This window comes from Pleurodeles waltl, chromosome 7 (assembly GCF_031143425.1).
Source record: "Pleurodeles waltl isolate 20211129_DDA chromosome 7, aPleWal1.hap1.20221129, whole genome shotgun sequence".
Classification (NCBI taxonomy): domain Eukaryota; kingdom Metazoa; phylum Chordata; class Amphibia; order Caudata; family Salamandridae; genus Pleurodeles; species Pleurodeles waltl.
The window spans coordinates 820951734-821023822 of record NC_090446.1 but is presented as its reverse complement, the minus strand read 5'-3'; positions in this window follow the sequence as shown (position 1 = coordinate 821023822).

Sequence of the window (72089 nt, the reverse complement as noted above, 5' to 3'; positions counted from 1 at the left end):
CTTGAGCGCAGATATTTAGGTTTAATGGGTAATTGTTTTCTAATATCACCACCATGAATCTATTTTTAACCATGCCCGGGGGGTCCCTGAAGAAAGATTAGGAGATGACTACCATGAGTCAGTTTTAGTGACATTCTGCACAGTAGATCCCCGTTTGTTTTGTGTTGTTTGTTTTGTGTTCCCTGTCCCTATTGCTCCATCCCTACGTTGGTCTGTGTGGATGTGTTAGCAGAAGCCCAATGATGAAGCATTCCAGAATTGTGGGTGAGGGCAAGTTTGTAACAGTTGAGCTGTCACTTATGTGTGGTAGTAGTCTACTCTGCTTGGGTAGAGTGTTTCTACCGTTATTTCTTGTACACCTTCTCTATGGGTCCAGATTTATGGGTGTGCCACTTTAGTAGGGTTTATCTCTCCAAAGACTCTATACAAGAAAGTGGCCCGATAGATCACATGCTTCCCCTGATGATTCAATTCACCCATGAGGAGGTTCGTGCTACCAGAAATAATAGTTCACCTAAAAAAGGCCCTAGTCCTGATAGTATACCTATGGGCATATTTAAGGCAAACCCTGAGTTATGGGCCCCTTGGCTTGCAAATTTCATTAATTTGGCATTTAAAGCAGGGATCCCATCCTCCTGGCATTCCTCTATTGTTGTGCCAGTTTTCAGTAAGGGTAATGCACAGGATCCAAAGTTTTAACGTCCAATCTTTTTCCTGGATTCTATTGTAGAAATCACTGGTAGAGTAGTAATAGATAGGTTGCTTCTATGGGCCTCAGAAAATAATATCCTCTATCAGGTGCAATATGGTTTTAAAAAAAGCTTATAGAACAAGGTTTACAAGTATATTTCCTGGTTATCAAGTACAGATTTTCAAAATCTAATCCAATTTTTTAGCATTTTTCGGCCTCTCATCCACATCCGACTGTGTGAATAGATCTGCATTTTCAGGTATTCTAGAACTCTGGGCTTGGAGGTGGACTTGGTAACTTTCCTGGAGTGCCTACATATGGACCTCACTGCTTCTCTGAGGTATGGGAATGGTGGGGAATGTTCTGCCGCTTTTCCAGTTAAACACAGGTTATGGCAGGGCTGCATTTTGGCTCCCATTCTGTTTTTACTTTATATAAATAGCATGGAAGCAGTTTTAACTTAATCAGGGACTGATGTCCCGATGGTTAGTAATAAACCTGTGCCAGAGCTTCTGTATGCAGACAACGTAGTGCTGCTGGCCAGGACTGCTAACAGTTTAAAGATCTTTCTTTTCTCCTTTGTTCTTTTAATGAAGGACTTGAGGATGGAAACCAACCTAACTAAAACCTTCACCATGGTTAGTGTACCAAAAATTTTTAAAACATGCTGCACCAGCATAGGGGAGAAGATTATTGAAAGGGTTACCCACTTCTCATATCTTGGTATAACTTTCAATAACACTTGCACATGAACTCTGAGTGTCAACAACAGAAACAATCACTTTCTCTGTGTGACTGGCTATCAGCGATTCCTGTGCTGTTCCCTGCATTAGTTGTCAATTTGCCCTAGGATCCTTAGTCAACAATGTTTTGATTTGGCCCGCTCACTAACTATGCCTTTGTAGATTCTTGTATAGACCAATGCTTGTTTGGTCTGGCCAGTACTTGTATGGACCAATGCTTGTTGTCACATCACCATGTAATAGTTACTGTTTGTAATGCTGGTGTGGAAATTATTTTGCACTGAACAATGCTTGTTGTGTTTGGGGGGCTTACATCTTTCGATGCTTGTTGAATCCCTGGCACCTTGGCTTCCCTCGTGCCACCACCAGTTGCCTGCCTCAGCTGTCTACATGCTGCTAGATAACTCCCCATGTTGCTTCCTATCAGCTGCACTGGAGGCCATATGTTTGCAAACCTCTCCTGTCAAGGCTCTGCTTGGCTTCCCATTGCCAACAGCAGAACTGGGTGAACGGCTGAATCAGGAAGCAAAGCGAGCAGTGTTTCTCTTTTCATTCTCTCCTCCAAACCCCCTTCCCTTTTGGGACACCTGACGGGACTTCTGAGAGAAGAAAGGAAGTGTTAAGAGGTGTTTGTGAGGTCAGGGGGCCATTCGCTAGCTCTGCAGATTTCCTGCTTTTCAGGTGAGTGGTTCCAACATGGCACACATTTTTCACTGGCCTCTTACCCTTGCTCGAAATATATATGAAGAAATGTTTGCCATACTTACTTGTGTTGCAGGGGTTTGGGCGTATCAAGATGTTAGTGAAGTCTAATTTTAGGAAAATAGGGTGGGTTGCCGCCTACTGGCACATTTTTCCACCCACCAGGAATTGGGCCTGGAGTACTTTGAGAACCAGATAAACCTCTCAGCTCTGCTGTGGTGGTGCTTTATGTGGTATAAGGAGGAAGTTACTCTGAATAGGAAAATTGTGTTGGACTGTCATCATGTGACCATGGGAACAGGATCCCCTGGCTAAAATTTCCCCTGGAGATCTGTAAAAAGGACACAGGGTGGATGAGGGATTGTTTTCTTGTCACTAGAAGGGCTCAGAGAGAGGGCAGAGAACTGCTGAAGCTCCCAGGTAGGGATTATTGTCTCATTCAAACTACACTACACTGGGAGTGTTGACTTATTTGAGTCTAGTGTCTTGTAATTGGGAACACACATTGTTGTCCTAATTTAGGCTTGGCTCAATTGGATGGTTATTGTGCTTCCATCAAGGCCAATTTCTTGTGACGAGATGTCATGACAGATTCTGCTACATTTTGGCCCTCATTACGACTTTGGCAGTGTTGTAAAAAGCCAAGGGCGCCACAATACCGCCAGTGCTGGCAGTATTGGTTGTACCCTATTTTGACATTTCTGCTGGGCCAGCGGACGGAAACAGTGTTTCTGTCTGCTGGCCCAACAGAAAAGTCGCATCAACATTGCAGCTGGCTCATAATAGAGACAGCGGAAATGTTGATGTGCAGCGGGTGCAACATCACCTGTCGCGCTTTTTACTGCCCAAAATTCGGGCAGTGAAATGCGCAATGGGTCTGTGCCTGGGCGCCCCTGCACTGCCCATGCCAAGTGCATGGGCAGTGTAGCGGCCCCCAGGGGCACCCCGAGTCCCCCTTACCATCAGCCTTTCCATGGCAGTGTTTACCGCCATGGACAGGCTGGCAGTTAGGGATTATGACCGCTTGGAGGAAGCCTGGTGGTATTGTGGAGGGGCCGGCGGTATGGCCTTGGCTAACGCGGCACGGTCATAATACACTGGTGGAACACCACCAGCCTGTTGGCGGTGTTACTGCCAGTGTTCCGCCGGCCGCCAGGGTCATAATGACCCCCTGAATCTTTTTTGGGTGATTTTAACCTTACTTTGACTAAATATTATCTGTTGCCAGTTTTAAGATACAGAACTTTAATATGTGTAGAGTGGCATTGCTATATTTGATGCAACTAGGCTTCCTTAATGTTGTCTGTCAGCTCTTTTCTGAAAATTGCACTTTCTCTGCAAAACTCAATGATGTTTTAATGAATACTTCTTGTTCTTACAGTAATTTTTTACTGATTGATTTCAATTACTTTTAATTGCTTTGATAGTTTTTTTAAAACAATGACAGGATAAAGATGTAGCCCTGATTAGATTGTTTTTTTTTTTATTGTATATACCCTAGGGGGGGGAAAGGGTCCTGTTTTCTAGCAACAATTAATGTTATGATTATACAGATGACCTGAATTCCCATGGGAACAAAGCAGATTCTATAAGAGGATCCCATGGACCAGAATAAGGTGTGTGGCTTTTTCCTCTATGCCCCTGTGTCAGCTGTGCTGCTTATGCCTGTATTGTGTAGGTTTGTTCTGCACAGTGCACTTTGTCTTGTTTCTGTGTATTATAATGAATTTTATCAATGCTTACATGTGCTTTTATGGCCATGACTGGCCAAATACCAGCATCCTGAAATTTATGTATCAATATTTTCAGCTGTCTTGATCTTGTAGTTCTTTTGATCTGTTGGTGGTACAAAATGTCATGTAATGGATAGTTAGAGGTGTGTTTATTTCAACTGCAGGCCGAAGGTCTTAGGATCCATGATTTCTGATTTTCATCCATGGCTTTTTAAACTTTCATGCAAAGTGTGAATGCAACAAATTACCTTGTTTGGGTAGTGCTGAACGGAAGGGCCTCTTCTAATTTCTGAGACAAGGCAGCTCAACCTTTGTTCCATCAGCTGGATGAACAGATAATGGCTGCTTATATCATGAAAAACTGCAGTACACAGTCCTCTATTATGGGGCATGAGGATAACCACATGGCCTATATAGAGTTCATAATTGCACATTGTTGGTGAAAGTTATTTTGCCTTTCCCCAGAGGTGAAATGTTTCTGCCAAAGTGGTCACTGTAGGTGTCTCTTGCCAGTACTTAAAAATGCTAACAAAACAAATGGAAGATGAAACAAACATGTTTGTGGGCACCACACTTTAGCATTATTCTTTAGTTACTGGCTAAGTAGATTGTAGTATTTCAGTTTAAGCAAAAATTAGTGTGATAATGGGTTGAGAATAACCTCAATAAAAAATGTAGGGCCTGATTCAGAGTTTTGTGGAGAGGTTACTCCATTAAAACAATGATGGATATCATGTCCGCCGAAACCTAAACCCCATAGGATATAATGAAATTTAGATTTTGGCAGATAACCCAGAAGATATATTGGGATTTAGATTTCGGCAGATGGGATAGCCCTCACTCCTGTGATGGAGTAATCCCTCAGCCAAACATTAAATCAGGCCCTTAGTTTGAACACTAAGGTGGTCATTCCAACCTCGGCGGTAAAAGGCGCTTACCGCCAGACAGAAGACCGCCAAAACACTGCCGCGGTCGCGGTAAACCGCCCCGGTCATTCTGACCCACACTAGGCAAACTGCTAAAATACCGCCATCCACAAAAGTCCCCCACACCAAAGGTCAGCGATAAACTGGCGATGACCAAACCTCCACCGTCACGCCAACAGAAATACGCCCATGCCATTACGACCCACGAATCCACACGGTGGTCTTTCAACCGCGGTATTCTATTGGCGGTACACACCGCTGCGGTCGAAATACACATACACCTACAAAACACTACCACATTGGACAATTCGAAATACACACACCTGATACACATACACACACCACTCCCACACACCCAATACATTATAAAACACACACCCACATCACCCACAAACCCTTACGACCAGAAATATCGAACGAAGACCAGAGAGAGACACCACAATCTACAAACAAGCATCCACAGGCACACAATACCAATACCCACATAACTTCCACGCACCTCACACAACACACCACTAAATAGCACCCCACCTATCACTACACACTCCACCCCACACATCATCCACACCACCCCATGGCACCTCAAAGACACCCCAGGTTCTCAGATGCTGAACTCAGGGTCATGGTGGAGGAAATCCTACGAGTAGAGCCCCAGCTGTTCGGGACACAGGTGCAGCACACCTCCATTGCCAGGAAGATGGAGCTATGGAGCAGAATAGTGGACAGGGTCAACGCTGTGGGACAGCACCCAAGAAATCGGGATGACATCAGGAAGAGGTGGAACGACCTACGGGGGAAGGTGCGTTCCATGGTATCAAGGCACAACATCGCGGTACAGCAAACTGGCAGCGGACCCCCACCTCCTCCCCCCGAATTTACAACATGGGAGGAGCAAGTCCTCGCTGGAGTAGGCGGAGGAATGGACTCTGGTAAGTCTCATCTTCACTACTTCATCCCCCCCACCCCACCTGCATGCCAACCCATACCCCCACCCTCACCCCCTTCACAACTACCCCTTGCAAATGTCTCACCATCACAACCCACACATCCCAAAACTAAGCCCTGCATGCGGCCCCAAAGCATTGACACCCATCACCAAAGCATGCTAAATGCACGTACCCATCACCCCCCCCCCAAAACACCGTCACAACAGCCGTCACAAAGGAATGCCAGCACTGGGGTACATGGGCACCCACCCATTGCACACCATTGGCACACACAGAAGCAATAACCATACTTTTATACTCCTGCAGGACCCGAACGCCAGGTCACCGCGCAGAAGGGTCCACAAATGTCCCCTCCACCCCCAGAAGAGGCCCACAGTGATGACAGCAGCTCTGTCTCCCTGGATCTAGATGACCAGCCCGGTCCATCGGGGACCTCTGGACAGTTGGTTCCCCTCAGACAGGCACAGGCCACAGCAGACCTTCCCCCCTCTGGGAACACCAGCACAGCACCCACCCAGCGGGCCCATACCTCTGTCCCCAGGACACGTCAATCAGCGGTGTGTCCACCACTACAGGGAACCCAGGCTAACCCACCACCCCAACAACAACAGGGACCTGGGGGCAGTGGTAGTGGGCACACGGTCCAAGGGACGGAGGCCCAAGGAAACAGGGGAACTGGGAGGGCAGCTGTGCGACAGGGGGGGGACAGGCCTAGGGAACCCACTCTCCACGAGGCCCTCTCCTCCATCATGGGAGCATACCACCACTCCCAGGAGACGATGGCGACGGTCCTGGCCAGGTTTCAGGGAATCCAGCTTCTGCAGGAACAACAGTATATGGGGTTCAGGGAGGAACTGAGAAACATCAGTACCGCCATGGGAACCATCGTAGTGGCCCTGAATGAGTTAATCTCCATATTGCGGACCACTCTGGCACCTCAAAGGGCCCCTGACAACTAGCATGGACCAAGAACTGATAACCACCTCCGCCGGAGCTAGTGGACAGGAGGCCCCGACAGAAGACCAACAGGCCACCAGAACCCCACCCCCTGCAGAAGGAGAACCACCCCGCAAGCGGGCCCTGAGATCCAGGAAGAAGACAGAGTAACATATCAAGACCCCCGCCAGCAAAGGATACCGCCCTGATTGTCATCCCACTGTCCCACATTGTCACCCTGTCCAACCTTAAATTGCCCCTGCTCCACTTCCCACAGGCATTTGGACAATGCACCTGTGAACCTGATAGTCTGGACTCTGCCATGGACAATCGTCCACCATCACCCCTCACCGATTTCCAACCACCCATCCAAATTAGAGCACATGAATAAACACGCTTATTGCACATAAACAATCTGGAGTCTGTCTGTGATTTTAACAAATGTATTAGACATGACAGTGCCACAATTGTTATTCACATAGTGATGCCAAAAAAACGCTGTCACACAGCTGTAGTCCATGGGGAAACTAAGCAGATGTCACGCAGTGGGATCCACAGCTCTGAAAACGGAAGGGAAAGTCACAACACAGTTACCATACACTGGGGGAAAAGTCAGACAGTAGAGAGGTAGGAGTCTTTAAGTAAATGTAATATGCCGGTGTGTACTCTTACCTGTGTGTCACTGAAAGTATTGCTCTATTACTGTGTTCCTGTTGTCTATGTCGTCCTCTTCGGCTTCCTCTTCTTCACTCTCCACAGGCTCCAGAGCTGCTACAACACCACCATCTGGACCATCCTCCGGCAGAAAAGGCACCTGGCGGCGCAAAGCCAGGTTGTGAAGCATACAGCAGGCCACGATGATCTGGCACACCTTCTTTGGTGAGTACGTTAGAGATCCACCTGTCATATGGAGGCACCTGAACCTGGCCTTCAGGAGGCCGAAGGTGAGTTCTATCACCCTCCTAGTCCGCCCATGGGCCTCATTGTAGCGTTCCTCTGCCCTGGTACTGGGATTCCTCACTGGGGTCAATAGCCAGGAAAGGTTGGGGTAACCAGAGTCACCTAATAGCCACACACGGTGCCTCTGGAGTTGCCCCATCACATACGGGATGCTGCTATTGCGCAGGATGTAGGCGTCATGCACAGAGCCAGGGAACTTGGCATTAACATGTGAGATGTACTGGTCTGCCAAACAGACCATCTGGACATTCATAGAATGATAACTTTTCCTGTTCCTGTACACCTGTTCACTTTCTCTGGGGGGTACCAAAGCCACATGGGTCCCATCAATGGCACCTATGATGTTGGGGATATGTCAGAGGGCATAGAAGTCACCCTTCACTGTAGGCAAATCCCCCACCTCAGGGAAAACGATGTAGCTCCGCATGTGTTTGAGCAGGGCAGACAACACTCTGGACAACACCTTGGAAAATATAGGTTGAGACATCCCTGATGATATGGCCACTGTTGTTTGAAATGACCCACTTGCTAAGAAATGGAGTACTGACAGCACCCGCACTAGAGGGGGGATCCCTGTGGGTTGGCGGATGGGTGACATCAGGTCTGCCTCCAGCTGGGCACACAGTTCATGTATAGTGGCTCGGTCAAGCCTGTATGTCAGAATGACATGTCGTTCCTCCATTGTCGACAGGTCCACCAGCGGTCTGTACACGGGAAGATTCCTCCATCTCCTCGCATTGCCAAGCGGACGGTGCCTAGGAAGGACAACAGCGAGCACAGAGTCAATCAACCCACAGGTACGTTCCCACAGTTTGCACACAACACGATTCACTATGCATTGATGTTGTGTATGAGTGTTGAGGAAAGGCCTAGGTATGTGTTACGCATGAGGAATTAAGCCATGTGGGCCCTTGAAATGGCGGCTGTCTGACCTGTGAAGTGTGACAATGGGATGTGAGGTCAATGCGCTGGCGTGGCACACCGTGGCGGTAGGCGGTCAAAGACCGCGGCGCAAAGCCGCATTGGTTCACATTGAATCCTATGGGTTTCAGGAGCCAATGACGATGTGCGCCGGCGGTCGCGGTACGCACCGCCGCGGGCGTGACCGCCATTGTCTATCAGCTTAATCACTCGATACCTGATCTTCCACAGGAGAGGACCTACATTGCAAGTGCTGCTGTGACCTCGGTCTGGAAGAGACAATGGCTGCTGCGACTGGGGAAAGGGCCCCTGCCTTCACTTCTGAAGAATTGGAGAAACTCGTGGATGGGGTCCTCCCCCAGTATGCGCTACTCTACGGTCCTCCAGACCAACAGGTAAGTACACTGGGACCATGCTTTGGGGGCAATGCCTGGGTTGAGTCGGGTGGATGAAAGATGGTGGGGAGGGGAGCGATTGAGTCATGCATCAGACGACAGATGAGAGCATGTGCCACATGGCAAGGGTGGGGATGGGGGGGCCACTCACATTGAGCATGCAGAAGGTGATGACAATTTTTCGCTCCCTGTACATGTCACATAGGTCAGCGCCGACCAGAAAATCGTGATTTGACGTGCCATCGCCAAGGACGTCTGGACCCTGGGGGTCCACAACAGACGGGGCACCCACTGCCGGAAGAGGTGGGAGGACATCCGCCGCGGGATCAGGAAGACGGCAGAGGCTCTGCTGGGGATGGCCTCCCAACGTAGGAGGGGTGCCAGTCGTCAATTGACCCCCCTGATGTCCCGGATCCTGGCGGTGGCCTACCCCGATTTGGATGGGCGCGTGAGGGCATCACAACAGACACAAGGGGGTGAGTACAGTCTCATTCTGGTGACTTTGCGCGCAGTGGAGGTGTCTGGGTGGGGGAGGAGGGCTGTGGGTCTCCCTAGGCCAGGGCGAATTCTGTAGGCTAGGCCCCTCCGTAAGGCATGGCCCTGTGCCCCCACCCCCCACCTCTGTCGGGTGCCAAGTTCAGGTATCCATGGTCCTGTGTCATCTATGTGTGCAGTTGTCGTCGATAGGCTTGTAGGCCATGCCCCATGGATTGCGTAGTGGACCCCAAGGGCGCGGCGTAGTGCAGGGGGCTTCTGTGTCTGTCTTGTCTGCCAACGGTAGCGGTAATCCATGCACTCAACATGTCTTTATTTCCCCCCCCCTTTTTTGTGGCCTTCCTGTTCATGTGTGCATCAGCATCATCAGGCAGAGGAGAAGTGGCATCGGAGCACGAGGGAGCTGCATCTCACATGGCCATGGCGGGCCATGCAACTGAGTCGGATTTCACCAGTGAGATGGAGGACGAGGGGAGCTCCACAGCGGGGACTCGTGCTGATGTCAGTGGCAGCGACTCGTCCTCTGAAGGGAGCTCCCTTGTGGTGGCGGCAACATCCGTGCCCCACTCAACAACAGGTACAGCCGCCACCTAGCGCACCAGCACCGCCCTCCCAGCAGCCCCTCAGCCTTCGCCCCATGCCCGCTCACCCAGGAAGGTGGGCATCTCCTTCGCCCCAGGCACCTCAGGCCCTGCCCCAGTCACCCCTGCTGCCCTCAGTGAGGAGGTCATTGACCTCCTGAGGACGCTCATTGTTGGGCAGTCTACCCTTTTGAATGCCATCCAGGCTGTACAAAGGGAGGTGCACCGGAGTAATGCATACCTGGAGGGCATTCATTCGGGTCAGGCTGCCCATCACTTGCATGCACAACATCTTCAGCCACTACGTCCATCACCAGCACACCCACCAGAACACTCCGCACACGTGCAGTCACCACCCGCACTACCATGTACACGTCCCCTGTGTCCTCTCCCAGTGTGTCTGTCACCCCCTCTTTCAAACCACACAAACGCAAGCAGCCACCCACCCAACAGCCATCCACCTCACGACAGCCTCCAGCCCAAGCACCTGCACCAAAAGACACCAGACTTCACACTCCTACAACCACATCCTCTTCCTCCACTCCCATACCCACTACACCTACCCGTCACACTCTTTCCAAATTGCTTTTCCTTGCCAACCTTAACCTCTTTCCAACAACTCCCCCACCTGGTCCATCTCATAAGACTGCAATCAGCACCTCATCCATCACCAAACCAGGACCTATCAGGACTGTTGTCCAAGGACTGTGGAGTCCCCCACCCTCAAGGGCAACAACTCCGGCGAGGAGCCAAGGCACACCCAGCCCACCCCCTGAAAAGCACCCAAAAGTGAGCAGTGCCCGGCGCGAGAGGCCACGGACACCAGGGACCAAAATCCTTACCCTGGCTCCCTCTGGAAGTGGGGTGCCACCTGGCACACCGCCAAAGGGGTCAAAGGGCCACAGACGACCAGGGAAGGGTGGGAAGGGCAGCACGCCCGACAAGTCCGGCAGCAGGCCAGCTGCCCAGGAGTGCCCCACCAGCCCCCTCCCAGGTGTGCAGGAGGACACCCAGAGGCCCGGTACGGCAGCCCAGGAGGGCCCCGCAAGCCAAAGGACAGATGGGCAGGAAGGCCCTGCCAGCCACATGCCAGGTGGCGAGTGACACCCATGCCTGGGCCTGATCCGCTGACTGGGCCCTTTCAAACAAGCACTGCTGAACTGGGCCCTTTCAATCAAGCACCGCTGAACAGGGCCCTTTCAATCAAACACCGCTGAACTGGGCACCGCCGTCTCAAGCACCGCTGAACAGGGCACCGCCGTCTCAAGCACCGCTGAACAGGGCACCGCCGTCTCAAGCACCACTGAACTGGGCACCGCCGTCTCAAGCACCGCTGAACTGGGCCCTTTCAATCAAGCACCGCTGAACAGGGCCCTTTCAATCAAACACCGCTGAACTGGGCACCGCTGTCTCAAGCACCGCTGAACAGGGCACCGCCGTCTCAAGCACCGCTGAACAGGGCACCGCCGTCTCAAGCACCGCTGAACTGGGCACTGCCGTCTCAAGCACCGCTGAACAGGGCACCGCTGTCTCAAGCACCGCTGAACTGGGCACCGCCGTCTCAAGCACCGCTGAACAGGGCCCTTTCAATCAAACAACGCTGAACTGGGCACCGCCGTCTCAAGCACCGCTGAACTGGGCACCGCCGTCTAAAGCACCGCTGAACAGGGCACTGCCGTCTCAAGCACCGCTGAACTGGGCACCGCCGTCTCAAGCACCGCTGAACAGGGCCCTTTCAATCAAACGCCGCTGAACTGGGCACCGCCGTCTCAAGCACCGCTGAACTGGGCCCTTTCAATCAAGCACCGCTGAACAGGGCCCTTTCAATCAAGCACCGCTGAACAGGGCCCTTTCAATCAAACACCGCTGAACTGGCCACCGCTGTCTCAAGCACCGCTGAACTGGGCACCGCCGTCTCAAGCACCGCTGAACATGGCACCGCCGTCTCAAGCACCGCTGAACAGGGCACTGCCGTCTCAAGCACCGCTGAACTGGGCACCGCCGTCTCAAGCACCGCTGAACAGGGCCCTTTCAATCAAACACCGTTGAACTGGGCACCACCGTCTCAAGCACCGCTGAACTGGGCACCGCCGTCTCAAGCACCGCTGAATTGGGCCCTTCATCTCAAGCACCGCTCCACTGGGCCCTTCATCTCAAGCACCGCTCCGCTGGGCCCTTCATCTCAAGCACCGCTCCGCTGGGCCCTTCATCTCAAGCACCGCTCCGCTGGGCCCTTCATCTCAAGCACCGCTCCGCTGGCCACCGCCGTCTCAAGCACCGCTCCGCTCTGCCCTTCATCTCAAGCACCGCTGGCCCATTGGCGGAAGGGGCAGGCCCGCATCTGTGTCGGGCAGGGCTGCACAAAGCACACTGGGCACTAGTCCCCCTCCAGTACCAGTGGAGACTGTTATCCACTTGAGAGACTGGGGCTTTGCACTCCCCAGGATTGGACAGTGGGCAAGCCACCCACTGTAGAGACTTGTGAGACTGTGGCTTTGCACTCACCAGGATGTAACAGTGGGCAACCCACCCACTGTAGAGACTTGTGAGACTGTGGCTTTGCACTCCCCAGGATGGAACAGTGGGCAAGCCACCCACTGTAGAGACTTGTGAGACTGTGGCTTTGCACTCCCCAGGATGGAACAGTGGGCAACCCACCCACTGTAGAGACTTGTGAGACTGTTGCTTTGCACTCCTCAGGATGGAACAGTGGGCAACCCACCCACTGTAGAAACTTGCGAGACTGTGGCTTTGCACTCCCCAGGATGGGACAGTGGCCATGGAGGCCCCTCGTGGATCTGGCGTCATGTACTCATGTGGCTGAGGTGCCCCCCCTTCCCTTCCCCCTGAGGTGCCTGTAGTTTTTCTATCTGATGCCCCTGCAGTGTTCTCTCCGTTTAGGTCAGGTATCTTGTGTGGGCCTTGCCCATGTGATTTGGGCCCAGTGGTCCACGGACAATGACAGCTAGAATTATCGGACTTTTAATTTTTATGTATATATTAGTTTTAAATATGTGAGATTTTTATAAGGCAATAATCCAATATATTTGACTGTTTATGATCTATTCCTTTTGTCTTTCGGGGGGGCTTGGGGGTTGTAACAGTGATGTATTGCTATCCATTGATGTGTGTGTTGTAGTGGGTGGGGGTGGGGGTGGGGGTGGGTGTGTCGCGTATGTGTGTCCCCGTAATATTTTCTCCTCCCCGCTCGCCTGTGTCGTAGGTGCAGTACTCACCGTTGTCTTCTGGGCCGGCGTTCGTGCTCCTGGTAGAGGAGCAGGAATACAATAGCTGGTAGGATGTGTAATTCGGATTCCATGCTGTCCAGATTCCTCGTGGGGTGTATGGAGGTGAGCGTTTTCGGTTTGAAATGTCTGTTTCCGCCGTGTTTTTATCGGCGGGGCTACCGCCCCGGAAAAGGTGGCGGATTGGTGGGTTGTGATAGGGTGGGCGGTACATTGTATCCCGCCTGTCTGTTGGCGGTGACCGCTGCGCTGTTTGTTTGTCCCGCCGTGGCGGTCGGAGTGTTAAAGTGGCGGTCTCTGTTGGCGGTTTCCGCCAGGGTCAGAATTCAATTTTTTTAATCGCCAGCCTGTTGGCGGGTTAGCCGCCGCTTTAACACCTACCGCCAGGGTGGAATGAGGGCCTAAATGTACTAGATGAATGAAAAAAATCAAATATGGATATAATCCCTTATCTATAAGATGTATTTAGTTCTGAGTCCTTGTGAAAGAATGGTTATCCAGGAGAAGGCAAGCAGCTCTGTAGATCTCGCCACTTGGCACAATCAGACAAACTTGCAGTACTGCTAGATTTAATTAACTGAGGCTGCCCTCCTAATTCTAACCACCCACCTTATGAAGAAATTCATGGCATCTTTTTCACATTCCCTTTCTCTGGTTGAGAGCCACTCAAGGGGTTGGTCATTAGTAGTAACAGTTTTGTAACTGTTAATGATTGCTCTTTGGTGAATATTAGATTTAACCACTTGGTAGGAGAGAGAGTATGTGACCAATTTATTTTCTTCTCATAAAATCCCATTTCAAGACTATGGCCCTGATTATAAGATTGGCAGTAAATGCCGGCTACCGTCACGACAAGGACCACCAAAAGACTGTCACTGCGGCTAACATCCATCCACCAATACATGACCAAAGCTGGATTTCTGCCATAAGAAGGGCAGAAATCCGGCTGTGGCCATCCTGGCGGATGGTGTTGAGGTGGAGCTGCTACGACCAGCAACGTCACGCCAGTAGACCGCTGCCAACCATATTATGACAAACAATACGGCCTGGCGGTGTTCTGCCGGTGGGCACTGCTGGCAGTAGCAATGCCCCATCCCACCCCCTGTCGGAAGACTCCCTGGATGCAGGTAGGTTGGGTTTCCGACAGAGGGGGGTGGGAGGTGTTGTGTGTGTGTGTGTGTGGGGTTGTGTGCATGAATGTGTGAGTGTGTACGTGAATGCAAATGTGTGTGTAGTGTTGTTTGCCTGTGTGTATGAATGTGTGTGCATGTCATTGTGAATGTGTGTCCGGATGTGTGCGAGAATGAATGGATGCATGCGTGTATGAATGCATGTATGCCTGTGTGAGTGAGTGTATGGATGCGTGGTGCGTGTCTGCCAGTGTGTGTGAATGGGGGGATGGGGGACTGGAAGGGGGGAACGTGGAGGGAGGAGGGGTGCTGGTCCTCTGGGAAGTGTTTGGGGGGTGGGTAGGCAGAGTCAAAATGCCACCAGCGATACATTAGCGGCGCCGGGCTGGAGATCGTTATCTCTGGCCCGGCAGCTGCTACCGCCATGGCGGTCGGAGCGGTATATTGGTGGATTGGCTGCAGCCAACCCGCCAATGTCATAATGTGGCGGTATGTACCACCAGCCTGTTGGCGGTACTATTGCCACATTATCCCTGACCGCCGGGGTCATAATGACCCCCTTTGTTTGGTGATAAAAGTATTTACATTGAAATTTCCTTCTGGATTTCAAAGGCTAGGCCAGAATACATGTGTACTGCTGCATACACATTATTGAAATTTAGAGGTAATTTAGAGGAAATGCATTTCTTTGCATCAAATATATTTATTGAACTGTAAAAGCTAAAAACAAATACCTTGTGAAGTTGAAGGCCATGATTATTAGGTATTGCCAGAAGTTCTCATTGAAATTTATGAGGCACTCGTAATGAGGGTCAAATTGCCATGCCTTTATCATAAAGTCATAGCTTTATCAGACATTACTTTCATCAGAAACCTGGCTCCGGTATCATAGTGTAATACAGCTCTAAGCACCTTAACCTACATTTTGCCAATGCTAAATCCCATCCATAATATTTTTGTTGATCTGAAAAATGTTGACTTTTGTGGGATTCCACCTTCCCTTTGCAATAAAGAGAACTTCATTCAGAAGGCGTAACTTTTCTCTGCAAACTGGTTACATGTTATGTAAACGTGGTGCTGAGCGTTTAGCCTTGTCACGCTGAAACCGCTCACTGCATATCACTTTAAACATCTTCCTGCCAGCATCACCATTCGTGCCCTTATGATAAACCGTTTTAGAATGTTCATTCTATGTTTTATGCTTTTAATCAGTTGAACTGTTTGTGCATAATGATTATTGATACAAAAGATATGTGATCTAGAGGAACCTTAGAGAAAGATGCGTTGAAGTAGGTCCGGGTAATGTAGTAGCTTGAGATAGAGTGTATATGACTGTGACTCAATCTTACTCTTCCAGGAAGGCCATGACGCATTTCCTATCAAACTGCAAGGATCCAAGGTTTTAGAGCTGCTGCCCTAAAAGAAGTTGACATTATTTATTTCATTCTATCGATCTGAAACACATTTTCTTTAGCTTGCTTTCAACTTTTGTGTTGCCATAATCATTGAGAATGCACACTTAAGGTGGATCAACTTCGGTGTATCTTTGCATTGTCTTGGATCTGGATGATCACCTATTTTATAATGCATTTCTTTCATACCATAAGAGGAAAAATAGGAGTTACAGGGAAGCATGAGGATGGCTGGTTCCAGCTGCATGTTCTGTTTAATCATATGCGATCTGCCATTTACTAGATTTGCCATTGGATTCTACTATCATTTCATCATGGGTATTCAAAGTACAATAATTCACATTCTAGCAAATATACTATTGAACTGGGCTTTAGTTAATATCCTGGATGTTATCAATTCCTTCTCTGAACTATTTTTATCACAAAACACAAAATAGCTGTCTTGTTGACTAACCTTAATTCTGCAAACTAAGAAACATTTTTGCAGATGAAGTTCAAGTAGATAGACCACTAAATCTGCATTACCAAAATGTTTTGAAATCAGAACATGTATTTATAATTCATCTTTTGAGAAGATATATTTAGGGATTGAACTATCACCAAACATGTCAAATTGAATTTGACTTAATCTCACGCATCTCACGAAATGGGGTTTGATGCGGTTTAGCTGCTACTGAAGCTAGTTAATGGAAATCATTCAATCTCCAAAATATTTCAGAGAAATTCAACATAACTTTGAAAACAGTAAAAATAGTTTTCCTGGGGAATATTTCCCAAGCACATTCTCTTCCACTTGCGAGATTAAGACTGTAATGTTTGTCCAGTTTGTGATTACTCACGGCTGTCGTGATTTTGCTGTCAGTTAGTGATATAGCCACTCATAAACATTATTTGTCTGTTTTATTTCACTAAAGTGTACTTGTCTGTTTATTCCTCAAACTGATATCAACCTATTCTCATCCATGACATGAAGATTTGGAGAAAGCTAAGAGAGTGGTGCAAGTGGCCATTTCTCATGATGAAACAAGTGGAGGACGCAATTAACAAATGAGAATTTACAACACGTTACCACTTTATGTAGAAAAGAACAGTTTCAGCCTGCTTAAGTTCTGACATGGTGTTACTCTTCCATCCATATCGTTCCTTTTCTTGACAGAGGGCACTGATAGTTTATTTTTATTCTGATATCTTCTTTGCATTCTGTAGAGTTGATTGCTTACACTTTTCCCGAGCAAGGTTTCTTTAAGGAATCTTAAACCGATTACACACAAAGGTACTGTATGCATGGATGAACTAACTGCCACAGCACTATATTAATACGACATGAGCACAAAATGTGTCCCTGTACCGAAACAAGGTATAAAATAATATATGAAGGTGCTTGAGAAGGGACTTCCCAATCACTGGGGCTTCTTTTGAATAGGTGTTCAACCGCCTTGCTTTTTTGCTCATCCATCACATTAAAGAAAGGGATAAATCAAAAGTCATTTAACTTGACCCTAACCCAATAACAACTTCCAGGCCAAACCAAACTGATTTCGTTCGAGCACCCAAAGAATGAGAACATCAGAGCCTCTCGATTGTATGAGTAAATTGGCCCATATGTAATAGGTGCAGTTTATTTCCTGTTTCAGTTTGTGGTTCCCTGAAATTGGCTTCAAATTTGTCACCATCACTTTGTTACGGAAGGCTCTTCAGTGGCATAGTATCTTTAACATGGAGGCGAAGATTCTGTGACAAACCAATTTGTGGGTCCTTACCGAAGGTCTCACTTCTTAAGGCACCACATGTACATCATTGACATTGCTTGACCAACATCTATTGATTAAAAAGCAAGACAGTGTGATGGATGCACCTAGAAATGATACTCGCTTCATAAACAGTTACATTATCCTTGATTCACTAGCAAGACATTTTGCTTTCTAAGTCAAGGAACACTATAAGAATATGAGCATGTTAAATTGAGACACACCATTGTTAGTATCTGCGATTGCAAAGAACAGTTAATTTGTAATGATTTTCATTATATGCATATCTGTGTCTAACAAATATTTTACATTTTTAACTTAATTAAATCTTACACTTTTTAGTGTAGAAGTATACCTAGCCATTTGCTTGAAAACAGTAATTTTAATTGGGGTTTGGAGTCCCAGTTCAGTTATATGCATGTTTATTTTTGCTATATATTTTAACGTTTGGAAGACGACTATTATGCATGAGGTTATTTTGTAACTCATCACAAATGTATATGAGGTTTATCTCCAAAGCCTCATTCAAAGTGCAATAATAAAAATGCAACAATAATATTTTACTATTGCTATAATTGGTTTTCCAGTTCTGTCCCAGTTAAAGTTTTATTGCTATGTCTATGTTACACTTCATTTTTCAGTAGCAGCTTTTCACCATGTATAGGAGAATTATTAATTTTGACTTTTGTTATTTACCATATATCTCACAGTTACGTGGTACTAAAACTCACCACAGACTCAGTCAGTCATAGAACCTTTATTCGCTACGCTTCCGTAGCATAAAAGTGCAAGTGGAATAAAACACACTAAAAAGAAAACATTCAAGAATTAAAACATATGACTCTTCCCCATAAAAGAACAGTTAGAAATAGCAACTTCTGTACTCCGCAAATCCAATTAGAACCCCCAGCTCATAAAATAAAATTAAACAATGATGTTTCATTAAAAAGGTTTTCATCTGACTTGCCACCACAGTATGATCAGTCCAAATCTTGAGCCATAAAGTGCCCTCATACAGTCCTGCAAAAGATTGCCTCCTAGAGGACTGTAGACCTACCAAGGTATACAAACGAATTAGCAAAAGTGCTTCAAAAGTGCAGTAGTGCCAAGAAATTACATCTAGTCATAGGCACAAAGAGAAGTACTTAATACAGCTTACAGGAAATTCATTGGTTTTGAGAAAAAATTGCACTGAGATCGTAGGGCCTTAAAAATCTGTAACAGCGAAATTACAAATTAGCATACAAAACATTCTGTAAAACCCTGGTATACAGTTGATTTACTAGTAAAATGCTTCAAAGGCGCAATGGAACCAAGAAAGTGCACTATAACTTCCGTGCAGGAAGCAATACTTCGCACAGCATACAAGGCAATTCCTGGGTTTTAGAAACAGTTGCACTGAAGAAATGCACACACAAAAGCTCCATAATCAAAAAAAAGTTACAAAATAAAGTGCTAAACATTCCTGAAACTCCATAAGATACAAGTACATTTTGTAGAGAAAACCGTTCTGAACTCACTTCATGGCCGTGAACCTCTTATTCTAGACATTGCCATATGAAGAGAGACATTCTATGGCAAAAGAATGGGCTGGTATGTTTCACTAAAAAGAGCAGTGCAGGTCTGCATTGTCTGAAATTATAACTTTTAAGAAGTGGTACCATCAATCTTTTCTTAGGAACATTCAAATCAATCAAATAAAATCAGGGTTTATGTAGCACAACTACTCGCCTGTAAGTGTCTCAAGGTGCTAAGGGGGTTTGTCCTCTGAGCTTCAGTTGAAGAGCCAGGTCTTAAGGTTCTTCCTGAATTGGGGTAGCCATGTTGTCTGCCTGAGGTGCAGGGGCAGGGTGTTCCAGCTCTTTGCCGTGAGGTAGGCAAAAGATCTCCCACCAGTAAAGGTCTTCCGTATGCAGCGTATGGTGGCTGGTGCTCGTTGAGCAGAGCAGAGAGTGGAAAGTGATATGGTGGTTGAGGTAGATGGGTCGTGGGTCGTGGAGGGCCTTGTAGGTGTGGACTAGGAGCTTGAAGTTAATTTTCTTTTTGATATCAAGCCAGTGGAGGTGATATGTTCATGGCAGGCAACGTCCAGGATGAGTCTGACAGAGGCGTTTTGAATGTGATTTAACTTCTTGATGTTCTTCAGGGTGGTACTGGTGCACAGGGTGTTGCCATAGTCGATGCTGCTGGTAACCAGGTCATGGGTAATGGTTTTGCAGCAGTCGTTGGGGATCCATTTGTAGATCTTCCAGAGAAGTTGGAGTTAGTGAAAGCAGGAGGATGCAACTCAGTTGACATGGTGGATCAAGGTGAGCGATGAATCCAGATGATGCAGAGGTTGTGTGCGTGGTTTATTGGGGTGAGGGGGTGCTGAGGGTCAAGGCCACCAGGAGTCACCCCTGACTGGTGTGGATGGTCCCAGGATGAGGACCAATGAGATGATCAGCTGGGTATCATTGGCATAGGAGACAATGTTCAGTCCGTGGTCCCAGATGATGGATGCAAGACGGACCATGAAGACATTATAGAGTGTGGGGCTCAGGGAGGAGTCCTGTAGAACTCTGCAGCTGATCTCTGTAGGTTCTGACATGTAAGGCAGGAGTCTGACTCTCTGTGTAGGGCCAGAAAGGATAGACCATATCCATTGTAGGGCCTTTCTGCGGATGCCCGCTGCGTGGAGCCTGGAGCAGAGGGTGAGGTGTGAGATGAGGTGTGAGACTGTGTCTAAGGTGGCCAATATGTCCAGTAGGATGAGGGCTTCTGTATGGCCACAGTCGAGGAGCGAGCAGATGTCATATATGGCAGCGAGGAGGGCGGTCTCCGTGCTGTGAGTGCTCATGAAGTCTGATTGGGAGGTGTCCAGGATGTTGTTGCCTTTGATGTGCCTACAGAGCAGAGTGTTGATGGCCTTTTCAATGACCTTGGCTGGAGAAAGGAAGCAGAGAGATGGGGCGGTAATTCTTGAGGTTCAGGGGGTCAGCCGTGCTTTTCTTTAAGAGCGGGTACACTGTCATGTGCTTCAATGCTCTGGGAAGTTTGACTGTCTTTTTGGAACAGTTGAGGGTATGTTGTTGGAGCTCAGGTTTGATGGATGTGTTGGCTTTGTTGATAATGTGGTGAGGACAGGGGTGTATAGGGGTCCCGAGTGGATGCTGCTCTTGATGGTGTGAGTCTCGTATGTGGTGAGGGTGGTCTAGTGGTGCAGGGCCTGTGGTAGTTGGATGGGATGGATCTGGGGGGTTGTTGGAGGCCTTGGAGGGTCTTGGGATCCGAAGCTGTTCCATATGTCTTTGATATTCCGGTGGAAGAAGTGGTTTGCCTGTCGCAGAGGTCTTGAAATGGAGGTATGTTTGCTGTTTCTGATTGGGGTTGGCAAACTCTTTGACCACAGTGAAGAGTTCTTTGGTGTTGTAAGCGGTGGCGCTGATGCGGTCCTGCAAGGCGGTTTTCCTGATGACTCTGACGAGGTGGCGGTGGGATTTGGTAGCTTCTTTGAAAGCCTCAAAGCATTCTGGGGACTTGCTGTTCCTCCATCTTTTCTCTAGCCATCTGAAGTTGCCCCTGGAGTCCTGAAGTGCAGGGAAGAACCAGCTAGCCTTCTTGAGGTGGTGTTTAGGTGAGGTCTTACAGAGAGGAGCTAGGGAGTTGGCTCATTCGGAGATCCATTGGTGGGAGTTCTGTGCTGACATGTGTGGTGGAGGTAAGGGAAGACTTGCTGAGGATGTTGAAGAGCTATTCCTTGGTGATCAGATCCATTTTGTGCTCAGGGCTTGAAGAATGTGGAGGTGGATATTCGGTGAGGTGATGGTGAAATGGATGCAGTGGTGGTCAGTCCAGTGGAGTGTGTAGGAGTTGTTGACGGTGATAATGTTACTGGTGGAAAAAATGGCATCCAGTGTGTGTCCTGCGATGTGTGTTGGCAAGGTGACCATCTGCTTTAGTACTACTGTGGCGAGATTGTCGAGCGGCGAAGTGGTGCTGATGTTGTCGCTGTTGTCAATGTGGTAGTTGAGGTCACTGAGGAGGAAGTAGTTCAAGGAGGAAAGAGCATGAGGAGAAATTATGTTGATGATGGAGTCGCTGAAGGCTGGTTAAGGCCTGGATGGCCTGTAGATGAGGGTGCCGATCAAGGTTGGCTTGGACATGGAGTGTATCTGGAAATGTAGGATTGTGGAACAAACAACAGAACATGATGTGCAGAGTCGTTTGGGCAGATGTTCCATCACATGGGCAAGGCCTAACTCCTTCAGGGAATACCACTTTTGAGGATAACCCAACATAAGAGGAAAATAGTTAAAGAGGAACCTAGTAAGAACAAAGTCAGTTTAACATCTGAAATCCAAGGTATGTCAAGAGCTGCATCTAATTTCAGACAGTCCCCAGGGAATCTTTTATTTAAGATTACAACCTTCCTTGCCCAAATTGAATGCCACAGCATGAAAGGGGCCAGCTTAATTCTATCTGTAATATAGAGAGGAACACATTGCCACTGCAGTTCTATCTGTAATATAGAGAGGAGCACATTGCCACTGCATCATTTTTTATATGTAATGGTGCAACATTCTGTGCTCCATATTTACAAAGTGACGCATTAGGCTCAATACGTCACTTTTTAGAGGACTGCCTTTTTTTCCCCTGCACTTCAACTGGCTGCTTCAGGTAACATTAAACATATGCAAGGTAGGCGTTCCCCCATAAAATCCAATGCAGAACCAAAGCATCAATATTAAAATATTTTTGGGAAAGTTATGCACCATTGTCAATGATGTGCGGAGTCCAAAATGCATCAAAATTCCAACACATCGACAACCCAGGTTAACCACAGGTGTAAGAAATGATGGATTGGAACTGGTACATAAACAGAACATACCCAAACCACTTTGGAAAGCTCAACTAGGCCATGGTGCTGCGCACACTGCAACTATTAGTACAGAGAAGACCACCTCCTCCATCACCACCAAGGAGGCAGCAAAGTGGAAATGAGTGGGTCTACAGCCATGAGGACTACACTCATTGACATCAGGGAAGAGGAAGTCATCACCTATTACAGGCTCAAGAGAGAGTCCATCATCCAGCTCTTGAATATGATTGCACCAAGGCTGCAAATAAACATCCCAGAGGTGGCACAACATGTCTCCACAGGCCAAGCTGACGGCAAGACTCCACATGTTGATGTCTGACTCATTCCAAACCACCACAGCCAGAGTGGCAGGAATCTCTCAGCCATCCTGTGAGAAAACAGGGCTGATTGCAGAGGCCCCATAACTTTTTGCCCCCATTTTCCACTTTTTGCTGGTGTTTTCCTGACTTTAAAGGTGCCCTGGGTACTGCTAACCAGTCCCAGGGCCTGTGCTCTGTGTAAAATGGATATGCAAATTAGGCTAATTATAAGTGGCTAAGTTAACCTACCTATAAGTCCCTAGTATATGGTAGGGCATGTAGGTTTAGGGACCACAGCATAGGTGGTGCACACCTAGGTGCATTGCTGAGGTGCCCAGTGTCATTTTAAAAGCAAGCCTGCCTTGCTGGCTGCTTTTAAATTAAAGTTATATGCAAATTCGACTTTGGAATTAAAGGTACTTCCAAAGTCTTAAACTACCTTATTTTTAAATATAAGTCACCCCTAAGGTGTGCCCTATGTGCCCCTAGGGCTGGGTGCCATGTAACTATAAGCAGGGACTTTATAAAAATAGATTTATAAGCCCTGGTGAGGTAAAAACAGCCAAATTCGTTTTTCCCTCATTGAAGTAAATGGCCTTCATAGGCTAGAATGGGCAGACTTTATTTTACATTTTTAAAGTCTCCTTAAATGTTGCATACCAAGAATTTGGTATCAAATTAATTGTTGTAATAAATCCTACAACTTCCAGTTGTTGGATTTAATATAACTTGTCCAGGTAAAAAGTTTAGACTTTACCTAAAAAGTTGCCAATTTCAGCTCTGCATTTTTTTTGCTGCTGTGCTCTGATTGGCCAGCCTGCAGCAGCTTCTGCCAGGCTGCCTTGATGAGGTGTGAAGTGGCCTAGCTTCACACAAAGGAATGTGCTTGGGGGAGAGAATCTCCCCTCAGCAGATGGTGAGGCAGGAAGGGGGAGGGCTGCCAAACTGGTCTTCAAAGGCAGAGAAGGACATTTGCAGCACCCAGCAACACCCCCACATCCTGCAACCCCAGACAGCTAGGTGCCCCCTTGATTAGATTAGGAGAGGGCAGGAGAGGGGTGTGTTTATGATTTTTAGCCACACCAGTGGGTGGGCTCAGCCAGATGTAACCTCCAAAAATCAGATTCAGCCATCTTGGATTTTTAGAGACTGTTGCCTTTTGGGATGGATTTTTGCCACACTTCCCAGGAAGTGGTCATCACAGGGGGACGACCCTGTACCTGATTGGAGAACCAGGGCCCCCCTGCTTTTCACCCAGGAGCAAGAATAAAACTGGCAGACCTGCCCCCACACCTCAGATCCCCTCCAGAATTCAACAAGAAAGGAACTAAAGAAGAAGAAGGACTGCCCTGCTGGACCCCTAGCCTGCACCTGGACCCTGCACTCAGAAGGACTGCACCAGCTGCACACTTGGGCTTCACCACAAGAAGGACTTTGCCTGGCTTCAACTGGTTCAAGGAGGGACTCCCTGTTTGCTACAGGTGAAAAATTGCTAAACCAGAGTCCCCTGCACAAACTCCTGAAGAAAGCGACCAGCTGACCACTGTCCAGTGGCCAAAAAGGAGTTTGTGCCAGGTGCATTCTGGGAGTTGAAGTCCGCACCCCCCAAGGACCATCACAGAACTTCTGGACCCTTGGGGTGAGCTGTGGACCCCAAAAGAACCTTAAAAGAACATCTGGGTGAAGCCCCAGAAGTTTGGAAAAGATTTGAGAATTTTTGGAAAAAAAGCTCCAGAGAGGGACCGACCCGCCGCGGAAATTCTAGCCGGCTTGCCTCAACCGCGACCCGGCCTGACTTCGTGGTTCGTCCCGGTAAAGAAAAACATCCAAAAAAGAGACTAAGTCCGAACGTAAAAAGTTGACCGGGACCTCCCAGCCATCGTATCCGAGAAGGGCTCCATGGACGTCGGATCAAGATCCAGGTTTACCCCGGTCGAAGGATTTTCATCTCGAAAAAACGACTAAGTCCGAAGGTAAAAGTCTCCACCGAGGAAACCCACATCGCGTATCCGGACAAGGGCTCCAGGAGGTCGGATTCAACTGGCAGGTTCGTCCCGGTGAAGAAAAACTTCAAAATAAAGACTAAGTCAGAAGGTAACTTTTTAACCGAGGCATCCCGCGACCTGTAGCCGAGCAGGGCTCCATCGCGGTCGGCCTGAAAGTTTGACTTTGCCCCGGTCGAGGTGCAACGAGATGACCCGATTGGCGCTTTTTGTTTCAAAGCGCTAGAAAAGTAATAATTCTTTAAAAATTCATATCTCCGGTTCCCCTGAACCGATTTTAATCGTTTTTGTGTCATTTTAAAGATAAAAATATAAACTATTCTTATAAATTGGTTTTGGATTTTTAAACTGTTTCCTGTGTTTTATTTAATTACTGTTTTGTGATATTTGAATGCTTTACACTTTGTCTCCTAAGTTAAGCCTTGACGCTCGTTGCCAAGCTACCAAGGGTTGAGCTGGGATTAATTTACTGACACCTAACTGTACCTATGTGGAGGTTAGTGGCTTGTTGCTAGGTGTAGGTACCTACCTGCCCTACCAATAACCCATTTTCCAACACATCCTTTTCAGCATACCTACCCTCTGTCCTGAATGCCATCACACGCTTGACACCCCAGTACCTCATGCCCCCCAATACACAGCAGAAACAACTTGGAAACAAGCAACGCTTCTATGCTATTTCTGGATTTCCACGTGTTGGGGCAAAGGACTGCACATGTGCAACTGGTGCCTCCTGCTACATCCTGCCTGCACCACAATAGGAAGCACACATATTCCACCAATGTGCAGGGAATAGTGGTCCATCTGGAGATGTTCATCACTGTGCTGGCGTAGTACCCGGGGAGAGCTCCTAATGCCTACATCTTAAGGCACTCCATCATCAATGATCGCATCAAGAATGGGAGACATGGGAATGGCCTACTGGTTGGTAAGTACATCTGACGCACATGACAGACCTCATGACAGGAAATTATGACCCATATTCATGGGCTTTGTTGTGCAGTGCAGCAAGTCACCTTCCAGTGCTGCACTGCACCACCTGGAAAGGGCAGGATAGGATGGTATGTAAAAGAACATCACATATTCCTGCTGTATCCCCTGCCTGGCACACTCTTAGGCAGCCTAGCACCAATGCAGGCACCCTTGCATCATCATGTAAGGAAGCCTGCATTGCAAGAAGGATTGTTTTTGTGCAGGGAGGGACACATTCCTGCACAAAAACAATCCTGAGAGGGGTTTTCCTCCTCCTATGTATGCTGCAGAATGCCTTTTTTGTGGAGGCATATCTTTTTGGTGCATTCTCAGGTTTACACATTCTTGTAAATCTAGAAATGCATCAAAATCATGGATGTTGTGTGAGAACACACAATGGCAAAGTCTCTCTGGTAGAGAGTAATGTAACACAGCCATTTTCACTGTGTTACATTACTCCAGATTTATGAAGACAGCCAAGGCCAAGCAAGATGGCCTTGTGTGGCTTCCTAAATCTCAGGTGCGACACAAACTGGGTCATACATATGGCATTATGTTTGATAAAATGGGCATCTGTGTGTTGGGTGACTGAGACAATGGATATGTAGGAGGTGTGGGCACCATACAACATGGCACATGTGATCTTCTAGGCCACTGCGTATGTCTCAAAATGGTGGAAAGATTGTCAGCAATTTAATACCCTGTGAAATTATGTTGTATTACTGTGTGAAAGGAGGTGCATCCATGTCTGCTGTCTGTGTGTCCACAGGTAACTCACATGGTTATGAGGCATGTCATGTATCCAATACCTGTGAAACTGAGAAATGTTTCAAAAAATTTGCCCTTTCCAGGTCATGCGTACCATGGAAAATTATATAAGTCATCATGTACACTCTTGCCATCCTATATGTGGTCCATTTTGGGGCACATAGGCCTACTCTATCTATATCTTCTTTGCATTCTGTAGAGTTGATTGCTTACACTTTTCCCGAGCAAGGTTTCTTTAAGGAATCTTAAACCGATTACACACAAAGGTACTGTATGCATGGATGAACTAACTGCCACAGCACTATATTAATACGACATGAGCACAAAATGTGTCCCTGTACCGAAACAAGGTATAAAATAATATATGAAGGTGCTTGAGAAGGGACTTCCCAATCACTGGGGCTTCTTTGAATAGGTGTTCAACCGCCTTGCTTTTTTGCTCATCCATCCCATTAAAGAAAGGGATAAATCAAAAGTCATTTAACTTGACCCTAACCCAATAACAGCTTCCAGGCCAAACCAAACTGATTTCGTTCGAGCACCCAAAGAATGAGAACATCAGAGCCTCTCAATTGTATGAGTAAATTGGCCCATATGTTTATTTCCTGTTTCAGTTTGTGGTTCCCTGAAATTGGCTTCAAATTTGTCACCATCACTTTGTTACGGAAGGCTCTTCAGTGGCATAGTATCTTTAACATGGAGGCGAAGATTCTGTGACAAACCAATTTGTGGGTCCTTACCGAAGGTCTCACTTCTTAAGGCACCACATGTACATCATTGACATTGCCGATCCAGACTGTGAGGCAAGCTAGACCCTCATGCACAAAGTTCACATCACAGGAGATGGAGCCACACATTAACCATTGTGCTAATGTACTTATTTTGGTGCTATGCTGCTCATTGTGTGCCAGTGTAGCTGCAAACTCAGGCTGCAGCTGTATGTTCAACAGCATGTCTTACACTACCCTCACTCAGTGAGGCAGTGCAGTATTGATGGTTTACCAGTTACACTGTACAGTGCAAGACTCCCATATATCACTCCCCTTGTGTTCTATCAACGTAGTGAACACAGTGTCCCACATTGACAGACACTCGCTAATCTATCCATGGCAGTTGCTAGTGATCAACAGTGACTACTACTGTTACATCCAAATATGTGCAAAGGAATGAGACCACATCATCTGCACCAGGTACATTTTGAAAATTCAGAAATGCAGTAGGTCGAAAATGCCAAGAGTAGTTCCAAATAAACATAATAGAGAAGTATGAGAGAAGTGTCTCCTGAATGGCTTGCTGACTCTCTGTAAAGATTCACCATGTCATTGGCATCAGCACTCACAAGAATTGCAAATAGAAAGTGTATCACACAGGCCAGTATACTTGTAGGTGTTGTACAGTGTCAGTCATACCAAAAATGAAAGTCTGTGGGTGTCAAACAATATCAGTGCACATCCTATACTGGTGGAAATATGTATAAGTCATTCAGGACACATAACAGGCATGTACTTGAATGTGGGTGTTAGAAAATGGGTCTCTGGTTGGCTAGGGTATGCACCTAAGCCAGGCAGAACCCACCACTCTAGTCAGGGCAAGCAAGTCACGCACCAAAGATAACCTGTTCTCACCCCCTGGTAGCTTGGTGCAAAGCACTCAGGCTTATCTCCAGAGGTCACGTGAGAGGAGTTTGAGCAACAAACCTGAACCAGTGCAGTAAACATAACATAAATCTTACCAATGGTGTGCAAAAGGCAAATACTGTAATAAGGCTCAGTATTCTGATAAGCTATAGCCATAAGGTTGCATGCTATCCTGTTGACATAAGCATCAAACACAATATATACCAGGATATCAGACATGAAATGCAGCAGTAACACTCATGAACCCTTACATTAGTGTAAAAAACGGTCGTCATAATTCACCAATACCAACTAAATTGCTGTAAGCAGATCAGTAGTAGACATCTAGTAGCCCAGACGACATACCTTCAGAAAACTTTTAGGACAAGGCGTAACTGGGCCCCTGTTTCCTCTACTGCAGTATCCAGGCCCATAGCATCAGCACTGAGACACATGCATGCCTCTTACATGCAATACAGTGAATTCCCAGGAACATGGTTATTGCAAGTCTTCAGGGAAGTGGGCTTCAATCGAGGGCTTACTTCAGGTGACATCAGTACTGATGTCCCCCCAAGGGAGGTGCTAATGCAGGGGGGTCTCTCACTGTGAATGTGACAGGGATGCCTCCTGAGATCTCTCTGCATGCAGGATGTTCATGTGGAATTGTGCTGCAAGAACTGAGCTGCCCACAAAGGAATGCAAGCTGGCCTTATTCGGGTCTCCCAGGTCCCTGGTCAGTGTGGTCCGGGGGGCAACAGACAGACATGGTGGGACACTATCCAAGGGTTGAAGCAAAGTCAGTGGTCCGTGCCCGTGCAGAGCTCCTCCTCCCACACTGGCACAGCTGCAGGAACCCCTCTTCCTCGGTACGGTGCTGTGAAGAGAACGTACACCATGCTCTACCCTAAGGAGACGACACAGGTGTTGGACAGGGCCTCACAAGGGAGGGGGGCTACTCGAGGACCGTCTCATTGGTTGTTTCCTCTACAGCCGCTGTAGCCTCAAGCATGCCAGCTGGGCCGAGGGCTCCTCGTGCAGGGTGTTATCAAAGTGCACCCAGTGATGGCAACCTGGTTGTCACATGGTGCAGGGAGGAGGTGCCGCCCTCACCAGGTACCACTTTGTCTCCAAGAGAAAAACACCCCTCACTCTCTCCTCGGTGCAGTCCGGTGCTTGCTACACTGTTCTCAGCAAGTGCTCTGCTTGCACGGGGCGCTGATCAACCATCAATCTTGAAGGCAAACCAAACAAGCCTTTGTTGCTTGTGTGCAGCAGGCAAGGGGGAGGAAACAGTGCTCTCCATTTGTTAAGAAATTGAAAGGAAATTGCTCTTCATGCGCTAAGTTGAAAAAACCAAGGAGCAGGAAACAGTGCTCCCCCTTTGCTGTGATCCTTGGGTGTCATTTGGATGGAGTATACCAGGGGCAAGCGAGAATACAACTAGCAGGCGGGTCAGCTGGTGGTTCCTTCTGGCAGTCCTTGGAGTGCCAATAGAGTCAGGGGGCAGCTGGCAGAAGGCCAAAACAACAGAGCAGCAGCAAAGTGGCAGTTCATCCTACAGTCCAGCACACAACAGCAGTAGGCCAAGACAGCAATTCGGTAAAGAAAGGCAGTCCCTTCTGGTAGCACAGTGGTCCTCCTTCCTGACAAGGTGTCCTTGTCCCAAAAGTGCTCTAAAATGTATTTTTTAAGGGGGTGACTTCAAAGGAAACTTTTCAAGTGACAAACAACCCCCTTCCAACCCAGTCCATTCTCAAGACATTAGTAGGGGTAAACAGTCCATTGTGTGAGGGCAGAGCACAGCCTATTGCCATGTAAAGGTATGAAAACCCTCCCACTCCCCAGACCAGGATGGCTATCAGTATGCAGATAGATGCAGATGCCTCTTCTCTACTAGTACATCTAAAACTTATGAGTACATGTCCTACCTTCTACATAAACAGGACCCTGCCCATAGGGCAGTCTAGGGCCTACCTTGGGGGTGACGTAGGTGTAGTAAAAAGGGCGTTTACGCCCTTTTCCCTTTCTACTTGGTCTTTTTTCCTATTCATATCTACATAGTCTTTCCCAATCCAAGATGGTGTTGTACTTTCTTCCTGTTGTGTCACTTCCTGTTTTCTGGTATATAAGCATTGCAGTTCCTCCCTTCCTTGCGTTGCAAAAACTTCCACTTTGGTGGTGATCCTCGCTTCTGTTTTCCGTTTTTTCTGTCTTCCTGCTTCTTCCTGCAAGATCATATTCTATTTTGTTTGTCCCTTCTTTCATAGTTTTTTTCCTCTTTTTAAGGAGTTCCCATGATAGAGGTTTTTCCCCAATTTTTAGGGTTTTTCCTCTGGGACTCCTTCTGGAGGGTACGGTCTACCTTGGCGTTTTTTCCAGTCAGCAGCACCGTGGCAACTAGAAAGGGTCGTGCCTATATTGCCCAGTCCACAAGCAGTAAAAAACCGGGTGCTCCTTCAAGTTCTTCAGCCTTCAGTGGTAAGAGACATACAAACCGTGACAGGCCTGAAACAAGTTTGAAAGGCTACTTCTGTGGGTGGTGCAATTAGCTCTGCAGGCCTACGACTAGCATTTAAGGTACCAGCGCTGGGTATATGGTATATCACTTTACAAGGGACTTACAGGTAAATTAAATATGCCAAACAGCTGTAAGCCAATTATACCACGTTTTAGGGGAATGAGCACATGATTAGCACTGATTAGCAGTGGCAAAGTGCTCAGAGTCCTAAAGACAACAAAAAGAGGGTCAGAAAAATAGGAGAAGAAAGGCAAAATGTTTGAGGAGAACCCTGCAGAAAGGGTCATTTCAAACAGTGGGTCCATCAACCATCATGATCATTGACTGATTGTTTCTTTCCTGTCTTTTCAACTGACCAAGGATATGGTCTGCAGCCATGGGTTATGACCCCATTTTTACATCCCTAGATGGAAGGCCAGCGGAGCTACAACCACGCACTTAGCAGGACCCGTTACATATTGGAGCAGACTTTTGGAGTTCTTAAGTCCCACTTTCGCTGCCTCAACATGTCCGGCAGGAGATTACTCTACTACCTCGTGGTATGTAAAATTATACTTGTGTGCTGCATATTGCACAACATATGTGTGCGGCCCAATGTCCCATGGGTTAAGGGAAATGAGGACCATGAAGGCCTGGATGAGCATGGTGAGGAAGATGATCAGCAAGTCCAAAATGAACACACAAATGCCAGAACACAGTAGAGAGACATCATAGTACGGATTTGTTTTGTAGGCGTATTAGTCACAATGAGAGACTTTATTCAAAGAGTGTTCCAAAATGGCAATAAATGCATGCACAATACATTTGTGTAAGGCATCTTACTTCATAGCCACTATAAACATCAAAACACTTACCACTCACCTAATAGTTACTGGCCCATTACAAAGGTATGTATCAATGTGTAACAGAAACCGCAGGACATTTTGTATAGAGAAAAATGTGTGCATGTCACCATTTGCCAAGCACATGTGCATTGGGAAGACATACACCAAACAAAGCTTGCAATTTGACACAGTGTGGACATGTTTTGAGAATGTTTGCTGGTGCGGTGTACTGACTTGCTACCACAATCCAGAGTGTGTAAATGTAAACAGTATGCAATGACTATGTGCATGCATTGTATATCTAGCAATTTACAGCCTCATACTTGTTTGGGCCAGTATAGTGAACTCATAGTCTGATGACTGTCAACAGAGGCATTTGATGAACATGGGAACATAGTGCAACCCATATAGCCTACATATGCTAATCAATGTCTGCAAGCACATAGTAAATTCATCGTGGCAGCTCACACAACACATTTAAATGTGGATTCTCAACTTTGCTGGTGCAGGATTGGCTACCTAGGAGCAATGCTGCCACACTTCCACCAATAGGCAAGGATGCAAGTGGAACCAGCAGGGATGCATTTTACCATGTTGGTGTGTCTCAGTCAGATACAAACAACGAGGTCAATCCTACAGCTACATCTATGTGTGTATGTAAAAGCAGGACACAAAGAGTTAGAAAATAAAACAATTGCTTTGAAGGAATGACTATATGCAAGGTAACTTCTGCCCTGGTACCATGCACCTGATGCATTCCAGATTATAGTGGCAGAATGTGTCATTAAATGACCAGACTACCATTATGTGTGAATGCCTACCCACATCCTAGGATCACTAAACCCCTCAATATAGCAAACTGTGGTGATACATGCCACTTGTAAAAATGTATCTCCGTAGAGGTAATCATACTTGTTAAGGCTACCCAAGGTGGCCTCATGATCTCCAAAATATAAGCTAATAATTCAAGCAAACACTAATGTGCAGTGGTATTGTGCATGTACCACACATATTGTTCCTGAGCCAAGTCCAGTCACCAGATGTTTGTGTACCACATCATGATATGGTGGTTGTTGGCTATCTATGTATGGTACATGTTGTTTTGCACATATCAACATGTGTCATCTAGGCCTAGCCACATGCATTACATATCTTGGCAGTGAATCTGTTCCCGGATGCTCCTGGATGACTAAACCGTCCAGTGCATGTCATTCCCTGAGTGGGTTATACATCCATAACACATACTAGGTTAGCAATGGAGTCAGGTATGTGCCTATATACAGAGGTGGGTGCCAGTGGTGGGGCACTATTTTTGGGCCTCAAGTGGCACAAGCCTGTCAACCATATTAATGGCATGCTAAGTCACTTTGGGTGGCTCATCATGGCCTCATAGATGTGGAGTAAGGCAAGGCACTGAAATTGGCTGACTTAGTTTAATCTGTGCCACAGGGGCATTCCATGGGTCTTGCGGTTGGCATGCCAAGGAAACACCCATGGATATTTAGCCAGACTGAGATTTACTTAATGATGGAAATCTGGTGCTGTGACAAAAGCTTATGCCTTTCTCGAGCAGATGTAACATGACATCAGTTCTGTTATTGTGGATTTCTAACATGTTTCATGTGTGCTGAATTATGCTGCATTCATTGAAAGAGGAACACACCTCTTGTGATTGCACAGTGCAGGAAGGTGCCCCTACCTTCCCGAAGACAATCCTGTATACAACACAGACACCCTAGCACTATGGTGCAAGGGTACCTGTGTTGACCCAAGCCAGCACATTTTGCACCGAAAAAGGGATGAAGGACAATGGTGCTTTCCTGCCACATTCACTTTGGCATAAAGCAGTGCTGCGAAAGGACTTTAAGCATAGTTCGATACAACTCACCCATAAAAATGGACTGTAGTCAGTCACAGAAGTGTGCCCATTATCATGTGTACGATTTTTGCATAGAACAGCTACAGCAAATAAAGTAAAAACAACTCAACTAGCCATGTTCACCCAAGCACAATACTTCCATGAACACATAAATTGAGGGCCTCATTTACAATGATTTGACATAGGGCAGCGCTGCAAGTCTTTTTGCTGCACTGCCCTATTTCAAATCAAAAGGGCGGGAAATGCACCTTATCTATGGTACACTGTGTATTCCTGTCTTTCCAGGCAGCGTCGTCAACTAAATTGTAGACTAGCGTCAAGACAGGCAACCTTGCACCATGGTTCACAGGTTTCTGCATTGTTGGCTGGGTTGCTTTTGTATAGGAAGGGACAACTTCCTTCACAAAAAACAATCTATGGAGGCATCTCCCTCTTTCTATGTATGCTGCAGAATGCAGCACACATGGAAGGTGGTAAAAAAGAGTTGAAATCAAAACATTTCTCCTTATTACACCTGCTCAGGGTAGACATAAATGTTTGGCACTATCCCACATTTATATGGTATTTTAAATCTGGGGCAACATCAAAATATGTGTCTGTTGAATGGGAACATTGAATGCTTTCTTGATACAGAGTAAGGCAACATAACGCTTTGCACTGCCATGCATTACTTCATAACTATGAGGCAATGCAAACCTCGCAGGGTATTTTTGCGTTGCCTCATACACATGATTAAGAGTCCAGCGCCATTGGACATTAAAAAAAGTGACGCTTCTGTGAATCAGGAATATTGTAATTGAGTACCCTAATGTAAACCTCCCAAGATCATATGATATGTCATTCAATTTTTCACTAATACATTATACCAATAATGGAATGTCACACATACGTGCACTGTCATCATACTCATGCAACACATTCCAAATCTGCAAGCATGTCTCCTAAGAAATTTACAGGCAAAACACTGATCCCTGAAAGTGTTTCTGTGCATTGCATTAGACTACACTACACTGTAAAACACACATTTGGCCCATTGAGTCAATTTAAACATGCATTAGCCTAACGTGTGATGCACTGCACCTGTTGCTTCATCCATAAGACCCCCATCCATTACATCACACCAAAAGTGAAGCATTATGCATTGTCATGTGTTTTGCATAATTCATGCATTGCCTAATATTTCATGGATGTGTCAGAAAAAGTGACATGTTGGGAGAAAACGTGACACATCCACTGAGGAAATGATGCAATTGATCTGCCTTGCTGCAAACTAGGAAGTGTGAAGTTACTTTCACTTTCCCTTACAGACCTTTTTGTCTGTGCTGGCTTGAGGTTGTGTCTAGGAGTTGCCTGAGAGTTTTGTGCTATTCCTTGGTATTGTTGGGGTTTGTGCTGTCCCTGTTGTGTCCAAGAAATAACATTATTTTCTTGTAATTGTGTTTTGTCTTGTTTTCTTTTAGTGTATTGTTGGCTGTTTGTGTAATTAGGATTGTATTCTTTTAGGGGTGGGGGGAATTCTAAGTTTTAGTAGTTTGTTTGTTAGGCTGTTGTTTTTTCATTGTCGGGGAGGGGCAGGTCCAGAAATCTGTTTGAGGAGGAGTTTGGGGGCCTCCTGTGGCTGATCGCCCATCACCTCCTGAATATGATAGCAACAGGGGGTTGTGTGAGCCGGGGATACCCTGCACATGACAGGAAGGTGTGGTGGACAAAGGTGCAGGTCGATCTGAAATGGATCTATGGAGTGGACAGGACCATCCATCAAATCAAGCACCGATGGGTAGATGTCATTAGCCGGCAGGGTGATCTGATCAATCATCTGGGCATTGATCATCTGGGCATGCACATTGGTGAGCCTGTCAATAAGCACATACGTGCCAAGAGCTCATAGATTTGTTTCCTTAACAAAAAGCTGTACTTCATGTTATGACTCAGATATCTTTTCGGGATAGCATCTCATGCTACAGTTCAACTCAGCATGCCACAGAGCAATGCTTTCAGTGGCCTAGCAGTGGTACAAACAGACCATGCACTGTAGGGTAGACCCTAAGGTAATTAAGAACCCATTTAGCATTGTGTGAAGTATTGTCACTCCACACCTGCCAGGCTATTACTCAGTCCTAACTGTGTGGACCAGCCTCCATGTATGTTGCAGGGAAGCACACTCATATGTCAGCATGTCACATGTATGCCAGGTTGTTTCTTGTACACCTCACATTTATCTATACATGTCATCTTTAAGTGGACAAAGTTCAATTTCTGTGCCACAGTTACATGTAATCAGAGAAGTGAAATGAAGAAACAAGCAGGTATATAGTCTGAGGTGTGCAGCATTGTAAAGGGCAAGTATTCCTTTGCGACAATACCCTGAAACTAGTTTTTCTTGCAGAGTGTAGTCTGTCCATTCTATTGGTAAACCTAGCCATCTATGGCAGGCACCCGTTCAACATGTAACAATGAGTGATGCTTTCAAACTGGGTATGCACTCTGTGCTGCTGAGATGTAAGTTCCCTGATATTACCCATAAACCCTGCAACATGACATACGTATGGTCATCATTAGGCCATGTCAACTTTGCATATGCTACATGTCTAACATGCTGATTTGATGAGACATTTGTGCCACAAAAGTAATGTGCCTCATTTGCACAGTGTACATGTCAGAAATTCACAAAACACTGTTCTACGTTTTTGTGATGTAGGTGGACCTGACCCATGCACTATGGCTGAGGTAGAAACATTCTGTGATCCTGATGCTACCAGTGAGTGTCATCTAAAATATATTGGAGCTCTGTAAGAATTGGGTGTATATATACATTGCAAACATGTACTTGGATACACTTCTTGGATCACATGTATCCTAATATGTGTGATTAGTCATCATGGGAGCACAGCATCCCTCACATTACTGCAATCAGTGAAATGCTGGAAGGGAACATAGAGGATGGATGTCCAATAAGCAATTGATTTTCGATGGTATTTGATTGAAAGACTAGGTCAACTGCAATCTGCCTGCATGTTGCTAGTGTGTGTTACTAAGTCAAGACTACACAGGATGTAAGGATTCCTACTTCAGTACAGACAGATTGAGCATGACCAGATATAGCATGTCACAAGTCCACCGAGGATAATGCATGTAAAAGCCTGACTCTTGTCCTCCTGTGCCTAATGACCTATTAGCAACATCTGACCACACAATTCTAGTATTTTTGGAAGTGTAAAGGAAAATGTGTACAAGAAAACATGCATGTCTGTACTGTGTGGTCAGCATAAACGCCATTACATAGTTTAATTACTGGTGGCATTACCCATACCACGCCACATTGGAAAATGTAATCCTTGATAAACTGTAGGCCAAGACATGCAAAGTACAGCACAGGATACTCACACATATGAAAACTACAGATTCATAAACACAATAATCACATGGTTGTGGGTTGCGATTATGTACATCAAGCAATCCAAACTGAGTTGTAGTGCCAGACACTAGGGTATGTATAGAATAGAGTCACATGTTTTTGTTTGTATTTCATTTCTTGGAGCCTGGTACATGGTTCCATGTACTTACATGGGTCAAGATTGTAAATGTGTCAAACAGGCCAGCATGGGGGAGAATACCTGGCCAACCTCCATCTATGTATCTGCACCATTGCATGCTAATTGAATCACCCCAGGGAGCAACTTGTATGAGCATGTGTGCCATTCCTTGTGTACACAACATCACATTTACAAAGCAATCTCAGTCACGTTAGGTGTACATGGACATTTGTACATACGCTTCCATTTTATATTCCTATGTTATTGAAACAGGAGTACCCTTGCATAATTACTTCTGGAGAAGTTAACATGACTAAAGAGTCCTTGGCATTTTTATTATCCCAAGTGTCACTTTGGGTCAGGACGTGGCACATGTGATGTTTTTGTTGATCAAAGACTAATGTTGAATCTAATGGGTACAGTGTAGCTGATACATATTTCCATTCTCTTCAACAGACAACATTACCCCAAAGCAGGCCAAGGCCCATGGAAATCAGGCTGGAGCATTACCGCCACATCAGGCATGTTGCCCTGGTTTACCGGAGGATGAGCCCCCGATATTTGGGGGAATGGTCCGCCCAGCACTTGGGATTCCCAACCACAGGCTCTCCGACAACCAGCAATGGTCAGATTAAGCCATGGCAATAATGTTCCCCAAGGTGGGGGTGATGGATCAGGACCCAGCACCTCTACCAGTCCAACAGTGCCTTCTTCTCAGGCCACAAGCATCAACCCCAGAACAGCAATCTTCCTTTGTGCTGCAGTCAATGAATCGCCTTGACAAACTGAAATGCTTTCTAGATGGGAGTGAGCAGCAATTGGACATTATAATGCATAGCATTACGAGTTTGCAGCAGGCCGTGGAATGGATGGCTGCCCAAATTTAAGACATTATGGCCCATATTTATACTTTTTTAGAGCCGCAATTGGATTTTGTAAGTTTGCGTCGCTTTTGCGTCAAAACATGACACAAATGCAGCGCTAAAAAAGTACAAATATGGGACTATTTTTATTACTACTTTTCCCCATTTATTTTCTGTCTTTTATACTCTTTGTACTGTAGGTTAGGTCAGACAGTAGCATAGGCATAGTTTAGGATAGTATGGCATTAGAGATGTGTTATATGTTATAGTTTTCATCTTGTTAGGTGACGATATAGGTGGGCAGTTTGTGAATGGGTCAGGGTGATGTTTCTTATATGTTTAAAAAAAAAACAATACAATTTAAAAAAATATATTTGCTTAGATTTAAATGTATATTTAGCTTATATATAGGAGTAGTTTACGTTGTTGATGTGTAAATATGTCTCTTAAGGGAGGTGGGGGGTTGATGTGCAACATGATTGGTGTGATATATGTGTAGGATTAGATAAGGTAAGTGTAGGTAGATTAAGTTAGTTTTAAGATAAGTTAATGTAGGTTGCATATATTAGGTTAGTTAACGAGTATCTCAGCTAGGATAGGTAAGATAAGTTAGGGTAGTTAGTTTTAGATTTTAAATGTTGTGTTAGATATTAATAAAATGTGTTTAATACTTTAAAAACTGTTTTGTGATTAACTGATTAACTGTGTGTGAGTATTAGATGGTTGCTCCTGTCAAACTATTTTTTGTATTCTGTGCTGTTTTTGCTAACACACTGATGCCAGCCATTCATAATTAACATTGATTGGAAGCTACTTGTTGCAATTCATGCTTGTGACCTTGAATGACTACTTGCTAGTTTTTATACACATAGGGTTCACCAAATAGATTTCTCTTGGCCTGTGTATCCTTGTCTGTGGCTCTATGACACACATGTCCCTTTGGTATCTTTGTGTCACAACATACCCCATGGTCTACTTAGTCCAGACACCAACAGAAACACAACACACAGGTTGAACTGAGGGCATTTATTTGCATGTGCAAAAATGGATAGGATCACAGGCACAGTTCTTTCAGCAACAACCCCAACAGATTTGTAGAGTCATAGGATCTCCAGACAGAGTCCATGGGGGTTATATTGCATGAGGCATGTGGAGGAGAGGAGTATTTCAGTGAGGAAGAAGAGGAGCAAGTTGTCAATAGGTAAGATGGGCCATTTCAACTGTCCACAAATGGGTGAGGTCAACAGGTGGGATAGCAAATTGAGGACAGCACCAGTTGCGAAGTACACTGGCATGGCCATCAGCACTGAGCAAAGGAGAAACTGTCCATTTGGCACAGAGAAATGGTGCTGTGCAGTTTTTCACTGGAAAGAGATGAAGTCCACATCTTCCTACTGTGATGTGTGTGGTGCTTCCCGTAAGGGGGGTGTTTTTGGTGCCAGAGGTGATGGAGACCCTCAAACACGGGGGCTGAAGATGTGGATCCCCTGTCTGCAGCAGCAGTTCCCTGTGCCAACAACTGAGGCAGTACTCCACTAAGATGGGTCTGTTGGTTTTCCAGCACACCACCAACATTGCAGTGGTAGGCACTCGTTGCTACGTGTGTGTCCTGATTCTACTCCATGGACTCCAGGATGTTGTGGATCACCCTCCAGCTTGTTGGCAGCTTTGCTGGTGTCACTTTTCAGGGCAGTGGTTCAGACTTTGGCTTCATGACACCAGTGTGTCAGCAAGGGACTGTTCAAGGCCACAGAGCGGAGGCTAGGTGTCTCTTATAGGCACTAAGGTGCCCTTCTTGGGATTGAGGCACCTATGGACTGCCTCTAGAGTGCCTGCCATGATCTCCATCCCCACCCACACCACATCTAACATCTCCCACCGAAGACCTACTGCATGATGTTAGAATTCAACTTGGGGATCCTCGGAGTTCAGGGCTGGCAGGTGGTGTTTTTTGGGTGATGGGTGGACCCTCTGGAGACCCCGCAACTCTGTTGGCCCTTCCAGCAACCGAAGATGGTGTATCAAGGGAGGCCAGGATTTGCCAAAAGGTGTATTGGTCAAGGGTTGACAAGCTGTCATCCTCAGCAATATCCTACTCTGGGACAGACAGCTGGTCAGGAGTTAGAGGTACATCCTCTGCTATGAGACAGAGATATGTTAATGTTGTTCTATGTTTGATGTTGACATGAGTGAGCTGACTGGTGATCTGACTTGCTACTATTTGACTTTCAGTAAAACATTGATGCGTAAGACGTCTGTTACACTGAGGTACTTAGTCCAAGTTGCACTTTAGTTGCCTTTCAGATAGCATTATCTCTGCATTGTTCATACAACCACTGTGTGACTAGACATTTTGGGCCACATGTAGGTAGGTTCAGATTTGCGACCTGCAAATTGCGAGTCAGATCGACTCGCAATTTGCGAGTCGCAAATCCGAATGTAGGATGGTGTCCCTGACACCATCTGCAATTCGCAAGGGGGTCGCAAATGCCCACCTCATGAATAATCATGAGGTGGGTCGCAATTTGCAACCCCCTTGCGAATGGCGGCCCTCACAGGGATGGTGGCCTGCTGTGGACAGCAGACCACCATGTCTGTGGCTGCTTTTCAATAAACCAGTTTTTTTTTTTTTGTTCCTTAAAGGAAAACGAGATGCATTACAAAAACAAAAAATTAAACGTTTTCATTTAAATTTTTCAGAGCAGGCAGTGGTCCATAGGACATCTGCCTGCCCTGAAAAACTGTTTACAGTGATATTCACAAAGGGAAAGGGGTTCCATGGGGACTCCTTCCCTTTTGCGAATGTGTTAGCACCCATTTGAAATGGGTTCAAACTGCGATTGGTTTGTGACCGTGTTTGTGGTCACAAAACAATCCTACATTGCACTGCGAGTCGCAATTAGGAAGGGAACACGCCTTCCTAATTGCGACTCGCAAACCCGTTTTGTGATTCGGTAAACAGGTTACTGAATCGCAGAACTGGGTTTGCACATCGCAATGTGCTTTTTGCACGCCGCAAACAACGAAATTCGATGTTTGCGATGTGCAAAAAGCTACCTACATGTGGCCCTTTGTGTCATGACACATATTGCAGCACAGTTACACAGCTCATTGGGCCTGCCATTCCTGCACATATGCTAAGACATCAGGTTCACATGTAGCATGGTGATTTAATTCTTTATCATGATGCCTTTACTGATTGTGTTGTGACATATTGACACCACTACTGTGCACATTGTGCCTAATCCCAGGAGGCCTGCATTCCTTGTGGCCAGTATTCAGCACGCAGCTCCTGTGCAGCTAATGTGGGCCTGGTCATGAATTATTTATGATCCTGACATCTGGCTTTCACATTGTACAATATACTTACACGCAGATTATGCAGTCTTGTGGCCAAGGGTTGATTTTGTATAACATAGCCTGCACATCTCCACACACCGAAAAACCTTGTTACACTGCAGGAATGTGTGAGGGCTTGTACTTACCATGTATTTCCTATTTGTGTATAAACATGTGATTTAATTGCATACTGTTAGAAAGGGGGTCTCTGGTTGGCAGTCAGTTTGCACTCTTTCCAAGCAGGGACCATCACTCTATTCAGGGCAATGGAGATACACATTCAAGATAACCCCTGCGTACCCCCTTGGTAGCTTGGCACAAGCATTCAGGCTTTTCCCAAAGGCACAGTGTAAAGTATTTGTACCAACACACACAGTAATGCAGTGAAAACACTGCACAATCGAGGCGACACCAGTTTTGAAACATAACTAGTATGTATCTAAATCAAACAAGCCCAAAACGACAAAAATCCTTCATACACAAGTAAGGATATGAAGTTTTAAATTCGTAAAGAGTCTTACTCGATAGAAAACAATGGATGAATTGATGTCACACAAAGTAAATGGTTTGCATCAAAAGGAAAGCCTCACGGGTGAGTGTGAGTTGGAAAAGTTGGCAATGCGGAATTTCCTTACTTGCAAGTGAGGCAGTGTGTCATTTCTTCGCCGGTCATGTAGGTGATGAGTCATTCTTTTCTAATGCCGGAGACTGATGCATCGATTTCCGAATGGGCATCTCGGATCCCGGTGGTTCACGTAGATTTTTGCGTACAAATTCTGGCTGCACTGTGATGAGGAACCTTGCTGCGTGGGGGTTGGATCTATTTTTAACAATGGCAAGCAGTTGCTGTGTCATTTCTCCAGCCACGATGCAGGTGATGCGTTGATTTCCCAGCTGCAATGCAAGTGTGCATCGATTTCTCAGCCAAGATGCAGGTGATTCATAATTTTTACAGCTGCATTGGTGACGATGTATAACATTTTTCCACGCACGGCTCCTGTGCATGGATTTCCGCTCGGTTCTACCAGCTTCACTTTTCAATCAACCACCCAGGAACTGGACTGGGCACTACTTGGCAGGGTAGGTGTCTCATCAGAGAGTCCAGGTGCTGGCAGAGGAAGTATTTGATGAACCAGAGACTTCAAAACAGAAGACAAGCTCAGTCCAATCCCCTGGAAACACTTCACAAGTAAGAATATACCACAAAGTCCAGTCTTTGTCCTCTTTCAGGCAGAAACAGCAACTGCAGGCCAACCCAGAGCAGCAAAGCACAGTCACAGGCAAATGGGCAGTTCTCCTCATCCAGCTCTTCTCTTTAACAGAGGTTCCCCTTGAGTCCAGAAGTAATCTAAAATTCTGTTTTTCTTTTGGTCCAATGCCTATACCCCTTTCTGACTTTGAAGTAGGCAAACTTTAAAGGAAAGTCTCTTTTGTTCACAAGATTCTGCCTTGCCCAGGCCTGGTCCCAGACATATACTAGGGGGTTAGAGACTGCATTGTGTGAGGGCAGGCACAGCCCATTCAGGTGTAAGTGTCAGCTCCCCCCTTCACTCTAGCCCAGATGACCCATCAGGATATGCAGGCTACACACAAGCTCCCTTTGTGTTACTGTCTAGTGGAGATTCAAAAACAGCCCAACTGTCAGTCTAACCCAGACAGGAAATACAGAAGCAGGCAGAGTCGCAGAATGATTTAAGCAAGAGAATGACCAGTGTCATTTGCAAACTGAAAATCTAAAAACCAACTTTAACAAACGTTGTATTTTTAAATTATTTTTTAAAATTAGTTCAGAGACCCCAAACTCCACATGCTTATCTGCTCTCAATGGGAAACCACACTTAAAAGATATATAAAGGCAGCCCCCATGTTAACCTATGAGAGTGATAGGCCTTGCAACAGTGAAAAAAGAATTTGACAGTATTTCACTGTCAGGACATGTAAAGCACATCAGTGCTTGTCCTACCTTTAAATACACTGGACACTGCCCATAGGGCTACTTAAGGGCCTACCTTAGGGTTAACTTACATGTATAAAATGGGACGTTTTGGGCCTGGAAAGTGGGTACACTTGCCAGGTCAAATTGGCAGCTTAAAACTGCAGACACAGACACTGCAGTAGCAGGTCTAAGCCATGTTCACAGGGCTACTCATGTGATTGGCACAAACAGTACTGCAGACCCACTAGTAGCATTTGATTTACAGACCCCAGGCACCTCTAGTGCACTTTACTAGGAACTTAATAGTAAATCAAATATGCCAGTAAAGAAAAAGCCAATTACACATACAATTTACACAGGGAACACTTGCACTTTAGAACTGGTCAGCAGTGGTAACGTGCCCAGAGTACCAAAACCAGCCAAAACAAAGTCCAGCACACAGTCAAAACGTGTGAAGCAGATGCAAAAAAGACAGGGGACACCACACCAAGGCTGCCAGGTCTAACACATATACATTTAGCTTCATATTTGTGGACAGTGGGCACGGTGTGCCTAATCTGAGGGGATGGGCCCAGTCACACTTGTTAGGTTGCTAGCACTGACACTCACCACAGTTATTAACTGTCTGAGTTAAGTATCTGCATAGTATAACATGTGCTTTGACTCAGGCATGCTCACATGTATGTGTACATGCCTCCTCTGCCACTTCTTATTTGGTGCCAGGGACTCAACCTAATACCACACAGTGATGCAACCTAGATCATAGACTCTCATGTGTCTACAACAATAACAATATATGTGACCATATCCAAATGACTGACATGGCTGGCTGTTATTGAGGGTGGGGATTCAAGCTATACCTCACATGGTAGAAATGCTGAAATTGGTGACACGTACATACTCAGATTTGCAACATAATTGGGCACACCCACCTGAGACTCCAACCATCACTCACTCCTGCCCTTTGTGGTGGCAGACTAGTTTTTCATGTACCTTGACAGATTCTTCTTTCGCATCCTCCAACTGTGACATATGTGACATGGTAATACAATTTTGCTTCTGACTCCCTCCTGCCAAGTGCCATGTCTTCATGCAGGACCCCAACACATGTAGGATGTTGTACGGAAATGTACTCTTCTCTGCCATCCCTTCCGAGCTGCAATGCAAGTGTGACATTGTCAGACACAACAGTGCATGTGTATTGTTCAGGATACCTTGCAGGACACATACAAATTCTGACCTCCTTGCTATGCAGTGTCTCCCCATTCAAACACAGTGGCAGTTCAACCTAGTCAGCCAGTGCTTATGATGCACTGCACAACCAGGGGCCCATCAGGGCCACACACCATCTTTGTTTCAACACACATGGTCCTCTGGTGTGCATCAATTGCATTCACCTCAACCCAGTCAGATTTAGTGCATGGCATGAGTTCTGGGGGTCCCTACCATGGCAACTGATACATGTGTTGTCCCAACTCACACGGCAGGACAGCTGCGTGTTATGTTGTGTCAGTTAATATTCATGCAGGTTTTGGCATGTTCTTATGTGCTGCTACTTCACATGCCACACACCTGACCCCCCTCTCAGATGAGCGGTGTCTCTTCTGACAAGCTCATGCCATTTCATTGCTTTACAATCCGTATTTGTGTACATGGGCCCAAGTAAGACACAGTGGCCGCATGGTGCGAGGTGGCATGCATTGTCACCATTAGGTGCTCCAGCCCATGTTTTTTACTTTATTTAGTGGGACTTGTAGTTCTTCTGATCCTTGTTGTAAATTCCACTCCACGTCCCAGTATACAAAGGTGGTTCTGGACTGGTGCTTCACTGGAATGAGTAACGTGACGGAGCTGGATTGAGCTGTGCAACATGTAACTGGACTGTGTGCCTGACTTTTCTGTACCATTCAACAGGACATGAGCCAGATCCAAGCTCTTTGCCCTGCACTCAGTGCAGAGGAGCCCTGGGACTTAGCTAGCTGCACTATACAACATGACCTTTTTGTCCATATTGCCCCTTGTTGATAATTACCCTTTGGCTCTGGTTGTTCCTTGTGGGCAGCATTGTCGTGCCCTGGTACTCCAGCCACCAAATTGTTTGAGATGGCAGCTGCCATCTACTCCTTCAAGGCATCCAGCTCCTCCTGGGGTGCTGGATTCACTTCTCTGTTCTGTATTGCTGCATTCAGGCTGTTTGCCAGTTTGTTCTTCGCCTGGCACTTATATTAATGCCAGCATTTCTTAACGTTGGTGACAGTCCTCTTTGCTTCAATCAATCAATCAATCAATCAGGGATTTGTAAAGCGCACTACTCACCCTTGAAGATCTTAAGGCACTGAGGAGGTGAGGGGGAAAAGGTGGGTAGGGAGGTGCTGATACTGCTCGAACAACCAGGGGCCAGATGTAGGTAGGAAACAAATTGGGACTCGGAAATAGCGACTCCATGCAAATCGCTATTTCTGACTTGCAAAATCAAATGCCAGAAAGACTCACCATTCCAAATAGCGAGTCGCAGAGGTGTCGCACTATATTTTGCGACCTCCGTTTTTAGCGAGGTCACAATTTGCGACCTCACTAAAAGTGAGGTCACAAATTGCGCGAACGGTGTGGTCCGGTGTCGCAAATTGCGACTGACTCGCAAATTGCCTGCAGGTGGAACAAACCAGTTGAAATACCCACTTCCTGGAGGGAGGAGGGAGGAGCCCACCATGCCCAAATTGCAGAGCCACACCCAGGTGAGAGGAGCTGCAGCAAAATGGCTACACAGAAGAAGGAGACACCCAGTGCTGGCAGGAAAATAAAAATCACCTGCACCATAGACAACTATTTGGCAAGGCAGCAATGAGTGTCCCTGACACCCAAAAAAAAAAAGATATGGCAAGACATCCAGGACAAGATCAATGCCATTGGGGTAAGCCACTGCACCCTGGATGAAATAAGGAAAAGGTGGTATGACGTTCGCTCCAGGACCAAGGAGAGGGTTGTGGAGCGTATGAGGGAGATGCAGGGCACTGGAGGAGGCTCATCCACTGTTCCACCCCCTACAGCAATAGAAACCATGGTGGAGACAACACTGGAGCCGGAGGCTGTACTTGGCATTGGAGATGTGGACAGTTCAGCACCTGAAACATCAAAAAGTAATTACCAAAATACATGCTTTCACACCCACAAATGCACTATACACACAATCCCAGTACACAGCAGCAGGCACCTCCAGACTAGCTCCATTCCAGTCTAGCAACCTCTAGAATAGTGCATTATGGGCAATGTAGTACAGTAGTCCAAATATAGGCAAATGTTTATTTTGAGGCAAAAAAACATATGTGCGAGACTGACAGTGTATCCCCTATGTCCCACCGGTCTCGAACAAGGCCCCCCCATCAGTGCCAACTTGCAGTGAGAGGAACATGGCACAGACCCACAGGAGGAGGCTGCCATTGACACTGCAGGGGAGTGCAGGACAACACCTCCCATGAAATTGGCACCAGAGTCCATGGACGATCCTGTGCTGGATATGGAGGGAGCAGCAGTAACACCAGGGCCAATGCCTACGGAAAGACACACACAGCCATCATCAGGCGCAGTGCGTAGACGCGGCCGCAGATTGCAGTCTGTGCACAGTGAGGATGTCCCAGATGTTGAGTTTGCAGAACTTGAGGCATCCTTATTGCAGGGTCAGCACCTGCAAAATAGACAGTTGAGTTTAATGAACCGGAACCTCACAAGACTGAAGACCACTGTGACCCATTGGCTGGCTAATTTGGACAATCAGTTCACAACAATGAACATGCATCTGGGGAACTCCATTGACTTTTTAGTCAGGGACCTGGTGGCTGACAGGGCACAGCGCAGGCAGAGCAACACTGCAGCCCGTTTAGACAGACTTGCTGCATCCATAGAGCGCCTGGCAACTAACACAACCTTCCTGCAAGGCGCACTGTCAGCCTGCAAATAGAACTGGGGCATTCTGCTGGAGATGTGGCACAGTCAGGAGGGCTGAACAGTCAGCAGTGTCTGCCACTGATGCCCGTGTGCTGTGGAGTAGCAGTGCACGGCAGGGCTCAGGTGACCAAGCTGCAGTGAGCCATGGTGGCCGCAGTCGTGGGAGGCTGTGAGCCACTGACATGTACTGGTACAGAGGCACATGAACATAATGTGTCTGATTTGACTGTTTCATTACCAGACTGTTTCATTCTGCACATTTATATCAACATTATAGTTTTGCAATAAAAAGGTTTGGTTTGTTTGACTACACAACTGGGCTATGTGTGTCTGACATTAGTGAGTGTGGTCACGGTTGCCACGTACCTGCCAAAGTATTGGGTTGCAATGTGGTTCCGTCTCTGTCTGTCCTCATTTGCCATGCTTCTATCCCCAGGCTGTAGGTGTGGTAGCTCTTGCTCCTCATCCTCCGTGTCTGTGTCTTCAGGGGTGAGATGTAGCCCACGTCTGGTGGCAATGTTGTGTAGGATGGCACAGGTGGCAACTATCTTGCGTGCTGTTTCTGGGGCATACTGGAGTGCTCCTCCACTTTTGTGGAGGCATCAGAATCTTGCCTTTAACAAGCCAAAGGTCCTCTCGACTACAGTTCTGGTCCGCCGATGTGCAATGCTGTATCGCCTCTCGTTCTGATTGCCAGGTGTTAGGTATGGGGTGAGTATCCATGGTCTCAAGGCATATGCACTGTCACTTGTTTGACATCAGAGGGAAATTTAGCAGGGCATCACAGGGTTACACAGTGACCTATATGTAAGGCTTCAGAGTGTAGTCACCAATATCTAATAAATATCCTTCTCCAAACTCCCCACGTGCTAGGCAATGGTGTATCCCACTGTGCCTGAATATGTATGAGTCATGTGTACTCCCTGGATATTTAGCTACAATATCAGTAATGACATTATGGGCGTCACATACCACCTGGATGTTTAGTGAGTGGGTACATTTCCTATTGCAGAACACATATTCCAGATTTGCAGGTGGGCAAATTTGCATATGTGTCCCATCCACACACCCTAGTACATGGGGAAAGTTGGCAATTCTGTAGAAGTCCGACTTGGTGCTGTTCATTTCTGCCTCATTTCTGGGTAGGTATATATATCTGGGCATGTGTGTGAGTATGGCATCTAGGAAACATCTGAAGAATCGTGAGAGTGCACTTTGGGATACCCCACCTGCCACTGCAATCACCCCCTGATAGCTACCCGAGGCCAAGAGGTGCAGTGAGCATAGTACTTGCACATGTGTGGGGCTGCCACTGCCGTGCATTGTCTGTCGTTCAAGCTGAGGTTTCAGCAGTTCAATAATCTATAAGATAACAGCACTGCTCAGTCTGTATTTGTCATAAATCTCCTCCTCAGTTTGTTGAAATACTGTCTGCCTGGTTCTCCTCCTCCATGCAATCACGTACAGTGCAGGCATTTTGAGTAGCCCAGATGCCTCCTGGGTCTCCTTTTATACTTTGGTTCTGGTTACCACCTGCTCTGAATCAGTGGTAATCTGGGTGTGCAAAACGGGCTTTTTGCGACTAGTCGCAATTTGCCGACTGGTTTTTGCATATGGTTTGCGACTCGCAATTTGCGGCTTCCTGATTGCGGGTCGCAAAATCAGGTCGCAAATTTTGCAAGTCGGTGATGGGTCGCATCGCTATTTGGTGATCAGAAATGGGATTTTTACATCCCATTTCGGATTTTGCGGGGTCGCAAATATCGATGCAAGCCATTTGCGACTCACAAACCTTTGCTACATCTGGCCCCAGGTCATGAGAAGTTTCCTGAAGGTTTGTGGTCTGGCGTAGGTGGGTGGGACGAGTGTTCCACATTTTGGCGGCGAGGTGTGAAAATGATCTACTGACGGTTGTAGTTCTGTGGACGCGTGGGACGGTTGCGAGGGTGAGGTCAAGGGAGCAGAGATGCCGGGCTGGTCCGGTGTTGTGCAGTGCTTTGTGAGCGTAGGTGAGGAGTTTGAAGCTGATTCTCTTGATGACTGGGAGACAGTGCAGGTTTTTCAGGTGGTCTGTGATGCGGCAGTGGCAGGGGATGTCCAGGATGAGGAGTGCGGAGGCGTTCTCGGTGCGTTGCAGCCTCTTCTGGAATTTGGCCATGGTTCCTGCGCAGAGGGCATTGCCATAGTCCAGTTTGCTGCTTACGAGGGCTTGGGTGACAGTTCTTCTGTTTCAGTGGGTATCCAGTTGTAGATCTTTTGGAGCATGTAGAGGGTGCTGAAGCAGGAAGGGGAGATGGCATTGAGTTGCTGGGTCAGTGAGGGGTCCAAGATGAATGTTAGGTTGCGTGTGTGGTCGTGGTAGTCGGAGTGGTTCTAAGAGTGGCAGGACACCAGGAGTCATCCTATGAGAAGGGGGTGGAGCCGAAGATAAAGACTTTCGTCTTGTCCGAACTGAGTTTGAGGCAGCTGCTCTCCATCCATTTGGTGATGACCTTCATTCCTTCGTGGAGGTAGGTCTTGGCGGAGTCCTTGGTGAGGGAGAAGATCAGCTGGGTGTCGTTGGCAAATGAGATGTTTTTGAGGTTGTGGGATCAGGCGATGTTAGCGATAGGGGCCATGTACAAGTTGAAGAGGGTCGAACCCTGGGGTACGCTGCAGATGATTTCAGAGGCCTACGAGAGGAATGGGGTGAGGCATACTCTCTGGGTTCTGCCGGTGAAAAAGGAGGTTACCCATTCCAGTGCTCTGTCGTGGATTCCATCATTGCTGAGGCATAAGCGTAGGGTGTGGTGGCAGACGGTGTCAAACGCGTCCGAGAGGTCCAGAAGGATGAGGGCTGCGGTTTTGCCACTGTCCAGTATAGTTCTGATGTCATCAGTGGTGGCGATGAGGGTGGTTTTGGTGCTGTGGTTGCTGTGGAATCCGGATTAGGAAGGGTCCAGGGTGTGGTTCTCCTCTAGGAAGAGGGTTAGCTGTCTGTTGACGGCCTTCTCGATTACTTTTGCTGGGAAGGGGAGAAGGGAGATAGGCCGGAAGTTCTTGAGCTCCTTTGGGTCCACCTTGGGTTTTTGGAGGATTTGATGATCTTCCGTAGTTGGGGTGCAATGACGGAGCTTGCTTTGTTGAGGATGTGGTGAGGGCAGGTGTCAGATGAGGAGCCGGAGTGGATGGTGTTCATGATTTCGATGGTGTTGTTGTCGTTGATGAGGATCCAGGAGAGCAGGAGGTTGGTCGGAGGTGAATCTGTTGTGTTGGTGGTTGCCGGGGGGTCTGGGTGCTGAAGCTGTTGTGTATGTCTGCCGTCTTGCGGTGGAAGTAGGAGGCTAGGGAGTCGCAGAGGTCTTGGGATAGAGTGAGTGAAATAGGTCACGCTTGCACAGCTTATGCAATTCGCAAGTGAATTGTGAGGTTTGTGAGGATTTTAGGGAGTTTGCGTTCTCCAAATGAAGTTGTAGCAGGAGTGTGTGTACCCCGCAGTGTGAGAGTAGGGAATTCATTGAACTTCGTATGTGTGCGGCGCTTTGCGTTGGTTGTTCATGTCCGGTCCCTGCATGGTCTAAGACTCCGGAGTGTATGTTTGGTTTAGTAGGTTGATCGGGCATGGTCAACAAGTCAGTGTGTGAGTTCCGGGTCCAATTTTTCTTGCGAATCTGGGAGACCGAGAAAGAGGAGTAGCTGAAGTGTGGAAAGAGACATCAGTGAAAAATCCATAAGGTTTCTGAAGTGATTGTTTTACCTTTCCTGTAGTAAACCAGCAGACTTGTTTTTGGTTTTAGATTAGTGCTTGCAATATTTTGCATTAGTTTTGTGTGAATTGAAGTTTAGGGGAAAGAGCCGCAAGACTTTGTCCGCCGCAGTATGTGTGAGTGTGACGTCATTGGAGCTGCGCTGGGATAGGTTGGTTAGGGAGAAGGGTTTCACACAGATTGGCAGCTGTCCATGAGAGGCAATTCGTTGGGAATGTAGGTGAAAGAAATCTTGGGATTAAAAGTCACATCCTGATTTGATTTTGAGCAAACAAAAATTAGAAAAGATGAAGTGTTTCAAAGCATTAAAGAGTCACCTAAGGGGAGATACATATATTACAGCGCATGTAGTCGAGGCTACACCACCGGAAGGTACACCAGCTTACATTGTAATGGAAGACAGAGGTGTTGTGCAATTTCTTTGGTTAAAGCAATGGTGCAAATTGACAGAGAAAGATGCAAACTTAGCGTTTCCTACAAATGGAACATTCAATTTGAGGGTTTTGGAGCATGTATGGATGACACTATATGAATCGAAGCCCCTTCCGAGACCAGCACAGTTTGAGGCATTAGCAATTTGGAAGCTGGTAGCCAGACAGCAACAGCAATTGAAATTTGAGAAAAGAATGAGAAAGTCAGAAAAGACTTTGGAGGAGGCTATATGGGATTGCGTTCAGAAGGTATGGAGAAGTGATTAACTTTTTTCTGGCAATTACACAGTATAATGAGAAGGAATGAAGGAAAGTGACTAGGAAGACAAATAAAAGTCCGTCCGAAAGTAGTGGAGCTAGAAAGTCTTCAATAGTAGAGGAGGAATTGGATGATGATGAGTTCCTTACACAGTTATTGAGAGATCGACCACCACCATATACAGTACATGAGAGTGGTCCGAGTAGTAGTGTTGATATGACAGTCCGGACACAGGTTAATGGGACAGCGCATTCGGTTCAGGTTGATGCTAACCTGAATGCAGTGCAAAGTGGTCTTAATGTGCCAACTACTCCTATAGTGCAGACTCAGATGCAGCCGCCACAGATGCAGAGAATTTATCCTGATGTGCCCATTATGGAAACAAATTTGAACTTAGTGGTGCCTATGGAGCAGGTGATTCCGAGACCAATACTGGTTCAGGCTGAGCCGTTTTTTGTTGCCCCAAGTGCATCCCCGGGTAATGCCGAGATTTATGCCAGTGACAGGGACGCAGTCAGACATGACTCCGATGATGAATCAGAATGTGGGAGTTTCTCTCCCACAGAGTGTATGTGCCAGAGCAGCCCTAGATGCTATATCGCTACCTATTACTGTTGATCCAGCGGTACCAATATTTGCACAAAAGAAACCGACTGTAAGTGAACTGGGAGCAATGACCCAGAGTTTAATAAGGGGAGGACATAGCAAACATGTTCAGGTAGTATCTCCTGTGGGTCAGACGTTTGACAGATCAAGATGATTCTTAGATATTAGTCTAATTGTTGCATTTCCAGATGCTGACAGGACCAAATGTTAGCCAGAGCTTGAAAGTATTGATACCGCAGACTCCAAATGCAGTTGCACAGCAGGTGCCACCAGTCAAAGCAAGTAACATTTTGTTACAGGGACTGACAGCTCAGCAATTGACTGAATGGTTAGACAAGCTGAATACCCTGCAGAGTGCCCCTGAAGGAGAGGAGTATTTGAATTGTGCTAGGCTAAGCATGGGAGTGGGTGAGCTCATTGAGGAAACAAAGGGGGTGAATAGGTCAGAATCCTACACAGAGGCAGAGTTGAGATATTTGTGCCCAAAGATTATGAGAGAAGTGAGCAAGGTGCATCAGAGATTAGCAGACTTGGCAGAGAAGTACGCCATAGAAATTGAGAAAACAAAGCATTTGACGAGGAGTTACAGATCAGATTTTGAGGCGAAAGATTTTGAACACATGAGGTCAGCCGGAACGAAGGCACACCTTAAAGAATTGCTGGAGTGTGCTCAGACCTGGGGAGGAAAGGGCAAATGGGAAGGCAGATGGGGAAAGAAAAGAGACAAGATTAAAAGGGATTCCTTGGAGTTCACTGAGAATGTACAGCAGGATAAAGATCCAGTAAAGATTTTACCAATGAGAGAGATTCCAGGGGGAAATTGTGTTCACGTCCCTTGGAGCAGAAGTGCCATTTTATCATTTACAAATGATTATCCAAAATTGAGAGAAAAGGCAGTAGAGTGATATCAGCAGACAGACAGGTTCATGAAACTTGCAAAGTTTTGGTGGGAAGACTTGTGCACATTACTTGAGATAGTGGTTCCAGCTGATCTATGGATCGAGTGTAAGAGTGTAGACTGGCCAACAAATGAACCGGAGAGAGATAAGAATAAAGGTGCACCGTCTCCTGGAGTGATGAAATATTACTATTAGGTTATTGAGTTCCTGAAATTGAGAATTTCACCCAAGAATATTGATTGGCAGGGGATTGTCAGGACAGCTTAGGAAGTACAGGAGTCGGTACATGTGTACTATCAGAGATTGTTGCAGGCATTCAAGCATTACAGTGGTACAGAAACAATTGAGACAAACGACATGCTATATTTGTGTTCAAATTTGTGGAAGGATTGAGACCTGAAATATGCCAGATAATTAAGAGTCAATTGATTTGCTGGCAAGCAAAGTCAATTGATGAGGTGTTGCAGTATGCAAAATACTGTAGTGATGAGATTGAGTTGAAACAGAAAGAGTTGAAAGAGAAAGTGATGGTGATGCAGATTAAAGCAGCTCAAATGGAGTGCAAGGGAATTTTTCACAGCTGTTGCCACAGCAGCACCAGGGAAATATGATGTTTAAGCCCCAGATGAGAGGTAGAGGACATGGAGGTAATATGAATCATGGTCCATATTTAATCATCAGAGAAGGGGTTGCTAGGACAGGTGTCTTTATCAAAATGTATTAATGAGTGTTTATGTATTTTGAATAATGAGTTTATGTAGAAAATAAAATAATGTAGAAAAATAATTCACTCATTTGAAAATGTGACATCAAAGAATTGCCACCAGTGTTAACAAAATGTACTGATCAATGATTAATACTTATGCAATATTAAATATTTGTTAGACTAATGCAGTAATATATCATATTAAGGGTTATGAAGTAGGCTTTAAACTTTATCAATTGTAGACCTTAACTTAGCAAATGTCTTGGCCTATTTTGCCAGGCCTCATGCAGAATCTGTATTTCTTAGCGTTTAATAAGAATGCTGCCCAAGTGAATTAAACTGTGAAATGTCCATTGTATTGTTAAATATGCTCATAACTGAAGCTTTTCATGAGGACCGGCTGCTAGGAGATGATGTTCTTGCTAATGCAACATTTTATGTGTAATGTGTGTGAGACTGACTTTCCCAGGACAAGAACAATGAAGATACTGACTAGAGTGGAAGCTGCAACAATATTGTTACCCGATGAACCAGATGATGAGAACATTGTAAGGCGAACCAATCATCAGTATGAGAATGGAGAAATATTAGAATTCATAGATTTGGTTAGTAGTCTTAGACAGAGTGTGAACATACGATTAATTGACCAACAGGGAATTAGGGGATAGTTTAGGTGACTTTGATATAACAACGCCGCAGAAGGAGAGGGACGCTCGACTATTCATTCCAACATTCAGGCTCATTGAGCTCATATTTTCCTGACTGAGAGCCTGATGCCTTGCTGATCAACTGATGTCCTGAGAACGAAGACTGATTCTGTTTTGCTGACCCTTACCGAGGATAGGCATAAATTGAAATGTGATTATTATACATATATCCTTTTTCTTTCTAGGTACCAACTGAGCTGTTTTGATAGAACAATAGTTAGATGTTTTCCAAATTAATGTTACTAAATTGTTTTGCATGAAGCCCAACATGCTGATGCTAATTTGGTGTTAGTTGAGTATTCTGACTTATGACGAAAAGACTAATGTTTGATGGATTTCTCTGCTTAACTACATGTATTACATCTTGTTAATGCAGCTGACTCTGCTAATGATTTGCACTGTAACCTTAGAATGTGTTGCAATTCAAACTTTGATTAGATTGCGTTTCTTCTGCCGCTTTGATTTTGAGATTCATCTTGTGACCTTAGCATTGTTAATGTGGGGAAATAAACATTCTAAACTTTACTAAAGGTGTGGTTATTCATGACTGAAAGGTTGTGGTGCGTGATAATTGTTGACTCCATTGATTATTGATTTTATTGATTACTAATGATTGTTGATGATTGTGTATCGATTATTGATGATGTACTGGAGCTATGGTAAGAACTTCTTAATTGCAAGTCAAAAGGTTCATCGACCTATTCGCGTCCCCTTGTAAGTTTACTTATAAAGGTCTGACGCGCTAACACAGGCAAGCTACAGACAAAATATCTCCATGCTAATTGACCATTGATCTTTTTAAATAGGCCTTGATGGATCTCCTACTTAGAAACATGAAGACGTTGACATTTCTCTTAGCAATTTTGTGTGAACACAACATCTATGCATACACGTCTTGCTGTCTAGCACATTCTTGAACACTTGTTAAAGAAGAAAAAAATAATGATAGCCAGGCGCAACGTACCAAACATGCCAGAGTATGGGATTCAAAATAAATATTTGAAAATTATTCAAAGCATTACCTCACGGCAAGTAATGGCTAAAGGGTGGGAAGGTGTGCTTGTGTGAAGGAACAGAGGAGTAGCACAACACAAGTCCCCAAATAATGTGTCAGAGGACTAATTAGCATGCACAGCACTTACTGATTTTGCATGAATTGAAATTAAAAGGAACCTGCATTACAAGAGTACTATGACCCGGATGTCAATAGGCATATTTTCCACAGTATGACAGTATATATATATATACACACACACACATATATATAGTTGGGTAGTTATATCGACATACATATTCCGTGGAAAGCCGTTTCGTGAAATACAACATTTACGAAATATACAATTGTCATGAGTGTGATCATGTCAGAAATCACATGGACACTCATAAGAATGAAATATTGTGTCCCCCAAATGCAATGCTGCTTCAAAACCTTTCATTGACTCATGACCCCCTCTAAGTAATAGTAAATACTGTGCTGTTAGAAACCTGGGTTTCAGGGTTCCCAGGAAAAAGAAGTTAATAACACCCAATTTTGACAACCAAGGTCTTTTACTTGTGTTGTCCTGACACCTCGGTACCATGGATCCACAACCTGGAACCTACGTACCCTGTTTAGCACTTGCCTTACAGGGTAGAAAGACTGAGAAGACCAAGATTCACTCCAACTTAAATTTGATTGTTTGGGAAACTCTGAGGGGCATATTTATCCTTTTTGGTGCAAAGCTGCACTAACGCAGATTTGCATTAAAAAGTTTTACACCAGCTTGCACCATTCTTAAGCGCCAGCCGGGCACCATATTTTTGAAATGGTGCAAGCCATAAAAAAAACAAAAATGACGTTAGCCGGGTGGGGTTGGCGGTATGGGAGAAGGGGGTTTTGCACCAAAATATGACATTAGGCAGATTAAAGTAAAAAAAATGACTCTAACCAGCCTAGCATCATTTTATGATGCAAAACCACCCATACCACATGACTCCTGTCTTAGAAAAGACAGGAGTTATGCCCACCACCCCAATGGCCAGCACAGGGGACCCAGTGCCATGTAGGGGAGTCCATTTCAGGGCCCTCAATGACACTTAAAAAAAATATATATACTTACCTGTAATTACCTATACTTACCTGGGATGGGGTCTCCCATCCTTCACTGTCCCTCCGGTGTGGGTGTGGGTGTCCCTGAGGCATGGGTAGGGCACCTTTGGGCTTATTCCATAGTGTTCCACCATGGAAATAGGCCCACAGGTCCCCTAACGCCTGCCCTGATCCAGGCGTTAAATAATGGTGCAAAGTAAGCTTTGAACCATTATTTGACTCATCTTTCCCCCCGTGCTTCATTTTAGCACGCGGGATAAATATGGCGCTAAGGCCATAGAGTTATTTTGTGCATGGGAACGTTTACCTTGCATCTCATTGATGCTAGGTAGGTTTTCACATCCCCAAAAAATAAGTTTAACTCCATAACATTGGACCTAGAAGGATCTAGCGCCAAAGTATAAAGATGGAGTTAGTTTTGTACCAAATTTGCATAAAAAGAAAATTATGCAAATTCCAGACAAAACATGTATAAGTATGCCCCCGAGTTTGAAATTGCTGCTTTTTGTGGTCATTTTTAAATGTTGAACTGCAAAGTTTTAACAAAGGTGGTCTGTCAAATTGTCTTTGTTGGACCAGAAAAACAGAAGTCTTTTAATATAAAGTTTAGTTTTGTTATTTGTATTCACTCTGCGGATTTTAACTTTACCAATTTGATTGTGGGACCTTGCAGAGACTTTTTTCACCTAAGTAGCAAGACCCATGCTATTTTCATCTAATGAAGCCGAAATCAAAACTAATTTATTTTCGTGATAATCCTAATCAAGAGAGTTGGGCATATAGGTCAACCTGAGCATGTCCACTCAGCGAGATTAGCGGTTGCATCCCAACTCAAGCCCGTCTTTGCCCAAATCATACCCAGTGCCCTGTCAGACAGCCCATCTGTAGGTGCAGTTGCCCATAAGTGAATTTTTACTAAGTCGTGTTGTCAGGGCCGGCTTTAGGACTAGTGGCACCCTGTGCGACAGTTTACTGTGGCGACCCCCACCCCATGACCTCCTCCTCAGTTTCAATCACTACCACCCGGCAAATGCGCCCCTCATCTCTCCATCGCTCCCCTTTCACATACATGCATGTGCTTTAAAGCACTTGTAGAGGCTGGCTTTACTAATCCACTCAGGTAGCCACTTAAAATATAGGGGCATATTTAAGAGCCCCTAGCTCCATTCAAACGCCACATTAGAGTCATTTTTTTATGCTACTGTTGCATTAGAAGGCCAAAAACGCTGTGCCATATTTACAAAGTGGCGCAATGCATGCATTGTGCCACTTTGTATCCCTTTGTGCTACATTACGCCTGCGCCAGGCATAATGTTTGCAAAGAAGGCATTCCCCTGTTAGGGGGGGCCAAAAAAATGGTGCAAAGAAATTGTACAGATTTCTTTGCGTCATTTTTCTCTGCCACTTTTAACACATTATTCCGCTGGTTCTGGAGGGGGCTTTGTGCCCAGTGTGCTTCATCCTGGCAAGGATGGGGTGAGTGGATGCCTTCTTCCACTGGTTCTAAAGGGGGCTTTGTGCCCTATGATGAAGCAATTGGGGAGTGCAAGGTCACAGCCTCTCACCTGGGTGTCACACCCACTGGATTTGCAGGGACCAGGACGTACTACAGTCCATGGAGGTAGGACTACACACTGCCCGCTGGCAGTGATGGCTGCTCAGTGGTGGCAGTGGCGGGCCTGGTGTCGGGGATGCCAGTGGTTGGGGAAGGCTCCTGCCTGTCCCCTGCAGCCTTGGATGCCTGCCCACTGGGGCTGCTGCTGCTGGCACTGCTGAAGGAAGTGATGCTGGTGGTGGTGCTGGTGCCCAGAATGCCCGTGGTGGGGGGAGGCTCCAGCCCTTCCCCTGCCGCCTCAAACTTCTGCCCACTGGGGCTGCTGCTGCTGGCACTTCTGCAGGCAGTAATGCTGGTGGCAGTGCTGGTGGTGGTGCTGGTGTCAGGGCTCGCAGTGGTGGGGGGAGGATCCAGCCCTTCCCCTGCAGCCTCGGACGGCTGCCAACTGGGGCTGCAGGCACTGCTGCAGGCAGTGATGCTGGTGGCGGTGCTGGTGGCAGTGCTTGTGGTGGTGCTGGTGGTGGGGCTGGTATCGGTAATGCCTGTGGTAGGGGGAGGATTCAGCTCTTCCCTTGCAGCCTCAGACGGCTGCCCACAGGGCCTGCTGCTGCTGGCACTACTGCAGGCATTGATTCTGGTGGCGGTGCTGTTGTCAGGAATGTCCCTGGTGGGGGGAGGCTCCAGCCCTTCCCCTGCAGCCTCGGATGGCAGCCCACTGGAGCTGCTGCTGCTGGCACTGCTGCAGGCAGTGATGCTGGTGGCGGTGCTGGTGTTGGGAATGCCCGTGGTGGGGGGAGGCTCCAGCCCTTCCCCTGCAGCCTCGGATTGCTGCCCACTGGGCTGCTGTTGCTGGCACTGCTGCAGGCAGTGATGCTGGTGGTAGTGCTGATGGCGCTGCTGGTGGCTGTGCTGCTGGCGGTGCTGGTGTCAGGAATGGACGTGGTGGGGGGAGGCTCCAGTACTTCCCCTGCAGCCTCGGGCGGCTGACCACTGGAGCTGCTGCTGCTGGCACTGCTGCAGGCAGTGATGCTGGTGGCGGTGCTGGTGGTGGTGCTGGTGACTGTGTTGGTGGCGGGAATGCCCTTTGTGGGGGGAGGCTCCAGCCCTTCCCGTGCAGCCTCGGATGGCTGAACCACCTTGGTTGGTGGGGGGGGGCTCAGATTCTGTCCCTGCACCAGGCCTCCTGACCTTCCTAGTCCCTTGCCAATGCCCTTCCCAGCTTGTGGTTCCTCTTTGTCCTTCACCTTGGAGGCCGGTGGTGCCTCCTTGCCCTTGCCCTTCACAGCTAGTGGTGCCTCCTTGTCCTTCCCTTTGGCAGCTGGTACTGGCACACTGTCAGTGGTTATGGCTGGTTCCCTGGACCTCTCCCACCTGCAGTAGCTACTGACACTACTGTGGCCGTGGACTAGGTGGCTGAGGTGCTAGCCTGGGTTCTGACCACCATGGCCCGACGTGAAGGACGGGGGGAGGGGTAAGGAAGAGGTCAACAGCGGAGAGGAAAAAGCTTCTTAGAGACACTGGGGTGGGAAGTGGGTGAAGGTCTGGGAGTGGTGGAAGAGGGAGTGGTTGTAGGAGGTGTCAGTTTGCTGTGTTTGGATGCAGGTGCATGGGCTGGATGCTGTTATGAGGTGGATGGCTATTGGGTGTCTGAGTGCTTGCGTTTGTGTACTTTGGGATGAGGGGGCACAGACACAGTGGGAGCAGGCACAGGGGACGTGTGCATGGATGTGGGGGTGGTGACTGCCCGTGAGGGGTGTGTTGTGATAGGTGTGATGGTGATAGGGGTAGTGGATGAGGATGTAGTGCATGCAGGTGTGAGCAGAGACGCTACGGGGAGGGTGGTGAATGACAAGGAGGAGGGGGACACAGTGGAGGCATTGGATGTTGGTGTGTCTGATTCTGGATGGTGTTTGTGTGAGTGCCTGTGGGATGATGTGTGGTGCTTGTGTTTGCCTAAGCAACTCCTGTGTGTTGTCTTGGGTGTTTACAAAGGATACAGTTGGTCAATGGCTGCACCAACTCCTCTGTTGGCGTAGACAGCACACTCACACAGGGAACAGGCCTATGCACTATGCAATGCACTACAAGTCACAATGCTAGTCACCAGCCCTAGGACAGGCATACTTAAGGCCAATAGTAGCATACCTGAGACCCACAGACCTCTGCCCATTAGTGGAGGCCTACTAGCTTGTTTGGAGGAATTTCACATCAGAACCCTGCCCAACATGAGACCTACAATGCAATGTCCTGCCTGGCCTACGGGCACCCACAGACCCATATCCCCCACCCAGAGACCACCCCACCATGTGCAAGTAGTATATTGGGAAACTGTACTCACCCACTTATGGCTGCTGTGATGCCCCCAAGCGCCAAACCAGCTCTAGATAGGCCACCGCCAGTATGCGGAACATCAGGGGGTCAGGGTTCAACAAGTACCCCTTCCTCATTGGGAGGCCATCCCCAGCTGGGCCTCTGCCGACTTCCTTCCCCAGGGTCTCAGGTCCTCCCACTGTGTGCGACAGATGGTGCTCCACCTGCTGCAGACCCCCCGGGTCCACACGACCTTGGTGATGCCACGCCATATACCCTTTTTCTGATGGGCACTGACCTGCAGAGAAATAAACATAGAAAAAAGGTGTCAGCCCTACCGTCCGGCATCTTACACTCATGGCCCACCTTATCCCTCACATCCCCTTAAGCACAGACATTGCCCACCAGACATGCAGCACACTTGGCAGGACCCTTCCACCCCCCTTACATGAGGCCCTGACACAGAGCACTCCATGCATTCATGCTGAATGCATCATGCTCCCAGTGTACTCACCTGTTGGTCTGGAGGCCCATACAGCATTCAGTACTGGGGTAGGACCGCCCCACCAGTCTCCCCAACTCTGCAGCGGTGAAGGCAGGGGCCCTTTCCTCAGTGACTCGAGCAATGGTCGGTTCCAGACACAGGTCACAGCAGCACTTGCAGTGTAGGTCCACTCCTGTTGAAGGTCAGGTAGCAAGTGAGATAAAAGATAGAAAATGGCGGTCACGTCCATGGCGGTGCATACCGTTACCGCCCCGTACATCACCATTGGCCACTGTAACCCATAGGGCCCATAGACAACCAATGAGGAGTTGCATGGCGGTACTCAACCGGCTCCCGCAACGGCGCACAATGTTAGCAGCATTACCTCATTTCCCCACCTGTTCATCCACACAGGACAGGTGGATGCCATTTCGGGGGGGGGGGGGGGCAGGCCATGGCACCTAACTGCATCACATTACACATAGGAACCATTTGGGCCTTTACAACAACATACTGTTTCAGTCACAACATGGAATGCAGTGCACATTTTGGAAATGTGGAATACTGACCAGATGCTCATCGTTTTGCCCCCCAGATTGCAACCGCTGCAGATGAATAGGAGATGGAGGCATCCCCCTTGTAAAGACCCCTGGTGGACTTGGCAACAATGGAGGACAGACACATTATCCTCACCTATAGACTTCACAGGGCCACAGTCCAAGCTGTGTGCCCAATTGGAGACAGACCTGATATCTGCTATCCGTCACCCCACTGGGATCCCCCCTCTTGTGCAGGTGTTATCTGTGCTCCATTTCTTGGCAAATGGTTCTTTCCATGCGACTCTGGGCTCGGCAGCAGGGATGTCACAGCCAATGTTCTCAATAGTGCTGACCAGAGTGTTGTCTGCCCTGATTAAACACATATGCAGCTACACTGTTTTCCTCCAGGTGGAGGATTTGGCCACTGTGAAAGCTGACTTCTATGCAATGGGACATATCCCCCACATTATTGGGGCAATTGATGGTACACATATTGCCCCTGTCCCCCCCCGGAGAAATCAACAGGTGTTCAGAAATTGAAAAGGCTTTCATTCGATGAATGTTCAGATAGTGTGAGTGGTGGACCAGTACATCTCCCATGTCAATGCAAATTATCCTGGGTCTGTGCATGATGCCTTTATCCTGAGAATTAGCAGCATCCCATATGTGATGGCTCAACTCCAGAGGCACCGGGTGTGGCTAATAGGTGAGCTCATGGTTCCCACCCAGTACATGTTTGTGTATGGGTATGGGATTGCCCTTAAGGGTTAATGTTTGGCTAACAGGTATCTCTCAATATTTGCAGGTAACTCTGGTTACCCCAACCTCTCATGGCTAGTGACCTTAGTGAGGAATCCCAGGACAAGGGCAGAGGAACGTTACAATGAGGCACATAGATGAACCAGAAGAATCATAGAGAGGACATTCGGCCTCCTGAAGGCCAGGTTTCGAGTGCTTCCATCTAACAGGTGGTTCCCTCTGCTACTCACCCAAGAAGGTCTGCCAGATCATCGTGGCATTTTGTATGTTGCACAACCTTGCCTTACGTCGCCAGGTGCCTTTTCTGCAAGAGGATGAGGCTGGAGATGGTCGTGTAGCAGCAGTGGACCCTGTGGGCAGTGACGAAGAGGAGGCAGAGGATGAGGATGTGGACAATAGAACAGCAATCATACGACAGTACTTCCAGTGAAACACAGGTAAGACACTGTAACTTCACCTTCCATTGACAGTTTTGTATTGGATATTTTCACTGGTAGGCTGATATTCCCACTACTATAGCCACTTACTGTAGCTTTTGGCATGTCTATTTACAGATATCTGTGCCCCACTCTGGCTCCTGGTGTGTTGACTGCAGACAACTACAGGTCATACCTATGTATACATTACTGTACAGTAGAAATGCAATGTGTACAGCTTGTTAAATGAATACAAAGTTCAATCAATTGACAGAATCCATACTTGTATTTTTTACATAGGTGTTTATTTATGTGCTAATAAATGTATGGGGTATTGCAATGGGCTGGGGTGGTGGAGAGTTCAGGGTAAAGTTCCAGTATATTTGTATCACAGGTCCAAGGGGGCATAGGAAATGGAGCAATGGCAGTTCAAGGTGGACAGGGTGACATAGTGGGACACAAGGGTGACATTCAGGAGAGTCTTATTTCTTGGCAATATTCTCTGGCTTCTGCCTGGATCGCAGGGACCAATTACCCTGGTGGTTCTCCTTCTGCAGAGGGAGGGGTGCTGATGGCCTGTTGTTCCTGTGACGGGGCCTCCTGTCCACTAGCATCAGCGGAGGTGGTAGGCTGTTCATCAGTTTGGCTAGTGTCAGGGGCCCATTGGTATGCCACTGCCTCCCTCATGGTGTTGGCCATGTCTGCCAGCACCCCTGCAATGGTGACCAGGGTGGTGTGGATGTCCCTCAGGTCCTCCCTGATCCCCAGGTATTGTTCCTCCTGCAGCCGCAGGGTCTCCTGCAACTTAGCCAGTATCTGGCCCATCGTCTCCTGGGAATGGTGGTATGATACCAGGATGTAGGTGAGTGCCTTGTTGAGAGTCGGTTCCCTGGGCCTGTCCACCCCCTGTTGCGCAGCAGTCCTCCCAGCTTCCCTGTTGTCCTGTGTCTCCGTCCCCTGAACCGTGTGCCCCCTGCCACTGACCCCAGGTCCCTGATCATCCTGTGTTTGTGGGGTTGCCTGGGGTCCCTGAAGTGGTGGACACACTGCTGACTGACGTGTCCTGAGGACGTATGGACCCGCTGAGTCGGTGCTGTGCTGGTGTTTCCAGAGGGGGGAGGCTCTGTGGTGGTATGGGACTGTGCCTGGGTAACCGGCTGTCTGGAGGTCCCTGATGGGCCAGGTTGGTCATCCTGATAGAGGCGTGCAGAGCTGCTGTTCTCACTGTGGGCCTCTTCTGTGGGGGACTGGATGTTGCTGGCACCTCTTCTCCGGTGACGTTGTGTGGGGGACCTGTGGGGATGTAAATGCAGTGTTTCTGCGTGTGCCATCTTGTGCATTTGTGTGGTGTCCTCTATGGTTGTTATTTCCCTGGCAGCTTAGGCTTGTGTGAGTGGTGATTTGGTGTGCTAGGTGATTATCTCAAGTTTGCATGCTTTGGTGATGGGTGTCCATGCAGGGCTGTGAGTGGTGTCCATGCATTGGTGTTGCATGCAGGGTTTGGTTGTGGGACGGGTGGGTTGTGATGGTAGGGTGTGTGGGAGGTGGTGGAGTGATGGGAGTGAGGGTGAGGGTGGGGGTATGTGATGGCATGCAGGTAGGGGGTGATAGTAATACAGAGTTGACTTACCAGAGTCCAGCCCTCCTGCTACTCCTACCAGGCCCTCAGGAATGCATTATTGCCAAGACTTGCTCCTCCCATGTTGTTAGTTGTGGAGGAGAAGTTGAGGGTCTACCGCCAGTCCTCTGTACTGCAATCTGGTGTCTTTCTACCACAGAACACACCTTCCCCCGTAGGTCCTTCCACCTCTTCCTGATGTCATCCCTTGCTCTTAGGTGCTGTCCCATCGGTGTTGACCCTGTCCATGATCCTCCGCCATAGCTCCATCTTCCTGCCAATGGATATCTGCTGCACCTGTGATCCGAATACCTGTGGCTCTACCCAGATGATTTCCTCCACCATGACCCTTAGCTCCTCCTCTAAAAATCTGGGGTGTCGTTGTGGTGCCATGGGTGCAGTGTGAGTGGTGTGTGTGAAGGTGTGTGGGTTGATGTGTTGGGGTGTGTGCTGTGAGGTGCGTGGATGGTGTATGGGTGATGGTGTTATGTGGCTCTGGTTCTGTGGGTGCTCTTGGTGTCTCTCTCTCTCTCTTGGAAATTTCTTCTAGTCGTAAAGGGTTCTGGGTAGTGTGTGTGTGTGTTTTATAGTGGTGTGGGTGTGGTGTGCGTATGTGCGTCAGATGTGTGTAATTTGAATTGTCCAATGTAGTGTTGTTTTGTATTTTGAGTGAGGCGGTATATACCGCCAATGGTTTACCGTGGTTGAATATCCGCCGCAGTGATTCGTGGGTCATATTATCGTGGGCGTAGTTCTGTTGCAGTAACGTTGTGGGTTTTGCTACCGCTAGTTTATCACTGACCTGTGCGCTGGCGGACTTGTGTGTGTGTCTGTATAGTGATGGATTGCGCTGTGTGTGTCATAATATGGGTAGCTGTAAACCCCTGCGGCGGCTTTATGTTGGCGGTAGTCAGCATGAAGATAAGTGGAACTTACTGCCAATGTCATAATGAGGGCCAATATGTTCCCCAAATGCCAATTATACAAAGTACAATTATTGATATCCATTTTGCTATTGTCAGAATAATATTCCTTTCCACATTGCTAAACCAATTTCCCACAGCTTTGATTCCTTTCCCAGCTTTTTCCCAAACTGTAGTTTCTATTAGCTCTTTTAGATCCTCACTATTAGTACTTGTTACATTTTTAATCAGCTCTTTAACTTTACCTGAATTATCAGGTATATAGGAATGGCAATGATTAGAATCTACTAATTTACAAACTCTGTCCTCCTTTGCCTAAAGGATGTCTAAAGCAAGGTGATTCTGAAGTGTCATAGCTCCAATTCTGTACCCTAAAGAATGATAGCTCCAGAATATTTTGTCAACATGTTATCCATTATTGCAGACAACTTTTGAATCTTAATCGAGTCCAAACTACTCCCACTGTAGGGATTATAGCCCTGAAAATGTCACCCACAGTGCTAGAAGTTGATTCATGCTTGTGTCTTGTTTGAAATTTCATTGATTCAGGAATCTTACTCAAATCCTCCAACTGATAGATCTTTGGAAACACTATTCCCAAATACCATGTCCGATACCATCCTCTAGGAAGACGATGATAGGCATTTCTCCCACAAATATAGTAAATCCTGGGTACTGGAGATTCCTGTCCATTCATCATAAAATCCCACTTACTCCTAAACAGAAAAACATGTCTACATTTACTCTTCCCAACAAACACTCTATCATTTGTACTCCAAGGCCTATATCTACAAAGTTTCCCTTCATGCTCAGCATCTGTTGTTAGTTTTCCTTGCTTAGTAATGTCAGTACAAGCATAATCTACTCCAGGCTTTCTACTTATAATTCCCTTATCAATTGTTGCCTTTATCTCTCTCCTTCTGTCTTCTGTATTATCTAAGAACTTAACTTTTTTCACTACTGGTGTTAATAAACAAGTGAGATTATTTCTATGAGCAAAAGCTGTACCAAAGGTAAAAGTAGGCTCAAAGAAATCTCTCATAATTCCTATGTTAATTTATTTTGCTATTTTATTCAAATTTCCTATGACAGGCACACAAGACAATACCATGTGATAGTTTGAATAAAAATGTTAAATATACTCTTGATTATAGAAACGCGTTAGTAAAAGGCTACAGCTTATAGCATAGGTACAGGAAGGCTGTGATAAGTAGTTCCACCTTCCACTGAAGTCCGAATTTGCGTGCACACGTAACAATCATTTGCGTCCATCACTTCAACATACTCATGCAATAAGTGATAGAAGACATTAGAGGAAAGCTCTTTCTCTTCATGTAAGTATTTAACATCTATCCTAACATTATGCTTTGTTAGTGACATATCAGTCAAATCTAAAATACTATAAATGTTTGTAGTTTGGTTGGCTCCATCCATCTCATAAACAGACACTCCAAAAAACAATAATAAACATATTATCACACTCACTACTGCCAAACCAATACTAAACACTTTGCAACAACTAATTCCATTGTTTTGATTATATGAGCTACTCTATATATTCTATATCAGGGACACAAAAAGAAAATCCCTCCTAATTTATTTTTTTTGCAAAAAATTAATTCGCTCTTGACAGTCCCTTTGGTCAGTTCCGTATAGCAGCTTTATCAAGTCCAGTTATTTATTTGTTCATTTCAGTATGTTTCATAGCATTTCTTTAAGTACTGCAGTATGACTTTCTTTTTCCCCATTCTTTTCTTTGTGATTTTGAAGTGCCAAAATAAAAATTGTCAATGCCTCTGTCAAAACAATAATTCAAAAATTATTTTTGGTATTTATTTATAGTCAAGTATGCCCATTCTGGTCCTGAATATCTTCTATTTGCCACTCTTTTCTAATTGACCTTCCACTTTCCTCTCCACTAGTAGGTTCTCCTTCATTTAATTCTCTTTCCTCCTGTATTGGTGGAATCACATCAACTTTCCCACTTTTCAAATCTTTTTCTGGCCAATTGTCTCCTTTCAATGTCTTTTTCGTCAGAAATTATATCAAGATTTATTCTTCACTTGCCTTTGAACCTTTTTCTTCTGATGTTCCCGTTACTGGTTCAGGAAGAGCATAATCCACTTGGGCAGGACTATTCTCAATTCCACTCCCAATGGGGTCTGTCTTTTCTTCAGTTTGGTATGTCAAACCACCTTCCTCTGAGGATACCCTCCTCTGTTCAGATTTATTTTTCTTCCGATGATTCTTGCGATTCACTCTCAGTCGAGGGCACCCTCCTTGGATCAGAATCAGTCTTCTTCTTTTCTTGGACTGCCTCCTCTACTCCTTTTACAGACTGCTCATTTTCTACAGTGTTTTGCTCATTTTCATCTGTGATAGGAGTAGGTACATCTCTGTTATTGTCGATATTTTGCTTTTTCTCTTTCTCTTTGTTTCCAATGTTTCCAACTGTTGGTAACCTCAACAGTTCTTCTTTTCTTTTTTGGGTACATGCGAGCCATACGAGAAAAGCGCATGATCCAACAGCACTTTTCTCGTATGGCTCGCATGTACCCAATTTAGTAAACCGGCACACTTCACAGCAGTCGTCGTAGTTAGCAAAATCTGATATGGTTCCTAACTACGCAGCTCTATGCAAGACTTCCGTACGTGCTTTCGTATAAGCACCCAGTCACCAGGTCTCAGACTGTGGCCTTGACCTTGTGTTTGATGCACTGTTACAGCTTCCACCTGATGGGAAAAGACCGATCTACATCAGCCAGGCTTTTGCCGTAATCGGGCACCATATCATCTGTAATATTTACAAGTGTATTTGCAGGAATTGCTGGCAAGCTCATCGCTCTTCCCATCACAATCTTGTGCGGAGACAACCCAGTTTTCTTATCTGGTGTGTTTCTCATTGACATTAACACTAGTGGTAAAGCATCCTGCCATTTTAGATTTGTTGACGCACATACTTTTGCCAATCGTGACTTTAATGTCCCATTCATTTGCTCCAAAAGACCTGAAGCTTCTGGGCGATAACTACAATGTAGTCTTTGTTGAATGTTCAATGCTGAAAAAAATAATTGTATCACCTCATTATTGAAATGAGTTCCCCTATTTGATTCAATCGAAACCGGGAAACCAAAAAGTGGAATTAGTTCTCACAAGAGCAATTTAGCCACTGTAAGACTGTTATTTCTCCTTGTTGGATAAGCCTCAATCCAATGACTAAAAATACACACAATCACCAGCATGTATTTCAAACTGGCACATGCAGGCATCTCAATTAAATCAATTTGCATTCTGCTGAATGGACCTCTGGCCACAGCTATGTGTCCCATGTTGACGACCGTTCCTTTGCCAACATTCATCTGTTGACAAACTACACACTCATGGCAAACTATCTCCACCACTTGCCTGAATTTTGGGTTGTACCAAAAATGTTTAAATCTTCTAATCATTGCATCTCTCCCTATGTGTGTTTGACCGTGATAAAACCTGGCCATTTGTGTCAGTAATCTGTTTGGCAAGACCACTTTCCCCTCTACTGTCTCCCAAATCTCATCCTCTCTCTGTACGCAATTATGTTTCAACTAATCTCTGTGTTTCTCTTCTGGCACATTATTCTGAATAGCTTTCAATTTGTCTAATGTCTCAACTATTTGTAGGGTAAAATTTGCATAAACGTAATCATTTTCTGACATAAATTCCCAATTTCCTTTGGATGAAACCACATTCAGAGCACAAAATTTTGCAACCTGGTCTGCATATGCATTTCCCAATGTTATATAATCTTGTCCTCTCTGGTGTGCACTGCATTTACCCATGGCAATTTTCTTAGACTTTTGTACAGCTTGCAGCAAGTAATGTATTCTCTCTCCATTTCTTACAGGTGATCCTGAAGAGGTTAAGAAACCTCTTTGTGACCAAATTTGCCCAAACTTATGTACAATTCCAAATCTATACTGACTATCAGTATAAATTGTCACTTTCGTTTGATCTGATAACAGACATGCTCTAGAAAGAGCCACCAATTCTGCAACTTGTGCAGAAATCACTCCTTTGAGCCTTGAAGCTTCTAGGATTCCAGTGCCTGTACACACTGCATATCCTGATCTTAAGGCACCTCTGTTGTCTCTTAAACAGGAGCCATCAACAAAAATAATTTGATCATTGTCTTCTAAACAAGTATCCTTGATGTCATCTCTTGGTTTGGTACATAATTCTGTCACTTCCAAACAATCATGTTCAACATCATCAATTCTATTTAAATTTTCCTCTTCATTTGGTAATAATGTTGCAGGGTTAAGCACTGTACACCTTTTAATTGTCATATTTGGTTCCCCCAAAATCTCTGTTTCATATCTCGTTAACCTCACATTTGTCAGTTATTGTGTCTTCGACCTGGTCAATAGAATTTCTATTGAATGAGGTACCGTCACTGTCAGAGGTTAACCCATTACAATGTTTCCACTTTGAGTTAGACTCTGCTCAACAACTGCAAACTGCTCGTAAGCATCCTGGTAAAGCTGCTGCAACATTGTCTTCTAAACAATTATCCTTGATGTCATCTCTTGGTTTGGTACATAATTCTGTCACTTCCAAACAATCATGTTCAACATCAATTCTATTTAAATTTTCCTCTTCATTTGGTAATAATGTTGCCGGGTTAAGCACTGTACATCTTTCAATTGTCACATTTGGTGCACCCAAAATCTCTGTTTCATATCTCGTTAACCTCACATTTGTCAGGTATTGTGTCTTCGACCTGGTCAATAGAATTTCTATTGAATGAGGTACCGTCACTGTCAGAGGACAACCCATTACAATGTTTTCATTTTGAATTATACTCTGCTCAACAACTGCAACTGCTCGTAAGCATCCTGGTAAAGCTGCTGCAACATTGTCCAGAGTAGCTGAAAAATATGCTACTAGACGATTGACACCACAATGTGTTTGTGTCAAAACAGACAAAGAACATCCATCTCTCTCATGACAAAACAATAAGAAAGGTTTTGTATAATCAGGCATACCTAAGGCTTATGCTTCACACAAACTTTCTCTCAGCTCATTAAAGGCTCTCATGCATTCCTTATCCATCATTATTGTATCTGAAACATCCTTATGTGTTAATCTCTGAAGTGGCTTTGAAATTTGGGATCCATTGGCGACAATAGCCTACCATTCCCAGAAACATTCTCAACTCTTTCTGTGAACTTGGTATTTTCCTTTTCATTATTGTTGCTACTCTTTCTCTTGAAATTCTCCTTGACCCTTTCTTCAATCAAATGTCCCAAATATTTCACCTCTTGCGGACAGTATTGTAATTTAGAAGGAGAAACTTTATGACCATTGTCTCCCAGAAACCTCAAGAACACAACTGTATCCTCTTTACAGCCTTCTTTCATTTTAGACCCGATCAACAAGTCATAAATGTACTGTACTATAGTCGACTCATAAGGCATTACCAATGACTCCAGGTTCTTTTCCAAAATCTGGTTGAAAATCAATGGTGATTCTGAAAACCCTTGAGGAATTTTAAACCAGCAGTAGACTCTGGTTAGGAATTTGAAACAAAAGAGATATCTACTGTCCTCATGTAGAAGTAATAAAAAGAATGCTTGACACTAGGCAATGATTGTAAACCATTCTGCATCACATGGAATCTGAAACTGCTGGATTTGGTACAACTGGGCAACATTTCACCTCTATGTCATTTATTTTTCTCAAATCCTGGACCAAACAAATCTTTCAATTTAGCTTTTTCAAACCCATTATTGGTGAGCTACACATAGTACTCAACACGTCTTTCAAAAATCCCTGCTCCAAGAATTGTTCTATCAATGGTCTTATCCCTTCAATTACCTAGTTTGTCATCGTGTTTTGTGCTGTCTGTGGAAACAACATATTTTCTTTCACTGCCACTTTGACTCCCTCAACTCCCTTGATCAAACCAATGTCTTTTCCTGAAAAATCGCAAAACCTTTGGTCTAACTCTTTCTTGTAAATCAATTGGTAAATCCTTTCTTTCAAAGACAGGGAAGAAATTAATTACATTTTCCAAATTGTGTTCTTCATCCACCTATTCATTGTCATCTGTTTGATCTTCCTCAACATCCAGCAAAGCTACATCACAAGACATCACTCTTCTTTCTTCATTGACTGACAAATCTTTCTCATCATCACTGTTGGTCTCTATTCTAATTCCCTTAACTGAACACATAATCAAGCAATTTAATTTGCACAGCAAGTCCCTTCCCAATAATGACAATGGACTGGAATCACAAATAACACAATAATGATAATCTCTAAACTTTCCAATTTTCACAAGAACTGGTTCTGTAATAGTGTTAACCAGGTGTTTATTTGCAACTCCTACTATCTGCACTGTTTGGTCGGAAACAGGTATGTCTGGGACTTCCACAGTTCTTATTGTTGAGCATGTCGTTCCTGTATCAACCAGAAAATTAACCTCATGACCATGTACTTCACCCTGCACTTAAGGACCTCTCTGATCTACTTCTAATGGTGCGGCCATCATATACTCCTCCTCATCTGAACTCTCCAACGGCCATTCACCGTTTATTTCACTCTCACTGTGTACAGGAAACTGTCCAACCGTTTTTGCACTTTTGTCTTCACTCTGATTCGTGACCACTTGCGAAAGCATTACCTGTTGCTGTTCCATTGGGCTCTGTTTCATTTGAACCTGCCTCGGTATGTGCATTTGTTATACAGGCACCATCTGCACCTGTGGCTGCATTTGTTGTATTTGTGGCAAATTTTGCCTGTTGTACCTTAGGTTGTACATTTTGTACCTGTTGCATCGGCTGTAAAGGCTGAAAAACTTGCATGTTATTCGCATTGTTCTGGAAATGTTGATTTTGACCTCCCATCCTGATTCCTCTCATGCCCTGAAATGAATTGGACACCATTTATTTGCTGAACCATTCCTCCCTGATTCAACATCAGACACTGTCTTTTCCAATGTCCCAGCAATCCGCAAATGTGAGAAGGTAACACCCTTCACCTCTGCTGCTCATCTTGCATCACCATTGAACTTAAATCAACATTTCTATTGACTACTGGAAGCATCCTTCCACCTCGACCTTGACTCGGAAACAAACCATTTCCCT